The sequence below is a fragment of the Humulus lupulus genome, chromosome X, assembly GCF_963169125.1.
Source record: "Humulus lupulus chromosome X, drHumLupu1.1, whole genome shotgun sequence".
Classification (NCBI taxonomy): domain Eukaryota; kingdom Viridiplantae; phylum Streptophyta; class Magnoliopsida; order Rosales; family Cannabaceae; genus Humulus; species Humulus lupulus.
This window is the reverse complement of record NC_084802.1, coordinates 45,981,766-46,053,854: the sequence shown is the minus strand read 5'-3', so window position 1 is coordinate 46,053,854 and position 72,089 is coordinate 45,981,766. Positions and strand designations below refer to the sequence as shown.

The 72,089-nt window shown below is 38.2% G+C and overlaps 1 long non-coding RNA gene across 1 annotated transcript; it reads right to left on the bottom strand.

Moving 5' to 3' along the window:
• Window positions 1-31,759: 31,759 nt before the first annotated feature.
• LOC133804381 (uncharacterized) lies at window positions 31,760-46,743 on the bottom strand. Its single transcript, XR_009878449.1, has 3 exons — window positions 46,108-46,743; window positions 32,036-32,533; window positions 31,760-31,886 (listed from the first exon to the last, which is right to left on the bottom strand). It is a non-coding gene; the product is annotated as an uncharacterized LOC133804381 (long non-coding RNA).
• Window positions 46,744-72,089: the final 25,346 nt, after the last annotated feature.

The window sequence follows — 72,089 nt, the reverse complement described above, 5'->3', positions numbered from 1 at the left end:
GAGCAAAACATTAAATAAAAAGTCAACCTTTAACATTATAGTAAACTCGACAATAAAAAAGATTTCTGTAAAACCCTGATTAGCTAACTTTATTTTTAGGCAAAATATTTTAAAATTGCAAAAAATCAACAACATATTTTTAAATAATTATCTCATAACTCGGCTAGTTTTTTTAAGTAAAAATCTCTTTTAGTGTGAATAAAATTTTTATCTTATTTATCACAATCAATCTTTATTGGTAAAATATTGTGTTTTATCTTGTGAGAATATTTTCAGGGATTATGTTCATTCTGGAATAAAGAAGGTTTCGAAAATGAACATGGTCAAAAGAAATGACCATGTTCATTTTGCCAGATATATCTAATGACGTTGCTGACTCGTCAGTTTCCTTTTCTGTCGACACATATTTCATCTGGCTGGCTGATTTCCTAAATCAAAGGAATTTGCAAATGGATTACAAAGATCTCAGAGAATGCTAGCCTTGGACGATTTCATTTCCTATAAATACCTTGCCAAGGCCTTTGGAAATTTTATCTCTTCCATTTGGAAAATTGTAAACATTATGTTATTTTTAAGAGTGTTTTTATTTGTAGAGATTAAGTTTGTTCACCTTAATCTTTGTGAGAGTGTTGAGTATACTGGTGGATATCTATCTAGTCCTTGTAAACAAGTAGTGTCAATTGTGAACGTGTTCATAAGGATCTTCGAGAGATGATTCTATCTAAGTCTCACTTTGGGAGGAAGTGACTCACTATTCTTTGAAGGGATTTCAAGAGAATCAGCGTTTCATCAAAACTAGATTCGTAGAGAAGAGTACAACAAGATTGCGGCAATTGTTTAAGAGGGAGTCTTACAATGTTTAAGTCAATGCTTTCGTATATATTATTTCTTTAATAATTGGTTTATTCTCTGGGCGTGGCCCCGTGGATGTAGGTTATCTGAAAAGTTTTCTGAACCACGTAAAAGTTCTCGTGTGTTCAATTTTTACCTGTTTTTCTGTTTCTGTTTAAACAGTTGCATAAGTAGTGTTAACAAAAGTGAAATCTGTCTAAACAACTTACTCAGTATTCCACATTTAATTAAGTTTTTATTTTAAATCACTTGGTAATATTAAAATACTGAATTTCAATTGGTATCAGAGCGGGTCACTAAACTCTTAGTGCGATCTTGTAGTTTTTTCCGTTTGTTTTTGTGCCTTATGAAATGTCTTTCTTTGTAGAAGCTGGTTCAATAACACGTCCTCCCTTGTTGAATGACTCTAACTATCCTTATTGTAATGTTAGAATGAAAGCTTTCATCAAATCATTGGATGAAAAGGCATGGAGATCAATCTTAACTGGTTGGACACCACCTACTGAATCTGATGATTTCACAAAGGTAAAATTTGAAATCAACTGGACTGATACTAAAGATAAATTGTCTAGTTATAATAACAAAGCCTAGCATGATATCTTTAATGGTGTTGGTGAAGGATATATAAAATTAATTTCTTCATGTGAGTTCGCCAAAGAGGCTTGGCGAATTCTTCAAACTCAATTTGAAGGAACTGCTGATGTCAAGCGCTATAGGCTTGTAATGTTAACTACAAGATTTGAAAATCTTAGAATGACTGAAACTGAGTCTCTCACCGAATTCTATGAAAGATTATCTGATATTGCTAATGAATATTTTGCCTTGGGTGAAAAATTGGAAAATAGTGTGTTAGTTCGAAAAATTGTTAGAGTTCTTCCTGACAGGTTTCAAACTAAGCTTACGGCTATTGAGGAGGTAAAAAATCTTGAAAATGAAAGTGGAGGAGTTGATGGGTTCACTACAAACTTTTGAACTAAATCAACAAATCCGTCAAAAGGAAAAATCGAATGCTCTCAAAGAAAAATCAGTTGCTCTCAAATCATCAAAGGAGAAAGACTCAGATGAAAATGATGGTGAAGATGAGATGGCCATGTTGCCAAAAATGTTCAAAAGTACATTAAAAAATTTGGGAACAAGAAACCTACATTCAAATCTTCCAAAGGTAACCACTTCTCTACACATTTTGATCATAGCAATAAAAGAGGTGTGCAATGCAAGAAATGTGAAGGATTTGGTCATATTCAATCTGAATGTGCCAATACACTGAAGAAGAATAAAAAGGTAATGGTAGCAACTTGGAGTGATCGGGACTCTGAAAGTAGTGATGAAGAAGATAACACAAACCTTGCCTTAACTTCTGTTGTTTCTGGATTACCTTTAAATTCGCAGGTTAAAAAAAGGTTTGTTTGTTTGAAAAACACAGTTCAAGAAGAAAATTCTGAATGTGAATCTAGTGAATCCAATCTGGATGAGGATTCTTTGAAAGAATCGTACAAAGACATGTATGATCAGTGGTTAAAAGTATGTTCTGATAATCGCTTAAGGGTAAGCAATAACAAATCTTTACAAAAAAGGAATGATGAACTTGAAAATATTGTAAAGAATCTTGAGAATAAAGTTATTGCTAAAGATTGTCAAATTAAGCGATTGTCAAATGAAATTAATCACATGGCTCAAGGGGTAAAAATGCTTAATCCAAATTCTAGGATTTTGGATGATGTTGACGCGGTTTTTTGCCAACAGTGAATCAAGAAAATAACAAGGTTGAATTAGTGCTTGATGGTAAACCGAAGTAAGAAAATTTCTCTCAAGAACACTGGTCTTTTTACGTGGTTCAGTGGTTAAAATCCACCTAGTCCACGAGTCTATATTATTATTGTTTTTCTCTCTCTATTTAGACAGACTCTCGGTATTTTAGAATAATCTTCCCCTTTTCCTTTCCAATATTCTCAACATTTATAGAGAAATTCCTTGGACAAGTTTAGGTAACCGCGTGACTCAATCACAGATTTGCGTATACATTCCATTTATTATGAAATATTCCTATTTATACTAGGATATGATTTGATCATGAAATAAATAATCTCCTAATATCTGGGACATTAACTATCATGGGCTGGCCATAAATGATCGTATAAAGTATCCGATTCTTCGGGGATCCGTGGACACGCCATATCTCCAAGTTACCACGAGCTAAATGCACCGTCGAGCTCGTATCATGGAGGTCGTGCCTTATAAATATTACAAGCTCGCGCTTTTCAATTTATGCATCCCTAGCTCGGGCAATCATCATGAGAACCGTGCTATCAACATGGAGGATACCTGGACTTATAGGCTATTCCTTCCCTGCAGTTGCTTGCCAGCTGTACACAATCTGAGTAAAAGACTCGTGCTAAAATTAGGATACACATTTTCTCCCCAAGTCCCTACTCGTGGTTTACGACGTCATCTTCTGATCTACACAGTAGGGACTTGTAGACTTCTATTGCAATTTCCCATACTTGTCCACTACTCGAGTACTGGACACGTGGAACACTACCATTGGTGTTTGTTCGGGTTTCGAGGACTCTAATAATGGTCTTGTCAATTTTTTGCCGCAGTTTTGTCCCTTGAAACACGACCCTCAGATCTTGTACTGGCCAAATCGGATGGTTCACATTGATTTATGTCGTTTACGTATAAATAGGATAGACAATTATCACAATTCATCACCTTTTATTCGAAAACTTTCTCTATCTTCTCTCTTCTGTGCTTTTCAAACCTTCTTTTTTCTCAGAGAAAAGAAACCCTAAAAACTCTTCGTTGTAAGATCTCTCCGACATCCAGTTGTTCGATTACTCAGAAGTGAGTCTTCCAGGCCTTGGGAAATATACTTCTTCAACTGATGAACACACTGTAAGTCTTGTCGTTTCAAATAAACTCTTTCTTTACGGATCTCTATGTTTTATCTACCATGCTCATCCATGCTTTGCCGTAGTTGATATTAGGGTGTTTTCTTGATGTTTTTGGCACTTAGGTTTCAACTTTAGGTTAACTGAGAAGGTTTAGAATATCTCTTAAAAACTATGACATTCACGAAACTGGGTATTTTCTGGGTAAATTTTAGGAAATACCCATTCGGGGTATAGAAGATGAAAGGTTAGGGTTCAAAAACCAGATTGCTTAGGGAACACGTTTCTTGGGTGGCTTTTCTCTAAACCGCCCCCCAAGGACAGTAGTGGCCGGATTTTCTGACACACGGATTCCTAACCATCAGGGGTTTGTTGGGGAAACCGTGGCGCATAGGGTAGGGTAGCGTGTCACATCACACAACGGGTTGAGACTAATCTAGTTCGTATATCAGAGACACCATTTTCCTCCATACTTTTGTGTCTTTACCTTTACAAAATCTTAGGTTTCCTACTAAGTGACTCGTCATTCTTATTCATTAGGCGATCTAATGGCACCCAAGAAAAGTGTACCCAAGAAGAGTGTACTGAAGAAAAATGCACCTGGCCCATCGGCTCAACAAACCAACAAGGGAAAAGAGATCTAAGAATCTCCTCTTCCTCATTTCGGACCTGTGGTGGAGAAGGAGATCGTGATTGAACCTAACGCGTTCTTCGAGGAAGATAAAATCGTCTCCAAGATGACGACCCCAAGGAAGGGTCAATAAAATAATGCTAAGTCACAATATAGAGGTCGGGTCTGGCATCCTCATTGCTCGACCTCCGTTCGAAGGGGAACGGAGCTGCGCCCCCCTCTAGGATGACTTCGCGGCCTAGAGTGACGAGCACTTAAAGGCGGGGGTCTTCCTTCCCCTAGATCAATATTTTGTTGACTTCCTCAACTGCGTGAAGTTGGCACCGTTTCATCTCCCCCCAAACTCATACTGACTTCTGGCGGGGCTGAAATACCTCTTTTTAATACACCAGTGGGAGGCCCCCACTCCGGTAGATATCCTCTACTTCTTCTGCCTTAAGGCCAACCCAAAGCAAAGAGGGCGAGGTGACGGGTTCTACTACCTTACCAGATTTTTGACTCAGCCTCGGTTATCGAGCTCCCCAGCCACCCCAACGACTATAAGGATCAATTCTTTATGTCGAATGGATTCAGCAACTGCGAGAATCGATACTTCAACCCTCCTCATAAGTCGTCTTTCTTTTCTCAGCTCGCAAAATCATTCTATCTTTTTAATAGACATACTCCTTATATTTATACTAATTGAGTTTACTATTTTTCTATGCAGCCATATTTTCAAGGACGGAGAAGTCTGCGACCCTTAGGGGTCAGTATGACATATTATCTGGGCTTCCGGCCCGCGAGAAGGATTATCGTCAGCTCGTGACTGACGTCACGATGCTGGTGTGCAAATTGATCGGTGAAGGCCAGACTTTGGCCTTAAAAGGACATGGGCTACCCTTCCGGTAGTCCACAAGCTCCCACCTCCCTAAGAAGGAGACATTGAGGCCACTGAAGAGGAGGAACAAGAAGAAGATGAAGTGCCTCTTGTGCGAAAGAGGAGGGCTCCTGAGGCTGCTTGGGACAATGACGTAGAACGAGCTGCATCGGGGGCAGCAGCCGGATCCTCCGGCCAAGGTAACCCATACCCTTATAGGGAATGAGATAGGGCTGTTGCTGATTTTAGGCTAGTTAGATTTAACCCAAACCAGCTCGTCCACCGCCACCCAAGCAATCCAGACCGTAACATAATCCTGCTCTAGTGCGTGGACCATCTAGTGTTGTGTCATGATATGGGTTATCCTAAGGGAACTGTTGTTGTAGATAACACCTCAACCTTTAGGTCAGCCATTTTTTAGAAGTATGGGACCAATTGTAGGTCGTAGCCTTCTTTGCCCCAGGGCTCCTTTGCCCCTGAATTTAGGCAATATGTAGATGAGTCTAGCCTCGAGGTAGAACTTGAACCCGAACCTCCTATAATCCAAGAAATTGTAGACTTAGACTCCCCATCTCCTCCAGTACTCCCAAGGCCGGAGGTCGTGATAATAGACTCCTCCCCCATCCCGGATGGTAGGACTTTCATTTATTTCTTTCATGTAAATTTATGACTTTACTTGTGTATTAACTCCCTTCTTGTTCTTTTCAAGCGAAGAGATGGAACGATTAGGAGCTCCTGACCTTCGCACAACATTCCAGGGGGGAAGAACCAGCTCCGATCCTACCATAAAGAAGCCTCGGTTTACAAAGAAAACGCCTCATGCGGCAGGAAACACCTCAAAATCTCCTGCTAAGGGGAAATGTACGAGCTCAGCAACTCCGAATTCCATCATAACAAAGAAAAAGATTCCTCCTCCACCGCCTTCTCCTCGATTTCCACCTGCTCCTGCTCGAGATCAAGTTATACAAGCTGATTCCCCAACTCCTTTTGTCCCCACCACTACTGTGCGCATCCCAGTCAATCCTCAGGATCTGGAGAAGATCCCCGATACTTTTTAGGGAACACGCTACGAGACGGCGAACCACATGGTGGAGCACGTATATAAATCCAACTCGAGGGATTTGAGGACAATAGAAGAGAGGAGCCCAGAGAATGTCCTGGAGTCCGCCTTGGGGATGACTCTCACAGTAAGATATCATTCCTTAATGAATTTCTTCTTTTCATTTTTCCCAAGTATGTGTCTATCTTGTCTTTTTATTTTGTAGTCGGCACTGGCTCAGCACCGTAGTATAGCCCGGGCTAGGGCTAGGAATGATGAACTCCAGACTGAGCTCCAGGCTGCCAAGACTGCCCTGACCACTGCTCAAGAAGGCAAGCGAACTGCCAAAGCTGCCTTTGTAGATGCTCAAAAAGGCGAGCACGATGCCAAGGTTTCCCTTGCATCGTCTCAAGAAAACGAGCAGGCCACAAAGATTGCCTTGGCTGCTCTTCAGGTCGAGGTTACTGAGGACAAAGCTAAGCAGCTAGAGGCTGAGGGCATTGTTAAGGAGAAGAAAACAGCCTCACTGTCCTCCATGGAAGGCATGTTGTACCATTGCTGGGCCTTTAACCAGGATGGCAACTTCTCTTTCATGGCTCCCGAGCTGTGGGATCCATACCTCAAGAAATTCAAAGCCCGGATCTTGCAAGAGCAGTCGGAGACTGGGGATGCTTCTACTGCGGGCTCATAGGAGATTGAAGAGGTCACGTCCTCAGAATTCCCTAGAGTGGCTTGATGAAGCCTTTTTTATTTTTATGTGTTTGTAAACAATTTCCCTTGGGCCAGTTCAAGGTTTTTTTTTTCCTCGGGACAACTTGAATTTTAATTCATATATCTAATTTTTAATCTATTTATCTTTTCCTTGATTATCCCTCATGTTTATGTTTTCTTATACTTGAACATTTGAGATTTTAGGAATCGATCGTTAGATTGGGATAAATATTTTGAGTTTGGTTATTTCTAAATTAAATGTGTTGATTTATATTGTACCTGTTATGTGTCAGGCCTTGGACCCAGTTATATCCAGGGTTTTGAATATTTCAAACTTAGTTCGCGTTAGGTTTATTGACATCTCGAGCTTTTGGGAAGGCCATCGAATATTCAAATTTTGCTAACTTCTAAGTTTTGGACCTGGTTGTATCCAAGGTTTTAAGTAATTTGAGCTTAGTTTGTGCTAGGTTTATTGACACCTCGTGCTCTTAAGAAACCATCGGATAATCAACTTTCCAAGCTTCTATGTTTCCGACCTGGTTATATCCAGGATATTTCTGTACCTGGTTGTATCCAGGATTTTAAATCGGCAACCTTGCTCTGATTCATCTCGGGTTATATGCCCCCCAAGTTACCAGAATGTGAAGACTTTCTTGGTTGCTTTTACAAATATTAATACACGAACTAATTTATGATTAACCTTATACGGGAAAAATATTTAAAACCATACAAACAGGAAACATTATATAACAATCTCTCATTATTTAATTAAATGGCTTTTATAACTAAGCCTTACATAAATGGTTGGTAATACTATTGATAATACTTCTTTAAGTGCATCACGTTCCAGGTCCATGGGACTGTTTCTCCACTAAGCCGAGCTAACTTGAAAGTTCCCTCACACAAAATTTCCACAATCTGATAAGGTCCTTCCCAGTTCAGACCTAAAACGCTGTCTTTAGGGTCCTTGTTTGCCAAGAAGACCCTTCAGAGAACTAGATCGCCCAAACCAAAATTACATCTTTTGACCTTGAAATTAAAATAACGAGTGATTTTCTGTTGGTAATGTGCGAGCTGTAGTTATGAATCCTCTCGTTTCTCATCAATCAGGTCGAGAGACGCATTAAGCAACTCATCATTCCGCTCCTGGCTGAATGTACGTAACCTGTGCGTGGCTACCTTTGCTTCAACGAGAAAGATGACCTCACTTCCAAAATTCAAGAAGAAAGGAGTGTGCCTAGGTCCTGTGGGAAGTTTGGTATGCCCAGAGTACCTATGAGAGCTGCTCGGGACAGACTCATTTGGCCTCATCTAACCTTTTCTTGAGGCTCGCTTTTAGGGTCTTATTCACAGCTTCGACCTGTCCATTGGTCTATGGATATGCAACCGAAGAAAAACTTTTGATTACGCTGTGTCTTTCACAGAAATCGATGAAGAGATCACTATCAAACTGAGTTCCATTATCTGACATGATCTTTTTTGGAAGCCCAAACCAGCACACAATGTTTTTAACCACAAAGTTGAGGACTCTCTTTGAAGTGATGGTTGCCAAATGCTCGACCTTTACCCACTTCGTGAAATAGTCAATAGCCACCACCGCATAACGAACTCCTCCCTTTCCCATAGGTAAAGATCCTATTAAATCAATTCCCCATACTGCAAATGGCCATAGGGATGAGATCATTGTCAGCTCAATTGGAGCAGCTCGGGCGATTATGGCGAAGCACTGGCATTTGTCACATTTCTGAACATGGGAGATGGAATCTTTTGTTAAAGTGGGCAAAAAATAACCCTGCCTTAATATTTTCAAGGCTAGGTTTTCCCCCCTAGCATGATCTCCACAAAAGCCTTCATGCACCTCTTGCAGAATGGTTTTAGCCTCCTCGGGCAGAACACACCGTAGAAGAGGTAGTGAATGACCACGTCGATATAACATTCCATCTATTATCACATATCTCGGAGCTTGATAGAGTATCTTTCTCGTGTCCTTTCTTTCCTCTGGTAACCTTCCTATTGTAAGGTTTTCCACTATGGGGGTCATCCAGGTCGGCCTTGTGTCAATCATCTCGACCTCTATCACTTTTTCTTCCACGTTTGGATTCTCCAAGAATTCCACCGGTACTACGTTCAAAGTCTCAGCTTCCTTGGTGGTGGAAAGTCTTGCCAAAGCATCAGCGTTAGTGTTTTGCTCGCGAGGGATCTGTTCAACAGTACCATATTCAAATTCTGATAGCTCTTTCTTCACCTTGGTTAAGTAAGCTGTCATCTTGATACCACGCGCTTGATATTCTCCCAACACTTAATTAACCACGAGCTGGGAATCACTATAACACTGTACGTCCTCTGCTCTCAATTCCTTTGCCACTCTGAGCCCGGCTAACAAAGCCTCATACTCGGCTTCGTTGTTTGATGCTTCGAATCCAAATCTCAACGCTGTATGGAATCGATGCCCGTCTAGAGAGATCAATATGATCCCAGCCCTGGATCCATTCTCATTAGATGAGCCGTCCATAAATATCTTCCACAACTCGTCCACCAGCTCCTTCAAAAGCTCCTCTTGAAATCCGGTGCATTTAGCCACAAAATCAGCAAGGGCTTGGCTCTTTATCGAGGTCCATGGTGTGTACAGTATCTCGAACTGGCTGAGTTCTACTGCCCATTTTAAAAAGGCGTCCCGACGCTTCAGGTTTTTGTAATACATGCCTTAGAGGTTGGTCGATCATGACGTGGTTTGAATGGGACTGGAAATATGGTCTAAGCTTCCTGGAAGCCAATATCAGTAAGAATGCTATCTTTTCTATTAGTGGGTACCGTGATTCAACCCCAAGGAGTCTTTTGCTTATATAGTACACTGGTTTTTTAGCACGATCCTCTTCCCAAACTAACACGGCTCTGGCCGCATTTTCTATTACAGCTAAATATAGAAACATGGGCTCTCCAAATATAGGCTTAGAAAATACTGGGGGTTCGACCAAATGCGTCTTTAGGGCGAGGAATGCCAGCTCGCACTCCTCAGTCCATTCAAATTTCTTATTTCCTCTGAGCAAGTTGTAAAAGGGCAAACACTTGTCAGTGGACTTTGAAATAAATCGGTTTAGCGCCGCCACTTTTCCAGTCAAGCTTTGAACTTCTTTGCGCAAGCTGGGCTCCAACAGTGGCCTGATTTTCTCTGGGTTTGCCTCTATCCCCCTTATATTGACTATGAATCCCAGAAACTTTCCCGACGCTACTCCAAAAGTACATTTTTTGGGATTTAGCCTCATATTGTATTTCATCAAGAATTCAAAACATTCCTTTAGATTGGAAACATGGTTACCGACAGTCTTTGACTTTACTATCATATCGTCAACATACACTTCCATGTTTTCCCCGATCTGATCAACGAACATTTTGTTGACAAACTATTGGTAGGTAGCCCCAGCGTTCTTCAGCCCGAAGGGCATAACTTTATAACAATATACATTCGTTGGAGTCATAAAGCTAGTATGCTCTTGGTCCACAGGATTCATCGCGATCTAGTTATATCCAGAGTACGCATCCATAAAGGACATGAGCTCATGTCCCGCGGTGGTGTCTACCAAGTGATCAATCCTCGGCAATGGGAAACAATCCTTAGGACAAGCTTTATTCAGATTGGAGAAATCAATGCAGGTCCGCCACTTTCCACTCGGCTTCGGTACCAAGATAGGATTCGCTACCCAGATCGGGTATTTTGCTTCACGAATGAATCTGCACTTTAATAACCGAACTACTTCTTCTTCCAATGCCTCAGCTCGGACTATTCCCAAACGTCTCTATTTTTGGGATTTAGCAGGCACGTTCTTATCAAAGTTTAGGGTATGCATGATCACACTTGAGCTTATTCCCACCATGTCTTCATGAGACCAGGCGAAGACATCTAGATTCCCTTGTAGAAAATTAACCAACTCCTTCTTCCTATCATCGTCAAGATTTTTTCCAATCTTAACGACTCTTGAAGCGTCTATGGGATCTATATTTATTTCCTCAAGCTCCTCAATAGCTTGGAGCTCTGACCTATCTTCGCCTATTTATGGATCGATGTCATTACTTGGGCAACGTCTCTATTCTTTGTTCCTTAAGGTTCTTCCATCCAGGAGGCAGCTTCTACTTCCTGGGAGTCCTCACCTCCGTCACTTATGGCCAGTGCATGCTGCCCGGGCTGTGATTTTCTCTTCATGGAAATGCTATAGCATTCCCTGGCAGTGAGCTGATCGCCTCTGACAGTGCATATTCCCATGGATGAGGGGAATTTGATTGCCAAGTGGCAGATAGAGGTTATGGCTTTGAACGCCATCAACACAGGTCGGCCCAAAATTGCATTGTATACGGCTGGACAATCGATGACTACAAACTCGAGAAGTTTGGAGACAGTTCACGGAACTTCACCCACTATTACCACTAACTCAATTGTTCCTATAGCTGCCGACCCTTCACCAGAAAACCCATATATAATCATGGAGGTGGCCTTCAACTCAGTTACAGGCAATCCCATTTTTTTCTAAGGTGGACCTAAAGAGTAGATTCACAGAAATTCCATTATCTACTAGCATCCTCCTAGCTCTCCGGTTGGCGAGCTGAACGGTTATCACCAGAGGATCGTTATGTGGGAACTGAACGTGGCTGGCATCTTCCTCTGTAAAACTGATTGGTTGTTTTTCCAATCGTTGCTGCTTTGACAACCATCGCTCCGGGACATACTCGACTCTGTTATGGGATTTCAGCTCTTTGATATACCTCTTCTGGGAACCTCTGCTCGTGCCTGCCAAATAAGGTCCTCTCGAAATGGTGGCTATATCTCCTCCTGTTATCGGAGGAGGATTGTTCTAATTCACATGAGCTCCCGTTTGATTCATTGGGGCTTTCGGAACTGACGGAGTGTTTTGTCTAGCGGGCTGACAGGGAGTTGTTCGATTTTGGGCGTACTGAGCCAAAGGTCCTGCCCTGATGAGAGTCTCGATTTCATCTTTCAAGTGTCTGCAGTCATCAGGTCCTGACCGATATAATTGTGGAATCGACAAAATTTTGAAGGGTCTCTCTTCGCCCTTTGATTCTTTAATGGTTCTTGTTTCTTCCACGAAAGGCAAGCAGAATTTGCCAAGAAGATGCATTCTCTAGTATCCGTGAGATCGGTATATGTTGTATAGACCAGCTTAAATTTCTCCACGGACTTGTTTTTCTTTGTTCCGTTTTGGTCGCCCTCACCATTTCCTTTTTTCTTGTTATTCCCCCCTTGGTTATTTTGGGCAACGGTTTGTGCCGTAGCTGCTACATCCATTACCGCTCTAACAGGCTGGATAGGGACTTGGTTGGTTCATGCGACGGAAGCTCGCGCCTCTTCTAGATTAACCCACCTTTGATCTCGGTTCAAAAACTCATCAACAGTACTAACTCCTTTCCTCTGCAGCTCTTGCCACAAGTCACCTCCAACAAGGATTCCTTCTCTCATTTCCATGAGTTTAGAACTCTCGTCGGCGTCGTTAGCTCGCGCAACAACATTGGCAAACCTACTTAGGTATGCTTTCAACGGTTCACCAGGCTGTTGCTTTACGTTTTCCAGAGAGTCAGCTTTAATCCTAGCTACTTCAAAAGCCCTGAATGCTCTCTTGAAATCAATGGAAAAGCTCTTCCACGAGCTGATTGAATGCCTCTTGTATTGTTTGAACCATTGCCTAGCTGGCCCAATCATAGTCGAGGGGAATATTAAGCATCTTAGCTCGGGCCCGATGTTGTGGGCCATCATCATCGTGTTGAACATCCCCAGGTGGTCGGACGGATCTCAATCTTCGTCAAACTTCAACAAATGTGGCATCCTGAAACCTTGTGGGGGCGAAAAGCTCGAGCTCATCCTCTGAATCACACTCATCTTTCTCTTTATTCGATAGGAGCCTTTTCATCAACTCTCCATCTGGGCTAACCTTTCAAGGGTTTGGTCCCTGGTTCCTTTGTTATTCTAGGGCTATTCAACATCTCCCATCCTATCGTATGCGTTCGGCGGGTTGTTGTCCCTCCATGTTCGGGCTTGGTTTTATGGGACATTCCCATTATCACGTACCTCGGAAGGACCTCCCCCATGGCGAGTGTTACTAACTCCTTCATTTGGAGCTGAATTTATTCTCTACGAGTTTAAACGATCTCGCAGATCAGGTTGTGGATCGAATCGGGGACTCTGAGCCGAACGCAGGTGATTTCTTAGATCGCCTTCGAACCTGCCACTTCGATGGATATCAGTCCAATAACTTCCATTAGCGAAGCTCACTGCTAGCGGTTGGTGCTGAGGATCCAAACTATTGACACGTGTTCGAGGGACATAAGTAGGGGCAGATGGAGGAGGATTTCTCCTACTGTCCCCATAGGCAGGAATGTCCCGCGCAGACGGAGGAGGATTTCTCCTGCTGTTCCCATGAACAGGAATGTCTCGTGCAGAACGAGGCAGTGTCGGATGTCTTATGGGTGATGGGGGATGCCTGACTAGCGAGGCGATTCTTGTCCCATCAGGGCGAACTAAATTAGCCCGCAGTCGCTCTGCCTCACCATTTCTAGCTCTTTGCACCTGGCGATCCGATCGTGACGCAGGAGGATTGGTCGGAACATTTTGTCTCTGTGAGCCTGCTCTGGTTCCTCCTCGTGGGTTGCCATGGGTATTCCCATACGCATGCGACAGTGGTACTGAGCTTGGAGTCGCAGTTCTAACCGACCAACTAATTTGTCGATGACCCCTGAGAGGGCCACTAGGTTGATCAGTTCGGTGATCTTGTGTTGTGGGCACAGAGCTTGGGGTGGCAGTTCTGACTGACCCACTTTGCCTCTTTTATGACATTAACGTCGGTTGCAAGATGGGGTAACCGAGCCAAAACCTCCTCGATTCGCCTATTTTCCCTAGCAAGATGGCTTTTTAACTGCGTGTTTTCCATTTCCGCTGCAGTTAAGTAGTCTGGGTTTGGATTCGGTGGCAATAATGCCAAACTCCTAGTATTGTTGTGGCCAACTGGTTGCTTTCTCGGGCATTGCTGAACTTCAGGGCCATGCTCATTTGGAACAGTGGTATGGTGGGGCCCCCTACTCACGAGGCTGCTACATCTCATTGTCGTGCATCGAGCGAGTGACCACCATGATGAGGTTTGGCTGGGAATTTTTATGAAAGCACTAATCTCAACTCTCAATGAAAGCACCAAACTGTTGATGAGGTTTTTTTCCAACAGTGAATCAAGAAAACAACAAGGTTTAATTAGTGCTTGATGGTAAACCGAAGTAAGAAAATTACTCTCAAGAACACTGGTCTTTTTACGTGGTTCAGTGGTTAAACTCCACCTAGTCCATAAGTCAATATTATTATTGTTTTTCTCTCTCTATTTGGACAGAGTCTCGGTATTTCAAAATAATCCTCCCCTTTTCCTGTCCAATATTCTCAACATTTATAGAGAAATTCATTGGACAGGTTTAGGTAACCGCGTGAGTCAATCACGGATTTGCGTATATATTACATTTATTATGAAATATTCCTATTTATACTAGGATATGATCTGATCATGAAATAAATAATCTCCTAATATATGGGACATTAACTATCACAGGTTGGCCATAAATGATCGTATAAAGTATCCGAGTCTTCGGGGATCCGTGGACACGCCATATCTCTAAGTTACCATGAGCTGAATACACCATCGAGCTCGTATCATGGAGGTCGTGCCTTATAAATATTACAATCTTGGACTTTTCAATTTATGCATCCCTAGCTCGGGCAATCATCATGAAAATCGTGCTATCAATGTGGAGGATACCTGGACTTATAGGCTATTCCTTCCCTGCAGTTACCTGCCAGCTCTACACAATCTGAGTAAAAGACTCGTGCTGAAATTAGGATAAACGGATGATGTAATTGTTGCAGGTCAAAAAGAAAGTAATTTTTTTGGATTGGGATCTGATGGGTCCAAATCAAGAGGCAAAACCATTTTTGTAAAATCTGGAATTATTTCTGGCTCAACCACTAACATTTCTGCAGGAACATCTCTGTTAGCTGATGCTACAAAAGTACAGTCTGTTTCAACAGCTGTTACACATACCAGGTTTCTCAGAAGCAATAAAAGTGGGCATTTTATTCCCATTTGTCATTTTTGTGGAGTATAAGGGCACATCTGGCCTAGATGTTTTACTATGATGATTTTTTTCAAAAATAATTATCTCAATTGTTATAGTAAAACAAAACAAATTGTGAAAAAACCATCCAAAAAGGTTTGGATATAGAAAAAAATAAATTGTCATGCTGCATTTACTTGTCATAAAACCCGTGCATCTAATTGTTGGTATTTTGATAATGGATGCTCCAAACACATGACAAGTGATGTAAGTATACTCACTAATTTCAAATCTTTGAAATGTGTAGCTGTAACTTTTGGTGATGGCATGGCAGGAAGTATTGTTGGAAAAGGTACTGTAAATCTTGATGGGTTACCGAAATTAAGAAATGTTTTTCTTGTAGAAAGACTTAAGGCTAATCTGAATAGCATAAGTCAAATATGTGACCAAGTCTTCACAGTAAATTTTTCTCGTGATGATTGTAATGTTGTTGATGAAAATGGTATGAGTGTTTTGAAAGGATATAGATCCATTGATAATTGTTATACACTCTCACCAACACTCACATGTCATTCGGCCATAGGTAATACAACAGATTTATGGCACGAAAAATTGGGACATATAAATTTCAAAATTTTCAAAAAAGATTGAAAATGCAGGGTTAGTTCATGGGTTACCCAAATTGGGTCAAGAATTTGCAGGTAAATGTGAACCATGCCAATTGGGGAAACAATTGAAAAATTCTCACAAAAGTGTCACAGGAATTAATACTTCAAAAGTTCTTGAACTTTTGCATATGGACCTTATGGGTCCTATTCATGTTGAAAGTATTAATGGAAAAAGGTACATTTTTGTTTGTGTTGATGATTTTTCTCACTTTACTCAGGTTGATTTCTTGAGAGAAAATTAGATACTTTTGATGCCTTTAAAACTTTTTGCATGAAATTAAGAGTTGAAAAGGATTGCAATATAGGAAAGATTGTAAGAATCAGAAGTGATCATGGTAAAGAATTTGAGAATACTATTTATGATGAATTTTGTAAATCACTATGTATTTCTCATGAGTTCTCAGCGCCTAAAACTTCTTAACAAAATGGAGTTGTTGAAAGGAAAAATCGAACCCTTCAAGAAATGGCTAGGGTAATGTTGAATAGCAAAAATATTTCAAAAAGACTGTGGGCTGAGGCAATTAACATTTCTTGTTACATAATCAACCGTGTTTTCTTATAATCAGGTACTAGCAAAACTCCATATGAAATTTGGAAAGGTAAAAAGCTTAACGTAAGTTATTTTCATGTGGTTAGTTGTGTGTGTTACATCCTTAGTGTTATACCCAAAAAATAGGAAGGTGCATTCTAGGAGAGTTAAGGGGAATGGTCCTACGAGACCCCAAGGAGGGTGTGGTCCTAGGAGACCCCAAGGGTGTGTAGGAGGTAAGCCTCCCAAGGTTTTCTAAGTGTTGGCTCGAACGTGTCCAAGGTAAATAGCTAAGGAGGAGGAGTCTCATGCAAGAGAATGGAGACTTAGACTTTCATAAGGAAAGTCTATACAATGTTCGATCGGACATGTTTGGGAGATGCTAAAGAAGGTTGCCTCAATGTTGTCCAAGGTGAGGTTCCCTCAATGTTGTCCAAGGTGAGGTTCCCTCAATGTTGTCCAAGGTGAGGTTGCCTCAATGTTGTTCAAGGTGAGGTTGCCTCAATGTTGTTCAAGGTGAGGTTGCCTCAATGTTGTTCAAGGCGAGGTGCCAAGGAGGTTGCCTCGGACCACCTTGGTCTGAGGAGAAGCCAAGGAGATTGGTTCAAGGAGGAACATGGCATGCTAGAGGAGAGTGCATGTTAGAGGAGAGAAGTGCATCTCCTACCACCATGCACGTTCAACACACCAAAAACATGTCCTACCACCATGCATATCCTACCACCATGCATGTTCAACCAGCACTTGCATGGGTAGTGAGTAGGAGGTGGACCAACTAGCTAGAGGAGACTAAGTCAGACACAACTTCAACAACATACGCGGGAATCTCTCATTCTTCCCACAAATGGGGAGTTTGTTACATTTCGAATTTTGAATGTTTATTTGTAATATAAATGTAATAAATATAATAAAATATCCCTATTATAAGGGGATATCAGTTGAGGATCCCAGGCCTATAAATAGAGGGCTTATGGGATGAGAGAAGGCTTCTTCTTCTACTTCTTCTTTCTAGAGAGAGAAAGTTGGGACTGTCTATTCTAGAGAGAGAAAGTGCTGAAATTAGAGAGAATTCTTGTATTTTCACAATCTGTACTGAAGAAACTCAGTTGACTCTGGTTCATCTGATCTTGAGTGTGAATACAGTAATAAAATCTCTAAGTGGATTAGGCTATTACCGATCATCGGGGCTGAACCACTATAAAAACCTCGTGTTATTTACTTTCATTCATAAAAACTGTCTGTTGTCGTTTATAATTCTCTTGAAGGTTGTCGTAGTTGACGTTCTTACGTCGTTGGCTAAATTCACAGTCAACACTTAGGGGTTGAGAAAATATTGGAAAATTTAATGCCAAAAGTGATGTGGGTGTTTTTCTTGACTACTCCATTAATAGTAGAGCTTATCATGTTTATAACATGAGAACTCAAACTGTGATGGAATCTTCAAATGTTGTTATTGATGATTTGAAAAATTCTTCTTAATATCCTAGTGAAGAAGAAATTGACAGGTTAATCAATGAAAACACTCAACGAAAATCATCTGATGTACCTGGAAGTGATTCTGTGACCACAGTTTCAGAAACAGTAGTAATAGAACCTGAACCTGTTGCAACAACCTCTAAACAAACAATGAAGGAGGGTCCAGAAATTATCACTGATTCAATTCAGAGAGAGCCTTCTACTAGAGTTAAAAAGAATCACCCTACTGACCTCATTCTTGGTAACATTGAGGATAGTATGGTCACAAGAAGAAGGTATGTGAATCTTGTTCAATTTGTGTGTTTTACTTCATCTTTCGAGCCTAAAAATGTGAAAGAGGCTTTGTGTGATGAATCCTGGATTAAAACAATGCATGAAAAGTTGGACACAATTTTCTAGAAAAGATGTCTGGACTCTTGTCCCTAGGCCTAATCACACCAGCGTTATTGGCACTAAATGGATTTTTAAAAACAAATTTGATGAATTTGGTACAATAATTACAAATAAGGCTAGGTTGGTGGCACAAGGTTACACGAAAGTAGAAGGGGTAGACTTTGATGAAACTTTTTTCCATGTTGCTAGACTTGAGTCTATTAGGCTATTGCTAGCTGTGGCTTGCATTGTTGGTTTTAAACTATATCAAATGGATGTCAAATCTGCATTTTTTAATGGTATATTAAATGAAGAGGCATTTTTTGAACAACCAAAGGGTTTCGAAGATCCACATTTTCCAGATCATGTTTTTCAACTCAAAAAGGCGCTTTATGCTTTAAAACAAGCTCCCAGAGCCTGGTATGAAAGGTTAACTCAATTTCTTGTTTTAAATTGTTATAGGAGAGGTGGAGTTGATAAAACTTTGTTCATAAAAAATGTTGATTCTGACATTATGCCAACAGAAGATGGAACCTTCATCTTTCAAAGTAAGTATGCCAAAAATTTGATCAAGAAATTTGGGATGAAGTCCGCTAAACATGCCAAAACACCAATGGGAACCACGGTTAAATTGACCAAGGATGAAAATGGTGTAAAGGTAGATCCAACACTGTACAGAAGCATGATTGGAAGTCTTCTGTACCTCACGGCTAGTCGTCCTAACATTAGCTACAATGTTGGGGTATGTGCTCGGTATCAACGGAATCCTATGGAATCTCATGTGACAGCTATAAAGCAAATCATTCGCTATGTGAATGGTACGCAAGAGTATGGAATTTGGTACTAAAAGGAAACAGACTCTAACCTTGTTTGTTTTAGTGATGTTGATTGGGCAGGCAATGCAGATGACAGAAAAAGTACAAGTGGTGGACGTTCTTTCTAGGAAACAATCTGGTTTCCTGGCACAACAAGAAACAAAATTCAATCTCCGTGTCAACTACTGAGGCTAAGTACATAGCTGCAGGAAGCTATTGTACTCAATTATTATGGATGAAACAAATGATGACAAATTATGGGTTTGATCTTGACACCTTGACTATTTTTGTGATAATACTAGTGCAATTAATACCTCAAAAATTTTTGTTCAACACTCTCGCACTAAACACATTGACATTTGTCATTATTTTATCAAGGAACCTGTTGAAAATAAAACTTTTGTCTTAGAATATATTGAGACTGACAAACAAATTGCAGGTATTTTTACAAAAGCCCTTGATACAATCAGGTTTGATTCCCTCAGGAAATCCTTGGGGGTGTGTACTAATTAATTTTTGTTTGTGTTGTGCCATATCCCTGTGCTAGAAAATGTTGCGTGATTTCTTCTTGTTCTTGTCCAAAGAAAAAGTCTCAATCATTATGACAAAATGTATTTTCACTTCAGGTTATAGTTAATATATATCATGCACATTTTAAAAGAAAAATCAAAATAAATAGTCCCTCCAATTAATATTCTTCCAAAATAATATGTGTTTATAGTGTATGAGCATTTGATCCTTGAAAAGTATTTTCAGGCTCCATTTTAGAATAGAGCTACCTGCACTGTTGTGTAATTTCTATCTTTGAGTAAGTTGGAACTATGTACCAAAAATTATGTAGAAGATACTCTACCACTTATAAAGGCTACCTTCAGTGTAGTGTGAAAGCATCTAATTTGGGTACTCTTTGAGAAAAAGGCTAAAAATTGCCACATAGGGAAATGTCCCTGAAAAAGGCTAAAATTGTCATACAGGGCAATGATCTCTGCTTTCATAATCACACACAAATGTTTATAATATACTGTTGGAAAAATTTGTAAGACTCATACACACTTATTAATTTGGATAGAATATTTTTTGTGACAGGAGTATATATTTTGTGACATTTTAAAAATAAAAAAAAAATTAAAATCATGATATATATTAAATATGTTCTCTAACCTTATAGTAAAAATATGTTATGAATTGATGGTTGTTACTTTATCCACAGACAAGGCACGAATACATTATACACAAATCAGAATGAGATATTTTTGGTACGTTTGGATATATATAAATAATAAAAAAATAAATATAAAAAATGTAAAGGAGAATCAAATCCATGTGTATCAAAAGGGCATGTTGTATCAATTTTATTTTGTCTTTATCACAAATTTTTTTAAGATCAAAGGTTTCATTTTATGGCTTGTTTCCCAATTTTGTTTTGTGTGTTAATGTTGGCAATTAATTTTTTTTTTGGATATTATCGTGCACTTTACAAAAGTGTATATTCTTTTTAATTCTCAAAAAGGGAATAAAGATCAAATCCCTTTCTCTCTTGTTCTTTATATTCTGACAACTAAGACCCCATTCTCACAACTGTCACCATCCGTCTTCTTCTTTTTCTTTTTGGTTTATCTTTTCCTTGTGGCAGTTTTCTCTCTTTGTCTTGCAGCCATGGTGAAAACTAGAGGAAGTGGGTCTCGATCTCTCAAGGACTTGAAGGCTGGATCGTTGACTGGATCACCCTCACTAACCAAGAAAAAGGCTCGAAAGAGTACTTTGTCTCAACCCAGCCTCATTGACGCAACCACCACCACGAGCAAAGCCGTGGTCATTCCGGATCTCGAAGCCCCAAAAGCTCCACTTGGACCTCCTTCAATGGCGGCTCTGCTCGCCTCTGTCCCTGGGTCTTCCAAAAGGCCTGAGCATCTCTCTCTGATGATGCCTCTGATCATGAAGGTGCTTCGGCCAAAACCCATTCCGACTCCCCTGATGTTCGCACCCAAGAAGAAAGACAAAGGTTGGTTCCAAGTTTCCTCTTCTAGAAAATCCCTTAGGTCCAAAGGTTCTCACCCTTTGGATTCCACTCCAAAGGCATCTTCTCCCATGGGTTCCACTCCTTTCTCCATGTTTTGGACAAAGGTGAAGAAAATTCCTCCACCATGCTCCTCCTCTGAATCTGACCCATCTGAAGCTTTTGTACCCTCTTATGTTGATCCATTTGAAGATGATGCCTCAATTGAAGATGATGTTGCATCCAAAGCCGAATCTGACCCATCAGAGGACCTTTCTGTTTCTCCATAGGGCAAGAAAGCTGTAAAAATTCCTGAGATTCGCTCCAAGTCACCAATGGTTCCTAAAGCCACCGTAGGTTCATCTTTTAAAGTTCACTCTTTGAATTTCTGTTTCAATGACAATGAGAAAAATATGAAGCAATATGTGCATAGAGATGTTATTTGTGAGAAAAAAATTTCTTTCTCTGCCCATAATGTTTTTGGGGTCATCAAGAATATTGAGGATAGAGGGTGATTGGGATCTTGAACTGGGTTTGATGGTTTTGTCCCTCGGGTTGTTCAGGAATTCTATGCTAACCTTAATGATGAATTGTTTGATAGCAAGTCTTTTATGTTTGGTTAAGTTTATGTTCGGGGCCATATGTATTTGTTTAGTGCTGTTGAAATTTCCAAGGTTCTCAATGTGCCTTCTGTTGTTACCAATGATGTAGTGGATTTCAACAAAGATAAGGTTTTATCTGAATTGGTAGGATAGAAAATGGTTTAGGAACAACACTCGGTTCTCAAAGTGATCGATCTTAGTCATTACTATGACGTGCTTCACAAATTTGCCATCAACAACTGAATTCCCACCACTCATACCTCCACCATTACCTTTGATACAACCTTCTTTCTGTTCAAAGTCGGGACTAGTCTCCAAGTTGATCTTACTACTCTAATTTTTTATCAGATCACTGCCTTAGGAAATGCCAAAAAGAAAGGCCAATATTTTGTGTTTCCTCATTTGATCTACAAGTTGCTTGATTCTCAAAAGCCTCTTCGGTTGGAATATGAAATCGTGACACCTTCCATTGCTGGTGTAGATTAAAAACTCAAGAAGGAATCCTCATCTGCCAAGACGACTAAATGGATTGCTCTTAAGGCTAATGATGTTGATTCTGTCATCACTGAACTCGCTGGTGTCAAGACCACTCTGGAAACTGTTCAGACAAAAATTCCCAGTCTCCAAAATTGTCTCTCGACCATAGAGAAACTTCAGTGCACCATGATGTCTCAATTTGCTACGGGTCCTTCCAAATGATGCCATCTGTCCCTGTCTATGTTTTGGTTGTACCATTTTCGGTTTAAATAAACTATAAAAGAACGTTTTTTGTGTCTTTTTGTTTGGCCTCTTTTGTTTGTGTCTTTTGTGTTGTTTTTCTCCTTTGGCTTATTGATAGACGACAAGGGGCAGAAATGTTTATCTTGATCTATGTTTATTTTGTCATTGTGATAATTGATTATCTTGTTTGTGTTGTTATTGAGATAACTATCGCACGGGGAGTAATGTCACAGGGGGAGTAATTACATTACTATTTTGCTCTAACCTAGTTGTCTTTGCAGGGTCTTTCAAAATAAAGTCTGAAAATATTTTTGTCTATCAAGTTTCCAAAGGGGGAGATTGTAAAACCCTAATTGGCTAACTTTATTTTTAGACAAAATATTTTAAAATTGTAAAAAATCAGCAACATATCTTTAAATAATTATTTGATAATTCAGCTGGTTTTTTAAGTGAAAAACTCTTTTAGTGTGAATACAATTTTTACCTTATTTATCACAATCAATCTTTATTGGTAAAATATTGTGTTTTATCTTGTCAGAATATTTTTAGAGATTATGTTCATTCTGGAATAAAGAATGTTTCATAAATGAACATAGTAAAAAAAAATGACCATGTTCGTTTTGCTAGATATATCTGATGATGTTGCTAACTCATCAGTTTCTTTTTCTGTCGACACAAATTTCATCTGGCTGGCCGATTTCCTAAATCAATGGAATTTGCAAATTGATTACAGAGATCTCAGAGAATGCTAGTCTTGGACGATTTCTTTTCTTATAAATACCTTGCCAAGGCCTTTGAAATTTTATCTCTTCCATTTGGAAATTTGTAAACATTATGTTATTTTGAAGAGTGTTTTTATTTGAAGAGATTAAGGTTGTTCACCTTAATCTTTGTGAGAGTGATGAGTGTACTTGTGGATATCTATCTAGTCCTTGTAAACAGGTAGTGTCTATTGTGAACGTGTTCATAAGGATCTTCAGGAGAGGATTCTATCTAAGTCTCACTTCGAGAGGAAGTGAGCACTTGCTATTCTGTGAAGGGATTTCAAGATAATCAGCGTTTCATCAAAACCAGACTCATATAGAAGAGTACAACAAGATTGCGACAATAGTTTAAGATGGAATCTTACATTGTTTAAGTAAATGCTTTTGTATACATTATTTCTTTACTAATTGGTTTATTCAATGGGCGTGACCCCATGGATGTAGGTTATTTGAAAATATTTCTGAACCACGTAAAAATTCTCGTGTGTTTAATTTTTACCTGTTTTTCTGTTTCTGTTTAAACAGTTGCATAAGTAGTGTTAACAAAACTGAAATCTGTCTACACAACTTACTCAGTATTTCGTATTTAATCAAGTTGTTTATTTTAAATCACTTGGTAATATTAAAATATATAATTTTAATTTCAATAGAAACAACAAAACAATTAAAAGATGTCAGAATTACAAATACTCTTCCTTTAGTTTTCTTCATCAACTTTAAACAAAAAAGAAGAGTTTTTTTTAATTTTCTTTTGAGAGAGAAAATAATGAACTCTGCAAGCGAAGCTCCCCCAACCACCTTATAGGAGTCACCGTCACTACTCCCTTTACTGCCAAGTCCGTCAATCCAGACCAGGAGAAGAAAAGATGAGAATATAATCATTCCTTATAAATTTTTGAGTTCCTGTCACTGATTCATTTGAAAACAAAGGCAGAAGAATATTTATATATATATATATAAAGGAGAGCTTGAAGGAGGTGATGTGGCACTCTGAAATCTCTCCAAACTACTCTATTTATTTTTTAATTTTTTCACATTTTTTTGTTATATTTTTTTAATTTATAGTTATTAATTAATTAAAAAAATAAAATATCTAAAATATCTAATCTATATCCATTATGAAATTGAAGTTTCTTTTATAATGATTGAATTTTTATATATCTTAATAAAATTTTATTAAGTAACCATAACTTAACTAGTATTAATAAAAAAAAATTAAGTTACCGTATAACTATATTTTAAAACTTCAAAAAATATCTAATAACCATGTACTCACATTATTTTATTTGTTTTAATGTATATCGAATGGATTTGGGAAGCAAGCTATTTTTGCTTGTGGTACTCTGAAATCTCTCCAAACTACTCTATCTATTTTCTACTTTTTTCACATTTTTATTATATATATTTTTTAATTTATAGTTATTAATTAATAAAAAAACTAAAATATCTAAAATATCTAATCTATATCTATTATGAAATTGAAATTTCTTTTATAATAATTGAAATTTTCAAATATATCTTAATAAAATTTTATTAAGTAACCATAAAACTATATATGAATATATATTTAAATTTACTTAAAATTTAATTACAACAAAATTATATAAAATAAAATATATTTTGATCCATTCTATTTTAGTCAAATATTATTTAAAATTCAATGCTAACTCTTTGTTTGACAATATATTTATATAAAGGAAAGCAAAAAAGAGATGATGTAGCACTCTAAAATTTCTCTAAATCAATCTATCTATTTTCTCATTTTTTTATTCAACATTTCTGAAAAAATATATTTTTATTCTACTTTTCTATTTTATTTTATTTTAGTTTCTAAATATCTATCTATACATAATAATAGGCATGTATAAATATATATTTAAATTTACATAAAAATAAAAGTATAACACAATTATATAAAATAAAATATATTTTGATCCATTATATTTTAGTCAAATATTATTTTTGAAAATTCAATACTAACTCTTTGTTTGACAAATTTTTAATAATTTATTATACCATTTTAAAAATAAAGGGTCCAAATAAGTAACACACAAGGTTCAAAAATTAATTTTTTAATATAAATGGTCTAAACAGGTAATCGAATACATAAAACATGAGGTCCAAAATTTAAAATTTAAAAATAAATGGTATCAATAGGTAATCGAATACATGTGGTTCAAATAATCTATTTATATATACTAATTTTTAATATTTTGACAAAACATAAGGTCCAAAAGTTAATTTTTTAAAGTAAAGAGTCAAAACGGGAGATCGGCTAAAATAAAAGGTTCAAAATGGTGTGAGCCCTTACAAAAAATATATATTATATATAATTTATTTTTGGGATTTTTTCATAAATATGGCTTTTTAGCCATTATTGTGCAAAAATATGGGAATTAAACTTTCCCTAATCTGTATGGAAAAATTTAATCAACAAAAAGTTAATTTATGGGAAAACTAACTATATAGGGTAATTAAAATTTAAGCAAAGACAAATCAGCCCAAGGAGGGGTAGAATCGTAATAAATTAAATAACACTCCTCAAAATCAATCAAACCCATTACCGTGACATTGCCTTTCCTCTGCAGTGACTCTATCCAATTTCTTCTTCCATCTCCGACTTCCTTCTCCAGCGATACATTCCTTCTCCGGCGAAAACTTCTATCTCCGACGACCACCTCAACATTTGATCAACAATAGTTATTTTCGAATCTCAAGCAAAAACACTTCAAGAAAATTTGGTCACTTTTGCAAGAAAATTGGTGATCATCTTCTGCAGAAATCAACTCAAATTCAAGAAATCTTCCAATCAATTTTGCTGCAATATTTGGCATTTCCAACAACTTGCATCTCTGGTATACAATCAAGAAACAAGGTATGCAAAAATCATCTCCTCTCTCAATTCTATTATATTGTCATTTGCTTCTATTTCAGAATATTAATTTCCTAAACCTATTGATAAATGTACATTGGTTGATTAAAAATAGACAAAAAATAAGCACTATAAAAAATTTAGATTCTAATTTGTCTTTTCAATAAAAAAATTATTTGATATTTGTGTGAATTTTAACTGTCAAAACATTCAGTAACAACAAGGTAACCAGTTACCTTGAAAATCAGTCAATATGTTCAATTAAGTGTTTCAGTAGGGTACTTGATTACAAATTAAGGTAACCAGCTACCTTAATATATTCAATTCTATTCTATTGTCATCTTCTTCTATTTCATAACTATTAATTTCATAATTGTTCTACATAAATCTATTTTGTTTGCATAAAATTTCGAAATTATTTTTTAACTATTATCTTGAATATAATGATAATAGTGATGATCATGGTGTGCTTTCTAAAAACACAAACAATTTATAAACTAAAAAAAATTAAAAAAAAAATATTTAAACCTACTGATATATGTAGATTGGTTGATCAAAAATAGACAAAAAAATAATAACTATGAAAATTTTAGATTCTAACTTGTCTTTTCAATAAAAAAAAAAATCATTTGATATTGGTGTGAATTTTAATTGCCAAAATATTCAGTAACAACAAGGAAACTAGTTACCTTGAAAAATAGTCAATACTTTCAATTAAGTGTTTCAATAGTTTATGTGATTACAGACTAAGGTAACCAGCTACCTTAATATATTCAATTATATTCTATTGTCATCTTCTTCTATTTCAAAACTATTAATTTCCTAAATGTTCTACATAAATCTATTTTGTTTGCATAAAAATTCGAAATTATTTTTTTAACTATTATCTTGAATATAATGATAATAATGATCATCATGATGTGCTTTCTAAAAACACAAACAATTTATAAACTAAAAAATTAAAAAAAAAATTATTTAATCCTACTGATATATGTACATTGATTGATAAAAAATAAACAAAAAACAATAACTATAAAAATTTTAGATTCTAACTTGTCTTTTCAATAAAAAAATTCATTTGATATTGGTGTGAATTTTAACTGCAAAAACATTTAGTAACAACAAGGTAACCAGTTACCTTGAAAAACAGTCAATATTTTCAATTAAGTGTTTCAGTAGGGTATGTGATTACAAACTAAGGTAACCAGTTACCTTACCCAATTACAACCAACTAACTCTTGAAAATTTTGCCAAATTTTGCAGGTATGGACAATACTACTTTTTTTGTTCGATTTGGAGGCAAGTGGAATGAAAAAAATGAGTACGAAAGGAACACAATGACTGGGATATTGATTTTACCAAATTGTTCTCTTGACAACTTGGTGAATTTGATAAAAGAGAAGATAAAGAAAACAAGAGCAACTATTGAAGTTTATTATCAAGTAGCCAAAGGAACACCACCAATGAAGGTTAAAACACACAATTAAGTGTTGTTCTACATGGAAATAAAGAAAAAAGTTGCTACAAAAGTAACAGACTTACCATTGTGTGTCACTATAGTTCAAGAATTAAGCAATGAAAATAACCTTATTCTACTAACAAATCAGAAAGTTGCAGCAGAAGAAATGGAGACGGGTGGCATTATTAATGCAAGCAAACAATGCTTCCATCAATGAAAATATGTTAACTTGATATTTTAACAATCAGAAAAAGCAAAAGACATAGCTTGATATTTTACAGCAAAACAACCATATCATAACTTTATTCATTAAAGGAGTGACTTTCATATTCATAAATTGTTATTGAGTATTATATTAAGTCTGTTACAAATTCAAATACATTGAATGATTACACAAACATATAAAATTCCTTTTAGAATAAATTGTTGGTTTTTTTGTTGCCTGTTATATATTTATGCCACCAACACCTGAAAAACATGTTTTTTAAAAATTAAGCACAATAGTCTGGGTAATTGGTTACATTTAATATATCCCAATTGCTTTAAAAAGTGGAATATATATTATATATAATTATTAAACATGAAATACATACAAAAAATAAACAAGAAACTAGGCACTTTGCTCTAACAATTGCCATCAAAAAAAAAAAAAAGAATAGCAAAAACATCAAGCACCAAAGACAACCAATTACCTCTTGTATATAAGATAAAGACCAAACTAAGTACCTGGTTACCATTAAAATATCTCAGTTGCTTTAAAAAGTGGAATATTATAATATATAGTTATTAAACGTGAAATACAAAAAAAAAACAAGAAATTGGGTACTTTGCTCTAACAATTGCCACACAAAAAAATAGCAAAAACATCAAGTATCAAAGGTAACTAGCTACCCTTTTGTATATAAGATGAATACCAAACAAAGTACCTGGTTACCATTAAAATATCCCTGAAAACTAATTAAATATATACAGATAAAGAACACAAAAAAGATAAAAAGATATATAAAATAGTCTTAAGTAACCAAGGTCTTACAATAGTAACAATTTAACATATACAAGTATCCAACTAACTATTGGTCATCATTTCCGAAAGTCAAATATCATTTCCAAAAGCTGATATAGTCTAGAGTATAGACAGAATAAAAAAAGTCTAATATCATTTCCTAAAGCTTCCTAAATAACCTATGCAGCAGTCTTCCTCCTCTTCTGCCTCTTATCCAAAAGTTTTTCACTAAAATCATTGTTAGTCAAATATCCATCTTCTTTTTTCTTCTTCCCATGAAAATACAAGCTAATAGCAATGTCTTGGCGAAGCAACTAAGTATCAAGTTCTTTTGGCATCTCGCCATTTGCCACTCTAAACCTCCGTTCTTTGAAGCTGCAGCACTCTGTACGCCGAAGTAAGTCGGCTCCGATAACTATGAAGACCACAGCTCGCCTACGTTCACTGACCTCCGTTCGCCTGCACTCAACTCCGATGGTCGCCCGCCTTCAAGCTCGTGGCCGGATTGCCCCAATGTTGCAAAAAACCCCAAATCGCCACATATGGGTATGAAGCTTTTGTAAAAAGTAAATGAAAACAAGAACTGAAAGAGTCGGTTTTGTAAAAAGTAAATAAAAACAAAATGTTTTAATTTATAAAATAATATAAAATCAATTAAAAAGTTAAAATACTGAACATTGATTTTTTTTTAACTAAATAGCCAATTTAAAATACTTGAAATAACATGGAAATTACATGATTACCTTTCTACTTTTATAAAATATCATTAGTAATCAAAATATGGCATAATGATAACTTAATACAAAATTATGGGAAAAAAAACCCATAATAGTGAATAAAATGTATCAAAAGCCATAAAATAATACTTGTAAAAAAAAACCACATTTTTGAAAACTTTCTTCAAAAAGCCATATAAAATGCAATGTCCTCTTTATTTTTTATAAAGAATTTTTAACATTTTGAATACATACATTACTCAAAGGTTAATTTTTATAAATAAAATGTCAAAATGGGTAGTTGGTTGAAATAGAGTGTTCAAATAAATAAATTTTTTTTAAAAAATAAATAGTCTGAACAGGTAATCAAATACATAAAACACGATGTCTAAAATTTAAAATTTTAAAATAAAAGGTCTAAATAGGTAATCAAATACATGTGGTTCAAATAATCTATTTATATATAACAATTTCTAACATTTTGACAAAACATGATGTCCAAAAGTTAATTTTTTAAAATAAATGATCGAAACGGATAATCGGCTAAAATAGAAGGTTCAAATTATGTAAACCCTTACCCAAAACATATCTTATATATAATTTATTTTTTATAAAGAATTTTTAACCTTTTGAATACATACATAGCCCAAAGGTTAAGAGTGAGCGAAGTGCGATTATATTTTCTAATAAAACAATAAAGCTAAAAAAATCTACTATATCCACACGAATTATAACACTTATCAAAGTGGGACCATAGCTTACTACAAAACGCCCACAACGAAAATTTATCCTATATATTTATAGTTTAGTGACATAAGCAGTATAATTATATATAAGAAAAAATAGAATGGTAGGTGGTGACCATTGACGAGATTGCAAGAGGGACAAATTCCACAAACTTTATCCTTTTTAAAAAAAAAAAATCATATATATGATACATTTCCAATATGCCAAAAAATTTACCCACTGAGTGTGTGTATTGCAAAGTACAACTTAAAAATCATTAATTAGTACAAATTATGTTATTCCTTTACTTCCTATCAGCAGTCATGATATATACATATATATTATATTTTAAGTAATAAATGTTTTATTATTTTAAATAATATAATGTTAGATTAAAAAATATAATAAAATATGATTTGTCACACTTTGTAATATATTATTGAGAGTCACAAAATTGGACACATGTATGCGCCCAAATATGACATATTTTTTAGTTACAAAATTAGTGATAAGTTTGTAACCCCCAAATTTACTCAATAATGTGTAGATTTGATAATACATATTTTGATTTGAATTTGTCAAAGCCATAAGTGATATGGTTGTTGGAGACATGATTTTAACCCTCATAATGTGTTTGGAGGTTACAAAGTCATGTGGGAAGAGTATAGAGTCATTTGGAAAATTGTACAAAAATAATGTGCTGAAATTGGGTTGTGGCAGCCGCCACAAGTGTTGCTGGTCGCGGCATGGGGAACAGAGACTCACGGCTGCGGCCAGGAATAGCTCTGGGCGCGGCTAGTGAAGCTGACAGCAAAACCCAATTTTCCTTTTCCAAATTGAATGGTTCTAACAACTCATGTAACTCCCAAAAGTCTTTTTTAATTTCAGAAACATCCAATTAAACATTGGTAAAAACCATGGGGGTTGATGGAATTTGAAATTCAAATGCTGTTTCAAAACCCTATAAATAGGAGCATATTGCTCACTTGTAAGACACACCATTTCTATTCACTAGAGCACTTGGCTAGAAATTCACCTAGATGTTTGTTTATTCCAAAAAGTTATTTTCATTTGTGAGAGTTCCATTAGTGCTTAAGATAGGGGGAAATAAGCTTTTGGACAAAGGTTGTAAACCTTGTTCAAGTTGGTGATCCGCAATGTTCTTCACTTTGGTGGTGTGAGTGATGGAGTGATTTCTTTTCTTGTTCTTGCTTTTATCATACATCTTTTGTTTCATCTTCTTATTTCTTCTTTATATATTTATTTGCATCTTTTGGCATAGAGTTGTAGTTTTTCATCATTCTCTTCATCTACATCTTTCCACTATAAGAAAAAATACTTTCAGTAAGACTGAAAAAGTATTATCAAATATATACCATAACACATTTTGATGTGTTAAGGAAAGCGGTGTTATAGTAGGTCGGAGCACTTTGCATAACACTTTTCCATAGTTATAGACATGTGTTATGGTATAGCCTACAATAACATTTTTGTTGTGTTATTTTAATAGTTAGATAAGTATTTCATTATGCTATTTATAAGTAGATTATATAACACTTTTTTGTACTTATAAAGTAGTGTTATGATACCCTTTATAATAACACACTTTCTGCATTATAGAAAATAGTTTGCATAACATAATTTTATGCTTATAAACCAGTGTTATTGTAAAAGATACAATAACACGTTTTTTTGTATTATTATAATATTTGGATAAGCTTGAATTATTATTATATAAACTTGTACATTATAATTATTTTTTATTTCTTTAATTCAAACCCACTTCATTTAATATACTCAAGACACCATTAACATTGTACAAATATATTTTTTGAGTACCAATTATATGGTTCATAACACATATAACCAAATAATTGTGTCAAAATACATTCAAGATTATCTAAAAAATAATGTGAAAGTCTTAAGATATTCAACACTGCCTAATTAACATAAACAAAAAATTCTCACAATAGTCAACAAAATAGTCTTAAACAGTTTCATATTCAAAAGTAAAGGTAGGAATTCATGATCATCCAATGTCAACACACCAAAGACTTCCAAATTAGATTTTCTTTTGCACTTCACTGGTTGAATCTAGTAAATAAAACATAAAAGAAAAACTAATGAGGTCATGAAATATCATATCATTCATCTAAAATAGTCAATAACACTATCATAATTTTGGATTGCATATCGGTTAATGTTGAACAAGCATTTATATAATCAAATAACCAAATAAATACCTCTTGGAATAACCTTTTGAGAAGGCCATGCAACTGTTGAACCAAAAACTTCTCGTATAGTAAGCATTGACCCATATCTATCAATATAATCAAACCAATTCAAGCAAACACAATTTACTTGTAAGAAGATAATGAATAATTCTAGATAAAATCTTACATCATTTCCCATATAAAGGTTACCTAACCATCTATCAATACCAAGTAAAAAAATTCAAACACACAATAAGTTTTCTTCCTTATATCACCGCAACACACAAACAAATTTTCCAGAATCTACTTCTCTAAGACACACAAGTTTTCAACCTTCAGTTATCACTGCAGCACACAATTTTAATGTCAGAACCTACTTCTCTACGAATGAATATGTAAGATATTCAAACTCCTCTAACATTTGTATGATATTAATAAAAGAGTTAAGAGGACATATTTTCGTACCTCTTGCAATTAATAATCAAGTTAATTAACTTTGCAATGCTCCTTGCCAATTCGATCCACAACCTGAAGAATATAATCAATACCTAAAAGATTAATACAAAATTAAAATTAAATGATACAATAAGTAAAAAAATTCTTTATATATTAAATTTTGGGTATATATGGTCAAGATTGAAGGTGGAAAAATAGGTCAAACATGATAATACGACTTGAAACTTGCATTAAGTTAGCTGGTTTGGATTTTAATTAAAAGGGGGTTGAATTAGTTTTGTGATATTCTCTTCTAGTATAGCTTATTGAGATAAGTAGTAGATGTATCACTCTGTTCCCAAATACCTAATCTGGCCTAGGTGCGTAAAGCACGCTAAAGTTAAAAACCAATCATATTTTATAATGATTTAAATTATACTAGTAAAAAAAATAACCAATCAAGACAGAATCTACTACTTCTAACCAAAAAATTATCCACTGGTTTAAAAAGGCATGTCATGTGTAAAAATTTTGTGTGCACATATCATCAATTTTAAGATATTTAATCAAGTAATTAGTTTTAATTAATTCAGATATTTATGAATTTTCATTTTTTTTTTCTTTATGGTGTGATAGGTGAGAATGGTCTGACAAATGACTTTCTAAACACAATAACAGAATGGGTTCTAGGAATAAAGCATTTAGGATACTCAACTTCTTGATAAGTTATTCACACATTTGAAGCATTGGAACAACATGTTTTGGATTCCCTATGCCTTTCTTCTTCACTTCCAAATATATATCCAATAGTACCTCTCCAACTTCTACTCAATCACTTTCCGAAGGACCCTTTACACTCTGTTTCATATAGTCTTTGGAAGGAAGAAACCGAGTGCATAAAATGGCTTAGTACCCAGAAGCCCAACTCAGTGGTCAATGTCAACTTTGGATGTGTTAAACCACCCATCATTGGGTGGCTTTTTAAACTTTTGAACTTTAAAAATTTCAAGACTATCTAATGTTGCTAAGATTATGCAGAATCTGCTAAGGATTTCTACTGCCTTAATTTGATCAAACCTTAAATGGTTTTAATTGATTGATATAGCATAAAGCATTGTTCTAGAATAAGAAAATTATATACTCTGTAAAACCAAGAAAAAAATATGTTACTTATCCAATGCCTCCCTCAATGTAATGACCCAACTACTCTAGACTTTGGACCATTAACAACAACTATACATAGACACTAATCTTTAATAAAACTTACAAGTGAAATAATCATTACTTCATTAAAAACTTGAAAAAAACAAATGTTAAACTACATAAAATTTAAAGTAGGATATGGGATCCCATTGTTTTAAAAGAAAAGCATAACATAATTCTAAATAAATGAATTACACAATAAAGTGCGGAAAATACATATAAAACCATAATTAAAGAGACTACATCCTCGAATCGAACACTCAGTCCTTTGACTCCATTCCGCCTCAATACACATCCCCAAGCTTCCAAGAACCTTTCCCGCCATCATTACTATTTTCCTGCACTTAAAAACATAAAGGAGTGAGCCTAATGCCCAGCAAGGAAAATCTAATACATAAATCATATACATAAAATTCATAATGCAACATAAAACATACCATAAACATATGTTACACGTACTATAATGGCCATTACTACTTGGGGTCCTATAAACTAAACAAGTCATATGCCCATTAGATTTGTGGGGCTTGCTAGCTAAGCAAGTCATATGCCCATAAATTTATTGGGGCTTGTTAGTGGTATAGGTCATATGCCCAAGTCTACAAACATACACAAATCATAAGTTAACATAACACTTAAATCATAAGATAACACATAACATAACATATAAAATCCTATCCTATTTTCCTTACCAAAAATACCAGGATATGAGAACAGATTTGAGACTTTAGAACACTCCTAAAAACCATAAATGGAATGGTGAGTATACTAAAGAAAATGAGATGAAAAGAATGGACGAACTATACCATTAAGAATATACTTACCAAAAACCTTATGTTCAAGATCTTAAATTTCCTATCCAAGAATAAAGTTAGGGTGCTGAGTAGAAAACTATAAGAACTTAAAGAAACAATACCAAAATGAACTAGAGTTTGGAATACCTTGAATGCTTTTATGACCAATCTAAACCTTGCATCAAAATGAGCTATAAACCTTACTTCCCAAGTGTTTGGTAAGCTTATAATCCCCAACCCAAGTGTTTACACTCTCAAAAATAACTTAGCAGCTTGCAGCCTCTGAACTTAGCTTGATGAATGAATAAATGGCTGGGTACTAGGCCCTATTTATAGAGTTCAAGAATGAAAAGATCTTCATTTAACTTGAATAAAATAATGGCTTTTTAAGTGAAAAATATTTGAATTATCGTTCAGCAGAGGCTGAAGACTCGGTCAGAAAGATGCTGGACTTATCAAGAGGTTAAAGATTAAAATGGGAATGTTTTCAAAAATATTCAAAAGTATATCAAAGGAGCCGATATATCGCCCCTTGTAGGCGATATATCGCCTGGGCCAGCATGCCCGAGGCTCGTCGAGGTGCTCGTGCGAAGTTTCGTGTTTTTCGTATCCCCGTACTGCGATATATCACCCCCTATAGCTGCGATATATCGGCATACGCTGAATATTTAAACACGAAATTGCACATTTTAAACTTAATTTGAGTTGAGTAAACAGCCTTGACTAAGTCCTCTAACGTTTTCAAAGCTGATGACAGACCTTAGGATATTCAAATGTTACTCTTAATAAACTTATTCCTCAAAAATACTTAATTATCATTAAACATACACATGACAAGTGTTACTTTCTTATTGGGTCTATCTAAACCTTATAATATAATAAATATCATCATCCATATGAGTCATATTAATCAAACCTTAGGTTAAAATTAATATTCTTAAACTATAGGTTAAACTTAGAAAATCTACAAGTGTTACTGTGAGTGTCCAATTAAATCCCAGACTGAACCAAAATCCACAGTTATAAAAATACTACTACTATTACTATTATCTAACTAGCTAAGTAAAGTTCTTGGACTCTACAATTCTCCCCTGCTAAAAAGAATTTCGTCCTCAAAATTTACTTACCAAGCAACTCCGGATACCGGCCTTGCATGTCCTCCTCCAATTCCCACGTTGCCTCTCGTTCAGAACTATTACTCCATAGGACTTTGACTATAGGAATGCTCTTGGACCATTGGACTCCAGGATGCTAACCGGTCGTTACTCGTAACTTAAGTCTTTCTGGAGTGCTATCGTATCGTACTTGAGGACGTGAGATGGGTCTGACACATATTTGCGTAGCATCGAGATGTGGAACATGTTGTGACTATCTGCTAGTGCTGGCGGTAGGGCTAGTCTATACGCAACTGCTCCCATTTTGTCCAATATCTCAAAAGGACCTATAAATCGGGGACTAAGCTTGCCTTTCTTCCCAAACCGCTTTACACCTTTCATAGGATATATCTTCAAGAAGACTTGATCTCCGACTTTGAATTCCACATCGCGTCGCTTGGCATTCGCATAGCTTTTCTGACGGCTTTGAGCAGCAACCATACGCTGTCTAATAAGCTCTATTGCTTCTTGAGCTTGTCTAACAGCTTCGGGACCTAGAAGCTGCCTTTCTCCTACCTCGTCCCAGTGCAACGGTGATCGGCACCTTCTTCCATAAAGAAATTCATAAGGTGCCATCCCAATCGTTGACTGGTAGCTATTGTTGTAGGAGAACTCTATCAACGGCAAGTACTTATTCCATGATCCTCCGAAATCAAGTACACATGCACGTAGCATATCTTCTAAAATCTGAATTGTACGCTCAGAATGCCCGTCTGTCTGAGGATGAAAAGCTATACTAAGACTTAACTTAGTACCCATAGCTTGCTGTAAACTTCCCCAAAACCTTGATGTAAAAACCGATCCTCTATCCGACACTATTGTCTTGGGGATTCCATGCAACCATACTATCTCTTGGACGTAGATGTCTGCATATTGGTCTGCCATATATGAAGTGTTAACAGGCAGGAAATGAGCCGACTTGGTTAGTCTATCTATTACTATCCAAGCAGAATCATGCTGCTTATTCATCCTTGGCAAACCTGTCACGAAGTCCATAGCTATATCGTCCCACTTCCATTCTGGTACGCTAAGCGGTTGCAATAAGCCTGCAGGCCGCTGATGCTCTGCGTTCACTTGCTGGCATACAAAACACTTAGACACAAACTCTGCTATGTCCTTCTTCATCCTTGGCCACCAATAGATTGCCTTGATGTCATGAGTCATCTTGATAGACCCTGGATGAACTGAGTACGGGGTACTGTGCGCTTCTTCTAGAATCGTCCTCTTAATCTTCTGATCATTTGGCACGCATACCTGATCCTTATATCTCAATAAACCTTGACTAGATATTGAGAAATCTGTAGCCTTGCCTTCTCTGACTGCATCCATATGTCCTGCTAGTGTGTTGTCATGTCCCTGACCAATCTATATGTCTTCCAGCAGATTCGACTGGATAGACAAGTTAGCCAGCTTTCCGACAACTACTTCTATTCCGGCACTGATCAGCTCCTGCTGTAGTGGCTTTTCTATCGGCTAAAGCTGCTAAATTTCCATAACTTTTCCTACTTAGTGCATCGACAACTACATTTGCTTTCCCCAGGTGGTATAAGATCTCGTAGTCGTAATCCTTTACTAACTCTAACCACCTGTGTTGCCTCATGTTGAGCTTCTTCTGAGTAAAGAAGTACTTTAAACTCTTGTGGTCTGTATAAATCTCGCACCATTCTCCGTAAAGATAATGGCGCCAGAATTTTAATGCAAAGACCACTGCTGCCAACTCCATATCGTGAGTTGGATAGCGCTGCTCGTACTCCTTCAACTGTCGTGAGGCGTAGGCTATCACCTTATCATTTCCATCAGCACGCAACCCAATCCTTGCTTCGATGCATCGCAGTAGACTACAAACTTATCGTTGGGTGTCGGTACACCGAGTACTGGTGCTGAGCAAAGCTTATCCTTAAGCAACTTGAAGCTTTCTTCACATCTATCATTCCAGTTGAATCTTTGTTGTTTCCAGGTCAGGTTGGTGAGTATCTTTGAAAAGCCCTCTACGAACCTCCTATAATAACCTGTTAACCCTAGAAAGCTTCTTACTTCTAATGCGTTATTTGGTCTGGGCCAATCCTTCACGGCCTCTACCTTTGATGGGTCTACTGCAACTCCGTCTTTTGATATAATGTGCCCGAGGAACGCCACTTGCGAAAGCCAAAACTCACATTTCTCGAATTTGGCATAGAGTTGATGCTCCTTTAGTCGTGACAAAATCAACCTCAAATGTTCCTCGTGCTCTACTTCATCCTTAGAGTATACTAAGATATCGTCGATGAACACAACGACGAATTTATCTAAGTAGTCTTTGAAGACCCTATTCATCAAGTCCATACACGCGGCTGGTGCGTTGGTAAGACCAAAGGACATAACCAAGAACTCGTAATGTCCATAACAAGTTCTAAAGGCTGTCTTAGGAATATCTTCTCCCTTTACCTTGAGCTGATGATACCTGGACCGTAAATCGATCTTTGAAAATACAGTCACACCTCGGAGTTGATCAAACAAGTCATCGATCCGGGGTAGCGGGTACTTGTTCTTAATCGTTACCTTGTTCAGCTCGCGATAGTCTATACACATCCGCATACTTCCGTCCTTCTTCTTCACGAATAGCACCGAAGCTCCCCATGGCGAATGGCTCGGCCTAATAAAACCCAAGTCTAGGAATTCTTGTAGCTGTGTCTTTAACTCATTGAGTTCCGTAGGTGCCATCCGATATGATGCCTTAGAGATAGGCTCGGTGCCCGGTACTAATTCTATCGTGAAGTCAATCTCCCGAGTTGGCGGCAATCCTGGCAAGTCATCGGGAAATATCTCTGGGAATTCTCGTACAATACGGACGTCTCCAACCTTAAGTGGTGTATCCTTTTCCACATTTGTGATGTTGGCTAAGAACGCTTGACATCCTCTCTCCATCATTCTCTGAGCTTTGAGAGATGATACTAACGGGGTGCGCAATCCTGAAGCTTGTCCCATGAAGCATAGTTTCTGGCCGTCAGGAGTCTCGAACATCACCTTCTTGCGTTTACAGCCGTCCTAGCCAATCCATGCCTAGTATCACGTCAAAGTCCTTGATCACCAGTTCTATCAGGTCTCCTTCTAGTTCTATGTCCTCAATCTTGATTGGTACGCCTCGTACTATTCGTGATGATAGAATTACTTTGCCCGAAGGCAACTCGGTTACAAACCTAGTTCTAAATCTTTCACAAGGTTTGTCTAGTTTTTCTATCATTCCTAACGAGATATACGACTGAGTGGCTCCCGAATCAAATAATACAGAGCTTAAGTTATTAAGGATAGAAACCTGACCTGTGACCACCTTATTGCTAGCATCAGCCTCTCCTTGGGTTAAGGCAAAAACCCTAGCAGGAACCATCTTGTCGTCTTTCTTTCCTTCTGGCTTGCGCTGAGGACAATCTCTTTTTCGGTGTCCTTCCTGACCACAGTTAAAACATTCCTTGGTGTTTGCGCGGCATTCTCCAGGATGTTTCTTCTGACACTTAGCACATGGCGTGTATTCCACATAACCCGGCCTATTTCCCCCATTATTTTTCCGTGCCCTCTTATCGCTGTCAGATTGCTTGTTATCAGGGTGCCTTCTTTTCTGGCCGTTACTATTGTTGCCAGACTGATTGTTGTTATTATAGTTGTTGCTCCGACTAGTCTGAGGTTGACTCTGCTGTCTAGGTTCAGGCTTACTGGCTTCCTCTTTACTTACATTAGCCTACAACCTCTCTACTTCTATTGTCGTCTCAAGAACGTCGGCATACGTAGTATTCCCTGGGTTTGCTAGCTTAACCCCCATCTCGATCTTTGGTCGAAGTCCTCTAACGAACTTGTTCACCCCCAGAAAATCAGTTGGAACCATCTCAGATGCGAACTTTGCTAGGCGGTCGAACTAACGAGCATACTCTACCACTGATAAACTTCCTTGCTTCAAGTTGGCGAACTCCTCAACTCTTGAAGCGAGTACAGCTGAATTGTAATACTTCTTGTGGAACAGCTCCACAAATGGAGTCCATGTCATGGTGGCAACATCATGCGATTGCTGGACCAAGTCCCACCATATTCTGGCATCCTTCTTGAGTAATGACGAGACGCAGGATATACGGTCCGCATTATTGAGATTCATGTGTGTCAGTATTGGCTCCACATTCCTTAGCCACTCTTCTGCCTCAAAGGGGTCTGTAGTCCCTTCGAAGTTTGGGGCGTGTTGTTTGCGGAACCTCTCATACACTAGCTCCATATTATGTACTAGATACGGCGCGTAGTTCGTCACTGGCCATCCCCCATATGGACCAACTTGTTGGGGGTGCTGAGGCCATTTGCTGTGGCTGCGGCTGAGGCGGAGGCTGAGTCTGAGTCTGAGGCGGAGCCTGTTGTCGTTGTTGCTGCAAAAGTTCCTCGACTTGTTGTCGCAATTTGGCGATCTCCACAGTGTTGTCAGCTGGCGGTGCCGGCGCGTTACGGCTAGCAGTAGCACGCACTCCCCTTCTGCGAACTGGAGGGGCTTCATTGTTTGCTGGAACAGCGTTGGAGGCGTTTCCGTTGGTGTGTGCAGATCTTCGGAGGGACATCGTAGCAGAGTTCTAACAGTTGAAAGAAACATGTTAGAACTTTACCTAATAGGCTCTAAGGCAAAACTTACTCTAAAACAAACATATCTCAGACCTATTGATTATGACTTCTTATGAAAAATTGTATAAGTCTTCTTTATTTTTTAGAATGGGTTTCTATACTTATAAAAACAAGCCATCTTTATTATTTTTAAGTCTGTTTCTAATCATCCTATATGACTTAATTCTCAGGCTCGAAACTCATCTTTGTTCCAAAGTTAACCATATTGAGGGAGGGCTGGGATCAGTAAAATCGTTCCCACTACTATGGCCTCCTAACTCTCAATATAGAAACTTGGTTCATTGATTTGTATCCACCCTCACTGAACTTAGTCATTATTTATTTTATTTATTATTTATTATGATTGCGAAAATAAAAATCAAACTCATACATGATAACAAAATAACATGATATTAATTTGGAAAATAGTTTTTCACTTATTACAACGATAAAACGAACAATAAATAAAACAAACAATGAAAACTAACTATTCTAAAAATCAGGATCTTCTACATCCAATCCTTCATCTAGCATATCACCATCTAGTTCTTCATAATCTTCATTATCATGTGCCTCAAAATGTCCTCTAGGAAGGTTCGTAAAAATCCTATGTTTTTGCTCATTTGTAAACTGAAATTCTGATTTGGCAGTGAACCTAACTAAGAGAAAGTAATATCGCATTGCTACTGGCAGTTCGTCTTCATCATCCATTGTTTCCCATATTTCCTCTAAGGCTGCTATTACAGGATGAAAATCTTTAAACAGTCTAATTACTAATACATAATGTTCCGTTGCTCTCATCATTATTTGCTTAGACTCTTGAAGGTGACCTATTTCTTTATGGAACAAAAGCAGTCTTCGAGTGATTCTTTCTAGTGCTCCTACGGTGTTTCTTGGTTCCCTTATTCTTTTTAAAGCCTTAATGGCTCGGATATCCTCATTGGTTAATGCTCCGTTCATACTTAACTGAAAACATAAATGCTAAAATCGTTAGCTATACACATAAGCAAAATAACTATAACTTAAATACTTACTTGGCGGTTAGATTCAGAGCTTTGAGTGTGTGTATCGAGGAGAACTTCATGCGAAGGAACCATTTCTCTGATACCAACTGTAATGACCCAACTACTCTAGACTTTGGACCATTAACAACAACTATACATAGACACTAATATTTAATCAAACTTACAAGTGAAATAATCATTACTTCATTAAAAACTTGAAAAAAACAAATGTTAAACTACATAAAATTTAAAGTAGGATATGGGATCCCATTGTTTTAAAAGAAAAACATAACATAATTGTAAATAAATGAATTACATAATAAAGTGCAGAAAATACATATAAAACCATAATTAAAGAGACTACATCCTCGAATCGAACACTCAGTCCTTTGACTCCATTCCGCCTCAATGCACATCCCCAAGCTTCCAAGAACCTTTCCCGCCATCAAAACTATTTTCTTGCACTTAAAAACATAAAGGAGTGAGCCTAATGCCCAGCAGGGAAAATCTAACACATAAATCATTTACATAAAATTCATAATGCAACATAAAACATACCATAAACATATGTTACACGTACTATAATGACCATTATTACTTGGGGTCCTATAAACTAAACAAGTCATATGCCCATTAGATTTGTGGGGCTTGCTAGCTAAGCAAGTCATATGCCCATAAATTTATTGGGGCTTGTTAGTGGTATAGGTCATATGCCCAAGTCTACAAACATACACAAATCATAAGTTAACATAACACTTAAATCATAAGATAACACATAACATAACATATAAAATCCTATCCTATTTTCCTTACCAAAAATACCAGGATATGAGAACAGATTTGAGACTTTGGAACACTCCTAAAAACCATAAATGGAATGGTGAGTATACTAAAGAAAATGAGATGAAAAGAATGGACGAACTATACCATTAAGAATATACTTACCAAAAACCTTATGTTCAAGATCTTAGATTTCCTATCCAAGAATAAAGTTAGGGTGCTGAGTAGAAAACTATAAGAACTTAAAGAAAACAATACCAAAATGAACTAGAGTTTGGAATACCTTGAATGCTTTTATGACCAATCTAAACCTTGAATCAAAATGAGCTATAAACCTTACTTCCCAAGTGTTTGGTAAGCTTATAATCCCCAACCCAAGTGTTTACACTCTCAAAAATAACCTAGCAGCTTGCAGCCTCTGAACTTAGCTTGATGAGTGAATAAATGGCTGGGTACTAGGTCCTATTTATAGAGTTCAAGAATGAAAAGATCTTCATTTAACTTGAATAAAATAATGGCTTTTTAAGTGAAAAATATTTGAATTATCGTTCATCATAGATTGAAGACTTGGTCAGAAAGATGCTGGACTTATCAAGAGGTTAAAGATTAAAATGAGAATGTTTTCAAAAATATTCAAAAGTATATCAAAGGAGCTGATATATCGCCCCTTGTAGGCGATATATCGCCTGGGCCAGCATGCCCGAGGCTCGTCGAGGTGCTCGTGCGAAGTTTCATGTTTTTCGTATCCCCGTACTGCGATATATCGCCCCCTATAGCTGCGATATATCGGCATACGCTGAATATTTAAACACGAAATTGCACATTTTAAGCTTAATTTGAGTTGAGTAAACAGCCTTGACTAAGTCCTCTAACGTTTTCAAAGCTGCTGACAGACCCTAGGATATTCAAATGTTACTCTTAATAAACTTATTCCTCAAAAATACTTAATTATCATTAAACATACACATGACAAGTGTTACTTTCTTATTGGGTCTATCTAAACCTTATAATATAATAAATATCATCATCCATATGAGTCATATTAATCAAACCTTAGGTTAAAATTAATATTCTTAAACTATAGGTTAAACTTAGAAAATCTACAAGTGTTACTGTGAGTGTCCAATTAAATCCCGGTCTGAATCAAAATCCACAGTTATAAAAATACTCTACTATTATTATTATCTAACTAGCTAAGTAAAGTTCTTGGACTCTACACTCAAGGTACTTTTTCTTTCAAATTTCCACAAGACAAACAAATAAATTCAGAAATAAAAGTGAGAGAAAATCAGAGAGAATAGAGAATGAATGAACTAAACTTTATCGAAATATATGCAAGTGTTGAATATTTGTGATTCAACACTTGTAATGAACTAAAAATTATAGTAAGACTAACAGACTCATAGCACACCATAACAGATCTATCAGCTACCACTTAACAGATAAATTTTGTAGTAATAAAATCATTTATAGCTAATTTCTGCACTAAATGATTCAATTTAATTGATGAAGAACAGAGAAACAATAGTCTTTACAACACACAAGCTACAAAATATCATGATCATAAAAATATTTAATTAAATTGCAATGCAATAAATCCAATATGTTAGTAATACTCCACAACTTAGACTCTTTTATCTAGGAATAGAGCTAAGTAAAACCTCCATATACACAGGACCTAGAATCTTAATCAACAAGAAGGTGCAAAATATTTTATAAAATAAATAGGGCTTATAAATAGTACTCTCTCTAACCACTGTCTCAAGCAACCTTAGTTATTGTAATTTATGACTTGCAAGTTTACATATTATATATGCGGCTACTACTGCTATACCTGCATGCATCTATCTAAAAAGCAAAACAAAAGATCATAAACAAAAGCTTTGTAATAGTTGTCTTGTCTTCTTCTACTGATTATATAGTACATTAAAATAATAATAAATAAAGAGTCACAAGTTAATGATAGATACTGTTGCCGATATATCTGCATCATGCCATAATCATCCTCCACTAGTTACCCAAAGTAGAACATAAGTGCTAACATAAAAAAACAAAGGGACTTTTTATTTCCATTTTATATAGATGGACAATAATAGCATGAATGCATTATATTAATCAACTATCTATCTATCTATCTTTGTTTGTTTAGGTTTATCAGAGATTAATATCAGGGCTTTCCCTTCCCAGTGACTATTTTTTATTTTGTTTCTAATTAGTTCATTTATTTTGAATAAGAAATGAAACTAGTACTTCCTTCTAGGATGTGTGAGGTTTTTTGGAGGTGTAATAGGTACCAAATTATCCAAAAAAAAAACGTAGGATTTTGTTAAGAAGTTAACTAGAACAACTACTTACTTACTAGCTGCTGTATTTGAAATTTAATGACTTGATGCTCAAACAATTGAGTACATAATTAGAGCAAAAGACAATTGTAATAATTAAGTACATAATTAATCAACTTTTTAATCAATGTGGTGAGACTTTATAAAAATTAATTTCAGAGAATAATTGAATCAACAAAAAATATATATAGGCATCATTAATATAGGCAGACTAAAATATTATATAAAATAATATAAGTATGAAATAAGATTGGAGAGTGAGAAATGAAGTAGGTTTTATTGCAATGCAATATATCCCGATAACTGTTGCCTAGAGAACAGGAAAAAAATAGAAAGAAAGGAAAACATGGAAATATATATATATATATATATATATATATTAGCAGGAGCAAGGTATACCAACATAATCATGTTAATATATTATTACAATGGAAAAAAACACACAAAGTATAAACCATGGAAAATTAATTTTTTGCATCACTAAGTTTGTTATGCTTGATATTGGGGAAAATAAAAGAACTAATGAGGCTTACTTACATAGAGTGAAGAGCAATCTTTGTTTCGAAGAATGAAAATAATTTTTTCCAAAGGTCTAGTATAGATTTCACTAGTGTTTATATAGTGTAAGCTTCATATCGTAATCAGTATCAAATTGGTATCAAGATCCTGAAAAAGAAAATGATAAAAAAAATTACTATACATATTTAAGACAAAACATAACAAAAAAGATTATTGCACTTTTCAAACAGCCAGAATGACCATTTGAATGGAGCCTTCTCGTTTCCAATTCCTTCGAAACCCATTTCTATGATTTAGTGTTCCGTCAAATTTCAAGAATTCTATACTACAATTAGTATAGATATTTACTCATTGAAAAATAAGCAAAGTTTGTTTTGATAGTACAAATTGCCACAAAGCCCACAAGAATTTGTAAGAATATCAATTATCTGAAATCATGTGTTCATGTATATGTGTGAGAGAGAGAAAGAGATGAAGGAAACAATAGAGAAGTTAAACAAAATTTATATATGTACCATACTAATCTAACCATAACAGTAATAAAATTATTGAGATTAGCTTTTGGGACCTAGCAACAATAAAAAAGAGATAATAGTGATAAATACTGAAAACAAAAATCATCAACATGCTACTGTACAAATTGAAGGCACCAAAATCATCCTTCATGAGTCAAAGTTTGCCATCAATCTATACAAGAGATTGTGAAATAAATAATTTGATTGTAGAGTGCATAACAATAAATCAACAGACCTCGTGAACTACTATAAACTACTATTGAATCACAGAAGAGTACAATATTTTGATCCTAAAAATCAACTTTCAATCTCACCTTTAAAATCAAAATCTAGTGTGACCCTTCTTGATCTGAATAATGTATTGAAAGCATCGCTTGAAGTACTAATCTGAGAGAAAATAAAAGTTTAAATTACAAAAAGCACTTAGGGATTTCAAAAATAGACGTTTTCTATTAGTCTGAAAATAACTTCTAAATCAATAACTAGCCTGCACTAACTTTTAAAATTAAGATGCAGATCTACAATACCAACTAGCAACCATAAACTAACTGAACAATATTTTTAGTCTCTTTAAAAATGAATACTTAGAAGTTTATATCCCAACCGAGAGGATGCCATGAGAGATAAAGGGAGATACATCAAGATGAGGGAAAGGGAGAGAAATGTTGAAGATTATGTTTATATATATGAATATATATACTTGATCAGAACGAATAACTCAATAATGAAATGATTCCAGATGTGCTCTTACTTTGATCTTGTAGAGGCTTCACTGGCAAGAGAAAGCAAGGTAGAGGGCTTCGTCAGGTGACAGAGCATCTAAGAGGGCTTTGATTGTGGAGAGAAGATGAAGGAGAGGGTTTCACTGGGGAGAAAAAATAGATGAAAGGGTTTCACTGGGGAAGGACAACAGTCGAGAGTCCTTTACAGCGGAGAGAGCGATGGAGAGGATTCACCATGAAGTGAGAGTGACAGAGAGGGCTTTGTCGAGAAGAAAGAGGAACCAAGGAGAGAATGTTAGTGTTGCAGAGCCATTGGAAAAAAGAGTTTTTTAATCTTCATGCGAAAATTGTAACATTGCCGCTAAAAATTAAAATTAAATGATACAATAAAACCATAAAATTCATGAAATTACTTGTTACGAGTCTTAAAATCATAAACTATATTCATTAACGGTTCAAACTTAACGTAAAGAAACATATTCCAACTCAAATGTCCAAAAAAATCATCATTTTCATAATCATCATCATTTCCGCTCATTCTATCTTAAATTCAGCTACTAAAAAACTAAAATAAACAATATTTCAGCAACTTAAAAACAATATGTAACAAAAAAATAAAATAAACAAAAGACAATCACAAATGGAAAGCCAAGGACAATCACAAATGCGAATACAAAAGCAATGGAAATTCTCTCTAATTTTTTTTTTCCAAAAGAAAAAAAAAAATTCTATCAAACTTTATAATGTATTTCCAAACTCAAAAAAGTCAAGGACCCAATTTAATTGAACACAGAAATCAAATCCCTTTTATAAAGAATAAACTGAGCAACATTGATGATATAATTGTTCACAAGTACTATTTTTCTCTATTGTATGCACACAAAGCTTGATTAATTAATAGTAAGAAATCAATTATTTAGAAAGCTCATTCAATAGAAAAATCAGAACAACAATTTAAATGCAGATAATTCTCTCACCCAAAACTCTTTAAGAATGAAAGAACATTCTCTTTAAAAACAAAGGAGCCAGAAAATTTCAATAGAAGAGAAAGTGTCCAGCACATGTAGTCTCTTAGCATTTTTCATAATTCAATCATGCGCCATTAAATTTAAAAGAGTCAATCCTAAAACAGAATCAGGTCTTGCTTTAAAATCTTTCCACAAGTTTTATAGAAAAGTATTAAAATAAGAACTTTAAGTGACAATTACTTCACTTTGTTGTGGTGATTATCTACACTTCATTGTTAAATTATGTAGTTTTAAAAAAAAAAATGCATATCTAGTATCACACATAGAAACCAACATTTGATTCAAAACTCAACCATTTGTTTTTCCTCACTAACCAAAAGCTCATCATGAGGAAATCCGTAACAGAAAAAAAGCTAGAAATCCTAAGTAGTAACCATGGTCAATAGGCCCAATAACAACACTAAATATCAACATACCAAAGATTCTCATAAAAAATCACTAAATTTTCTTAAGTTATCAAGTCTATCACTAACCTAAACTATTCCTAGATCCCGTACTCCAAAAAAACAATTTTGAGTTTACTAAACATTGTTTATAATTAGTCATCCAACATAAAAGTTGAAATTGCAGCAGTGAAAGAAGCTGTAAAAACAGAAGAAACCAAAGCACATGCATATCTAGAATTATCAAAGGAAGTACAAATGGAATGAACATAGATGAAGCAAACCGAAATGTACCATCAGAAGCTAGAGAAATGGTAGACATTACAACATCAATAAAACTAGAAGTAGAACATAACAAGTATGGCTTTCCTTTTCTAGATAATTACTGCAACAAGCTACAACACCAACACAAACCAGCCAAAAAATACATGTTGCTAGCAGGACTTTGAGAGAGTTAAATATTGAGAAAGAACACGTAGCAGGACTTGGAATTATGAGCAATCCTAAATTCCAAAAGCTTTAAGAATGCAAATTATTTTTCTTTAAATCATCTTTTAGTGAGAAAATTGAATTATTATTTTTAAATCATGAAAGTAATATGCTCATGTCAAATAAAATACATGTAAGCTAACCAATCTCTAAATAACTCAAATTTATACCCCAACCAAATCAAAGGAGCCTTATAAAATCTATTAATTGAAAGTTAAAAAACTGAAAGAATAAAAGATGAGAAAAGAGAAAATAACATATTTCAGAACTCCACTGCCATGTCACCAAGCTTCCTCTCTATAACATCTTTCTAATTGTCCACTACAAATTATTTTGACAGTTAAAATAGTGGATCATGTACATAGAAATCCCTCTAGAGCATATTTCTCTAAAGGTCTGAAATTATATTATAACTAGACAGACCACACGAAATGAATAAATGCTAGTTGATAAACAGAAAACATATCCCTTAGTATCAAGACACAAACCTCTATCAAAATAGCCAGGTCAATCACCAAGCTTGTGACATATCCTAAGACAAGGCCAATGACACCTCTTGCAAATGATGAAGATCCAATGCCTACATCAATCTGCAAAATAGACAGTTAAGCTGTCATTTTCTGCAATTTAGTATCCCATAGAGAAAAAAAAAAAAGAGGTTTGCTAGGGCAAACTGGTGAGACATTAATCTCACAGCAGAGAGGCATCATTATCATATTACTTCAGTAGCCAAAGGGCAAAAGTAAATGTTTCTGTAAAACTCAAAACTTAACTTCTCTTTATTTAGTGTAACAATAAAAATAATTAAAGAAATAAATAATACTTAACGTGACATACCTCCATAAAATTGTCTTATTTAAAATATTTGCAAGTGACAGCTTTCCCCAGCAGCACGCTTGACCATCTAACATCCCTTACCATTGATTAAGACATTAACTGAGTCAACTGCGTGTGGTAGAAGAAAAATAGATCTTAAGGCACAAATACCTTACAGATAGTTAACTTTGATCTAACTCATACCTCTACAATACTCGGAATTAGTTTGAATCTTGCATCCCAAAACATGTCACTGCCATCCACGAATTTAGCCAACAAGGAATTCTTATTCAAAGGCCATACAGTAGTTCGGTTTTGCTGGGACCTGCAATATAAACCAGATAAATATTTAGACCATGCTTTGCTCATAAAAAATCTTGTTAGCACAAAAAATCCTTAAAATTCAACTCTATGTCGATGTCCTTCCAGATTGATCCTTCCACAACACAATTTTACAAAATATTTACACTAAATTTCATAAGAAAATATTATTCTTCAAACTTTGAACGAAAAATATTGAATCAGTAACATGAAGAAAATGAAACAACTCCACTTGTAGAAAAGGGAAGGTTGATAAAATAAAAAGTAACATAATTAAGCTCATACACAGGTTACCCTTCTTCTCCACAATACTCAAAACATAACACAGAAAAGACCCAAAATTAGCCCACGAAGGGTGGCTCTGTGACGGAAACTATCAACATAATAAGATCTAAAACCAGAAAAAGCAAATATACTTACCTGAAACGGAGAAGTCGAACGACTGGAAACAGAGTGAATGAGAGATAGAGAAAGACGACAGAGAGAGAGGAGATTTGAGGGATGGAGGAGATTTGAAGCCGAACGACTGGGATTGACTTCGAAGACACTGTAGCTGAAGAAGAAAACGGGGGAGTTATAGGCGGACTAGGAAAAAAGGAATTAGCTAGGAAAAAATGAATTGGCTATTACAAGTTATAGGCGGGCTCCCAAAATAAATTACCGCCATTTTTTTCTTTTACCACATATATATAAGTATATCATAATACTTTTTCAGTAGTATTATATTCTTATGTTATGAAAAGGGGTATTTGGTGTAGCGTTCTATATTTACTAGTATTTTTGCAATGGAGTTGTAAACTTATTTAATTATTATATTGTCATTTGTACTTCTTCGTTTAGAGTTGTAATATTTTTTCTTATTTCCATTAAGGCAATATATTTATCTCTCACAACAAATAAACATATAGAGATAGATATAGATATAGATATAGCTCGCTATAGATAGTGTGGAAATCAACATCGATCGATGATGTATAATAATAGAGTTTTTTTCAGCTGCGTTCCTCATTTTTTGCACTTTGTAACACTTAGGTCCCAAAAGTAAATTTTGTATCAGTTAGGTCCTCAACATTTTCAAATCGTATCATTTAGGTCCATAAATGTCATTTTTGTTTCTTTTTTCTTTGAAAATACATAAAAAAATACAAAATTAATGGTGAATCATTCTTAAAATATTTGGACATTTAATTTATGACAATAACAAACATGACAAGAGAGAAAAATATTTTCATGGCATTTTTAAAAATATTTTATATTTTATATTTTTATAAATTAAATTAATGTTTTATTAAAAAAAATATTCTTACCTCCATTGTTGTTTTATATTTAATATTAATAACTATATTATCTCAATTATCTTGATATTATCAATTTTATTTCATACATTCTTTTCAAAATTTAATAATAATGTATATAAATGTATTTATGTGCATATATATATGATTAGTTATAAGTTGTATAATAGAAAAAAATTACAAAATAAAAAATAAATATGTACATTATAAATATTGATAATTTTGTGATAGACTTTATAGGTAAGAATTTTTTTAATGAAAAATTAATTTAATTTATTAAACTATTAAATATTATTTTAAAATGTCATGAAAATATTTATTTTCAATGTCATGTTTTGTATTGTTATAAATTAAGTGGTCTAATTTTTTTAAAGATTGATTCATAATTTTTTTTATATTTTATTTATGTATTTTGAAAGAAAAAAAAATAGCATTTAAGAACTTAAATGATATGATTTGAAAAGATTAAGGAGCTAAGTGATACAAAATAAACTTTTAGGACATAAGTGCTATAAAATGTAAAATATGAAGACTGCAGCTAAAAAAAACCTAAGGTTATTGTCTAGCTAATTAAATTAAATTATGCAGAAAATACTTAATTAAGAAGGCCAGTCAGCAAACATCCCACCACATAATGGAATTTTACTATTTGTAGAATTGTGAAACAGATAATGACAAAAGGAAGAAAATTAACAATTAATTGCAAATAAAAAAGATACGATATCCCTTTAAATCAGGTGGTTCATCCCAGGCCCCCGTCTCGATCGAGTGCATGAAACTCAACTGGGACACCACGCTACACTCTAAATAACTCTAAATCCTATAAATTTAATAATGACAAACATATTTATATAAATATATATATATATCTCGAAGTATATATTATTACATAAAGAGAAGAAAAGAAAAAAACATTATATTTAAATAACTCTAGTTGTTTGTTTGTTGTTGCTTAAGTTGTTCAACACCTCTAAAAACATAAGAGATTCTGAAGTTTTATATTTGCGGCTGCTTTATTCAATTATTTTCACTTACTAGTTACTTTGGTATATGAATTATGCATGGCTACACCTATTATAGGGTTAGATTTCGGTGCAGCCACTACATTAGTGCAGTTAGTCAATTATTTTTTGCGCATCGATAATTTTTTTTATATGATAATATACATTGTAGTTATTTAAGATATTTTGTAAATTTTTAAAAAATTTCGAATAATTTACAGTGCTGAAAACAATGTTCAAATAATTTGTTGTACGCATATTTATTTTTTTGTATACGTGTGTAAAATTTAACTGATTGAATATTGTTTTCGACACTATAATTTATTTAGAATTTTTTTAAAATTTATAAAATGTCTTGAATAACTATAATGTAAACCATTATATAAAATTAAAATTATTAAAGTATAAAAATCACAAAAAAAAAAAAAATGCCTACATCGTAGTCTTTTTCACCACCAATTAGAACACCAGCTCATAGAGTATAAATTTATTTATAAATGTATATACAAAAGGAGAGAGAGAGAGAATGATCAAGGAGATTTCGGGGAAAGAAGTAGAAAGCTCAGAGAGAGAGAGATGAATTTACACGTAACCTACACAGTAAAAATGATAGGCATGCATCAAATAATTAGTTAAAGGAGAGAGAGAGAGAGAGAGAGAAGCACATGGTCTATTGATCATTTGTCAAGTTGAAAGCTCGTTGGATTTATCTGGCAGCAACTCGATGGGAACATTTGGGACCCATATGTAACTAAGTTTGGTAAGATTGAGATTGACATACATATGGGGCACTAATGCGTACGTATGCATTAATTATACTAGTATATATACTCACCCAACTAATCTACTAGGTAGTATATTTACTCGATATCTATGTATTCTAAGTTCTAAAGTTGTAAATGTGAGCTGCCGTGGCCTGGTACGGCCTATATTTTTGTGCCCACAGAAAATTCACGTTGGGTTCGTATATAATGTGGGTCGTCCTGGCCCAGGGCGACCCATAGGCACGGTTCATTTGTGTCATTTCTCGTGTCAAGCCATCCCATTTTACATATTCAGGCTTAAATTCGAGCCTACTTTCAAGCATATATTTGAGCCCATTTTTTTATTATTGCTAAAAAAACTATGGGTAAGAATTTAAACACTCAATCTTCTTTTTAACAATCAATAAGCTAACCACTAAGCTAAATGTATTTTTTTTAGTTTATATTATAGTTTTAGTTATTTTTATATATTTTTCAATTATATTAAAGATATTCGTTAATTATTAGAATTTGAATACTGTTGACTAGTTTTTTTGCTAACAACTAATATACTTAAAGCTAAAAGAATTAGAGATTTAGACACAGATTTTTTGACGTGGTTCAGGTTGTGAATCAACCCTAGTCCATGAGTCACTTGTATTTAGGCTGCTAAGAGTTTGCAAATGTCAAGCTCTTATGGAAGTTTTCAAGCAGCGTATAGGCGTGCTCTGAATGTAAGAAAATGAATTTGGATTCTTTACAAAGTGTGCACTATCCCTATTTATATATGGTTGAGGCAATTAATTCCCTAATGAGGGCTAATCACAATTTTTCTCCCCTAATGAGGGTTTAAATACACAATAAATGGTAATTCTTCCAATAAATTAGCTGGTGGGCCCCTGCATATCTCAATGGGCCCAATACGAGGTACTCCAGCCCACTACTTTATTGAGCAACATGCACCTGATAGTGTCAGGAGGGTAGCAATATGTTTTTTCATATCAGGTGGCGTCGTGAGACATCTTGCTTATCGCTTGTACAGAATCGACACCACAATCTGTGCAACAGTAATTGTCAGATGGGTGCTTGTGGTCCAGGGTCATTGTGCTTGACATCTGGCAACCCTTCTCCATGTCCAGAAGAAGCTTCTCCCCGACCTAGAGAAAATGAATGGAGGCGATGGTTTTGTAACGAGACTTGGAGCATTATCCTGGAACAAGGTTCTTGGGAAGTAGCATCTCTCCAAGGACATTCTCCTCCAGTGGTGGTGGTGAACTATGACTGAAGGCAAGGCTTACCTCCCATGGAGCTTGCCTTCAGCTTCAATGGAGTCTTAATTACTCTTAATGTGTACCACGTGTCACTTGGTGAAAATACGGACAACATTTTCCCCCCAAGTCTTCACTCGTCATCGGGCAATGGAGACTTTAATTGAGAGGAGTATCTTTACGGGACGTACTCGGGTTGAGACGGTTGGGCATCCTCGAGATCTGACACTTTAAAAAAGGTAATGCCACATGTTGGTTCCCTATGGTTGGGTCAACCAATCGATGCCATTTAATAAGGGGACTTTCCATGCCGAAGACATATATTCCATACCTGAGACGCCCTTTTACCTTTTCAAGTATGATTCGTACCTTGAAAAGTGTGATAGTTGGATCGTGCTTGAGTACCTACTCTCTAGGTGATCAACGACTGGGGTTGAGTTTCTTTTTGCCATGCCTGGTGGTATATATTAAAAATATATATATTTTTCGCATTTCACTTTTGCATTCAAAATCTTTCACTCCTAGTGCTAAAAAAGCTCCCATTTTGCCAAGAACTTGCTCATCAATCCCAGAACTCTCTCGTCGTGGACTCTGGAAGGTTGGAGGAGACCGCGATATTTTTGGGTGAACTAGACGTGATACTTCAACATTTTTATGCGACTTAGCACCTACAAGCGCTACATCTCGAGTAAGTCCTCTTTAACACTTCTCCCTTTTTGCTTGTTATTGCGAGCCACTGGGAATTTCTGGGTCTTTGTTTAGGCTAGCGGAATGGTTAGGATTTAGAGGTTGTTTGACCTCTTTCAGCCTTATTTTGAGCCTTTGTTGGTGTCTAAACCAACCATGCATGACCGTTTTTGCATATTTTGCACTTTTCGTGTTGTTTGATATCCAACCGGTTTATAGGAAATTTCCAGATTCTGTTGGTGTTCTTGAGCTTCTGGTGGTGTCTTCAGAGGCCATTTATGGGGCTCTGGGGACATTTCTTGTCCTCGAGCAGTTTTCTTAGGGTACTCTCGTGTTTTGGCCATCTTCCTTGGGTCAAAGACTAACTGCTTGTTTTTTGTTTAAGATGTTTGAGGAGCTTCGCGAACTCCACCAACACGGCTCGAGAGTGGCCAGAATAGAGGGACTGGTGGCGGAGCGAACGACACGGAGGGACCGCTTCATGACGAAGGCGGAGGTAAATGAGGCTCCTTTCCCTCACACCGCGGTGGTATACAAGGCCTCGAGAATTGAGGTAGAGCAAATCCCAAGCAAGTTGACGCATCATGGTGCCATGATCAGCATCATCATCATTCACTACGGGATCACGGGTGAAGCCCTTCTCGTTCATCTTTGTCGTGAGAACAAGAGGTCTCACCGAAGTGTAAACGACCTCGAAGCTTGGAGCCAATCACACCTCCAGGTGGGAGCAACACTACGTCTCCACCAGTACTTCGTCAACTTTTGAAGTTCGTGGGGATTGCTCCTTTCCAAGTATCCGTAAATGGCTACAGGGTCTTTGCAGGCCTGTATGTCCAGCACCAGAGGAGGAATTGGCCTGAACCTTCTTCGACAGAGTTCTTGTATCTCTCTATAGCTTCCAGACTTGCCCAAAGAAGAAGGGGTCTGACCTTGATGGGTTCTATACCCTGATGAAGTATACCAACATGACGTACAAGGCTCCTCACGTCAACGAGAGCCATGCACGTGACTATAAAGACCATTTCTTCTACACTAACGTCTTCCTGCTCCGGGCAAATCCTATTCTTATCCTAGAATTCGCCAAGGTTGGTAAGTTCTTTGTTACCTTTCGAGCTTCTCTTCTCCAGTGTCAGTAAAATTTTGTTACGTAGTAGTTTTCATTTTGTTAGGTCCATTTCGTTGTTCGCTCCAGGTCCAGGCTTTCGAAGATCGCCTAGAGGTGATGAACACACTCTCAGATGTGGAATTGGAGCAAAGTCGGTTGGTTATGGATGAAAACCTCATCGAAGTTGGACTCCTCAAGACGGGGCAGCACATAAGCAACCTAGAACTGACTCGTTTCAAGAATTCTGCTAGTTCTCAGGCGATGGCTGTAGCCCACATAAATTACATTGATGGACTGGCCCGCACGCAGTATAATTAGCGGTTATTGCAGGAGTGGTTGGAGAACGCTCAGGCTCCCCGAACAGGTCAAGAAGCTTGGTTGGACCAAGAGCTCCAGGCGGGCATATAATCCTCTTCCCAAGATCATGGTAAATCCCCCATTATAGTTTATAATGCTAAGTGTAATGACCAAACTATTACTAAGACCTTGGACCATTAAAACTACTAGACAAAGCTACTATTATTTTGATACAAACATAGGAAATAACATAACTTTATTGAAAACCCAAAATAATGTATCAAATATAAGATAATATAAAATAAAATGTGATATGGTATGTGATCCCATTGTTTATAAAACATAAAACATAAACTTTAATGCAATTGTTTAAATACTATTTGTGGAGTTACAAAAGAAACATAATTCAAAAGACTAAATGACGTCATCCTCGATCGACACGCAGTCCATTTATTCCATTCATCCTCAACACACAAGCCAAGCTGCCAAGAATCCTTCCGCCTTCCATAATCATTTTCCTGCATCACACTAAAAAAAATAAAGGAGTGAGCCTAATGCCCAGCAAGGAAAATCTACTAACACATAAATCATAAGCATAAAACTATATCATAAACATATACTAGAAAACATATGACTATATAAAAAAAAAACATATATCATATAGGACTACAATGGCCATCATACGTCTTGGGGCTTGTTAGCTAAGCAAGTCATATGCCCATAAATTTGTGGGGCTTGCTAGCTAAGCAAGTCATATGCCCATAAATTCTTAGGGCTTGCTAGCTGAACAAGTCATATGCCCAAGGACTATAAAACATATTCTTGGGGCTTGTTATCTAAACAAGTCATATGCCCAAGGACTATAAAACATATAACATAACATATATCATATCATAGCATAAAACATATCATAACATAAACATAAAAACACATATATCTAGCCTATTTTCCTTACCAAAAGCCGGGATATTTGGGAACAAGAACGGGATTAGAACACTCATATAAACCAACAGTAAAATGGTGAGAATCTAAAGAAAAAGAGATGAAAATAACACTAAACCATCCAAGAAGAACCTTAAGTTTCAAGAACTTAAATACCTAATCAAGAATCATAAACAAGAGTTAGGTTTTGAATAAAAGAAAACTATGGAATCATAAAGAACTGAACTTAGGAATAAGAATACCTTGAATGATCTTATGGATTGGTCTAAACCTCAATACCGAAATCACACTAAATCTCACTTCCCAAGTGTTTAGAAAAGCTTAGAATAATAAAGCTTTTATCCCAAACCCAAGTGTATCTCTCTACAGTAACACTAGCACCTTGGAGGCTCTGATCAAATGCTTGAAGAATGAAGAAAATGGCTGAGTACTAGGCCCTATCTATAGTGTTCAAGGAGTGAAACTAAGACCTTTTAATTTGAATAAATAAATGATTATAAAATAAAAATGATTTGAATTTTCATTCAACTGACGCCCAGAACTTGGTCAAAATCATTCAATGGCAGGTCTAAATGGTTAAGGTTATTTTTAAAATCAAAATCACAAACTTATCAAAAATCAAACTTGGAGCCGATATATCGCCTCCCCCTATATTCCCAAGCCCCATTCGATCGTTCGTGCAAAGTCGACGTGTTTTCCGTATCTTTCGTAGGCGATATATCGGCCCCTATGCTGCGATATATCGGCATATGTTGATATATTAAACACGTATTTACACTTTTTCAGCATATTTTGAATTGGATAAATAGCTTTGACTGAGTCATAATATGACCCTAACAGCTTCTGGAAGGTTCTAGAGCTTCTAGATCTTTCTTTTATTAAAACTATCCATAAAAAATACTTAATTCCTTAATAATCATAGTTATGACAAGTGTCACACTCTTATTAGCTCTATCTAAACCATTGGTTATAATAAATATATTTCTAGATCCAACAATATTAATCACACCTTATTTTATAATTAATATTCTAAAACTATAGGTTAAACTTATAAAATCCATAACTGTTGCTATGAGTTTCCAACTAAGTCCCGACTTGAACCAAAATCCACGGTAACTACCATACTATTAACTAACACTACTAATATACTAGCCAGCTAATAAATATTATGGGACTCTACACTAAGCCTATATGAGATGGGGTAAGTCTTGAGCACGTGTAGGCTTCTTTGTCACTTCTCCATTGCGGCCTCACCTCGGGTCGTCACTAGACTTAAGAGGAGTACTAGGATTACCAACATATGATTTACCCTTATCTCCTCCACCCGAAGAGACGACTGCTTCTTTGAGGGTTTGTGCCTTTGGATGATGTGACACCCTTCCACGTGCAGTAGTTTTGCTAGTACAAGACTAACACCACTCATGAGATGGGGAGGCTCATGAAGGAATTTGTGCACTCGATGATTCAACCAAAGGATCCGTCTAGTGGTGGGGCTTCCCGAGAAGTCAACACTCTTGACATTACTGTTTTTTCTTATTGTGTTTTCCCTTGCATCTATTGGTACTAATACTTTGTTTATCCTTGCAGGTCAGATGGGTTTGGTGAACATTGCCTACACAGTAGGCCAAGCTCGAGGCTTCTCAGGCGACAAGGGAGGTAGAGTATCTCCGAAAGAAGGTAGAGGTCCTTGAGAAGGAAGTCAACACAATAGCCAAGGACACTTTTTATGTGGCTTGTGTTGGGAATTTATGGATTTACACTTTCTTAATCAACAATGCATAATAAGAATAGTTCAATATTACAAACCCTAGATGCTAGTCAAGAACCTTATTCAAAGTATGAATACAAATCTTGATAATCAAATAACCATGTTCATGGTATGAATGCAAATTATGTGATTAAGTGATTATAAGATGAACTTAAAAACATTTAATTATCAGTAATAACAACAAAAACACAATAGAATGACACAAATACAAAGTTACAATTTAGAGAGATACAACCTTTTGTTTTGAGCAACTTGAATCTTCAAACTTGGGGAACATCTAAGGCTTATACACAATAAGTATATTGTTGTCCAAAATCTCTATTCGAAGCCTCCCCTTATTGCTTGAAGCTTCAACAAAGTGGAATGAGAAGTGGGATTAAACAAGCCTTGAAACTCATACAAGTCAAGCAATGCTTGATGAGTTTCTTGGAGAAAATGAATGTTCTTTGAGAGCTAGAGAGAGAGTTGAAAAGTGAGATCAAGGTATTTCAACTCTAATAGCCCTTGTTTATAGTGTAGGCACAATCAGTAAGTCTAAACAATAGGATTAGAGCTTTTAAACACATCATTTGGAGCTAAGTCACACATTTATAATGTCTCAAATAGACTGCCCAAGCGATGTATAGCCACCCAGCAGGCAATGCACTTTTAGGCGATGCGTCGCCTCCCATGGATGATGCAACGCAGATGCCTCTATTTTAACGCCCCGAGCATGACCCCAAATGTCTCCAAATGCCTCCAAACTTTTTGGGAATGTTTAGATACCTCACTATATCACTTTAGACTAATAAAAGTTACTTTTAGATTCCTATTACACAATCTCATGTTTTCACTTCAACTTAAGTGAAAATCATTAAGTGTTTTGCACCTCATCATGTAAACATCCTAACCATTATATTTAACCAATCTCAACATCTTGGTTTAATAACAAGGACATGGACCTCGAATTTACTGATGAGGTTGAGGCTACTCGACTTCTTTTCGAGGAGCATCTATGGGCAACGAGAGTTTCTAAAGCAACTACGGCTGCTCCCAAAGAAGTTGGTTGGGTTCCCAAGACTGACTCTACCATTGACCTCATCCAAGAGGTTCCTCCAGGGGCCAAATAGACTTCTTTTTTGTATTTTTAAATAGGTATGCAAGCCATCTTCTTAAATAGGCCTGCTAGACACTCTATTGGGGTATAAACAAATTTAATGCTCAAACCCCGAGTAACATTGTAAATACTCTATTTTACTGGCTTTTTTGCTCAATTTACCTGCCTTCTTTGCCTTTTACTTACACATTTTAGATACAACATTTAGTAATAATGCAAATTGGACATAAAAAATGTACAAGGTCTTCTCAAATTCTTTATGTAATGTAGCATCGCGAAAAAATCGATTTAACTTAACCTGTTTTTATCCACCATTTGTGGGCCCAAGTTTAGGCAACTCGGGACTAATGTGCCAAAGTCTAGGCGACTCAGGACTTGTGTGCCAAAGTTTAGGAAACTTGGGACTTGTGTTCCCAAGTCTAGGCGACTCAGGGCTTGAGTGCCTTTCACAATTTAAGTCCTCGGGAACTTAGTGCTGCTTCATGGGTGCTTAGTCCTTAGGAAGTGAAATGAGTCCTCAAGCTTACTTTTGTGATTTGGATCTCGTGCTTGAGTTTAGGAGAGTTGGGTCTTGCTTGCCCAAGTTTAGGTAACTTGGGACTCATGCCTAAGTCTAAGTGACTTAGGGCTTGCTTGTCCAAGTTTAGGCAACTTGGGACTTGTGCCCAAGGCTAGGTGCCTCAGGGCTTTCTTGTCCATGCTTAGGAAAAGTCTAGGTGACTTGGGGCTTGAAAGTCTTACAATTTTTGTTTTCGGGAAGTGAATTGAGTTCTCAATCTTAGGAAATTTAGGTTCACTTGTTCTCGTAAGCCTTGTGACACTAGATTTACTCTAAGGTGCCCTATATAGGCTCCTCAAACTGAGTTCCCTAGGTCATGCTTCTCGGAAAGTCTCGCAAGTTCTACGACATTGGGTTTACTCTAAAGCGCTCCATATGGGCTCCTCAAACTAAGTTCCCTAGGTCATGCTCGGTGAGCAGGCTATCCTCGTAGGGTGAAAATCTTATTTATTGCCCCAAGTGATCAGAGACTGGTCTACGTTCACTTGTTCAGACTATCGAGTGAGTGCATCCTCGAGTAGGAAAACTTAAATAAAGTTTAGTACATTGGTTAGTGTGCTGAGAGGGCATAATTGGAATTAAGTGATTTTAATTGACTATGTATAGGTGAATATTTGAATTATATGAGTTATATTATGATATGACTGCTTATGCATGTTTACGTGTATTAAACGTGCTTAAAGACCTGCTTTTGTTAAAAAGGGGCATTTTCATTATTTTGACCTGTTGAGGGTATAATTGTAATTTTATATGCTATGTACTTGAGAACACATTATTATGTGGATATATTTGAGATACTCGGCACGAGACGATCCTTTTGAGCAATTTAGCACAGAAGTAACAACGGGGATAAATACCCGACTTGGGATAAGCCTAGGGGTATTTTGGTAATTTGGAAACTACCGAGATTATGGGTAAATGGAATTAATTGGGGGGAAATTGGGATGAATGATTTAATTGGGAATTAGTGGTGTAATTTAAGGTTCAGTGGGGATTTAGTTCAAATGACCAAAATGCCCTTGGCTTAGCTTTGAGAGTAAGTCAAAGTTAGGGGCAAAATGGTCATTTGACCATTAGTATAGGCAGCTGGGGACCAAGTGCTGAGCACTTGGCTCATTCACGTTCACCTCTTCCTTTCTATGTCATGGTTTCCCTCCTAGAGAGGTTTTGAAGGCTTAGAAAAAATACCAAACCAAGTGAATTTTGGAAGATTTCTTGAGGAGTGGATGCATTCAAGAGGATTGGGAGTAGCTAAGGTCATTCGCAAGCTAGGGAAATTCAAAAATTTATAGAGGTAAGCTCATTCCCTTCTCCAATCTTCAAGTTATTGAGTGTTCTTGAGACAATTGGAGTTGTATCTAAATTCTGAATTTTGTGATTTTTGGGTTGTATTTATGGGTAGGTTTAGCTTGGGGATAAGTTCATAACTGATTTATAGACTCTTTTGCCTTTGATTGCCATGAGTTTGAGGTTAGTTTTCAAATTAGAGGAAAGCTTGAGTTTGAAAAACTCAAAGTGATTGTTTTTGGCATTTTTGTGTTTTTGAATGTTTTTGATGTTGTTCCTAAACCTTTGGCACTTGGGTAACTTATGATTGGGGAAAAATTACCTTGAAATTGGGTTAGGAAACTTGGTTTGATGACTCTTGAGGGTCTTGGGTCAGATTTTTCCAGATTTAGTAAGAGGAATCGCAGAAAATGGAACCCAGAATTATTGGTTTGCGTTGTTGCGCCCCTGCCCTTGTTTTGGGTGCCCATGTGCTATGCAGTGAGGGATTTTGGGGTCTCTGCCTATTTGGGCGCCCCTGCCCTTGTTTTGGGTTCCCCTAAGCTATGCAAGGGAGGTTTTGGGGAGCCTCTGTCTATTTGGGCGACCCTACGCTAGTTTTGGGCACCCCTTCCCTATGTCCTATTCAGGATATTTCTTTTTGGGGCTTGGGAAGAGCATGGGGGCTCGAGGGATGATTCCACCACCCTGTTTGGTGGAATTGGAAGTCCCGAGAGCATGGGATTGGTCTCGAACTTAGTGTTTGGATTTGGTTCTTAAGAGGAGAACAATTTATGGTTGTGACTAGGTTTACCGCAAGGCTCGGGAGAAAAGAATCGTGCTCAGGGTTGCCTCGCTTCATTGCTCAAGACACGAGGTAAGAAAATGGGTATATGCACATAAAGCTAATCGCTTGGTATGCTCATTAGCATTGAATTATCTGTGAATATGTGGTATAACTGATATTCGACCATCATGTTGAACGTGGGGCAGGTCGGCCATCGCATTGAGTGTGGAGTTGGTCGGCAAAGTGTGTGGAACGCAGGTCGTGAAGGCGAGTCCAGTATAAGGGTAAATTTCCCACTCGCCCGACATGAACCGTGAGTTGAGTGCCTAAGTAGGCATCTCGCATGGTTGGGACATTCGGCAGGAATATTTTCCTGGGCTGTGTAATTGAGGGCAAGTTTAATTTGAGGGTCCGGTCCCTAATTGCCCAGCACAAACTGTGAGCTGAATGCCTGTGTACGCATCTCGCTCGGTTGGGCCATTCAACAAGGCTGTTTTCTTGGGTTGTGTAATTGATTATATGATTGAAATGAATATCCTTGTAAATTGTAGAATGTGTTTACAAGTTATATGACTGGAATTAATGTATTTGATATCTATGAAGCATTTGTTTATTCCTTTTGAATATATGAGACGATTATTATGCCTTGTGAGATTTTCTTATTGGGCCATGACTCATGGGTGCTCTATGGTGTAAGTAAGGGCAAAAAGAAATTGGATTAGCCATGAGTTGGAAAGTGTTTGCCGAGTTTTTCGGAAACGAATACGAACAGAATAATAAAAAGACAAGAGCTATAGAAATGCAGAAATGTAAATGAACACACAGTATTTTTACGTGGTTCAGGCGTTAACGAGCCCTAGTCCACGAGTCGATGTTATTATACTTGTAGAGAATAACAGTCAAATAGCTGATGTAGAAGGAACTGACAACCTCACAGTGTTTCTCTCGGGTTCTCTTGGAGAAGATGAAGCTAGAGAGATTTTGGTAGAGTTCTTGCTATGTGATCTGTTGGCCGTCCCTCCTATTGTAAAATGAGGGGATCTTTATAGCTAGGGTTTTGGATTAGGGTTTTTCTCTACGTACATGAGTCTTAATTACACCAGCCATAAATAGGGGATACAATTACTGTAGTAGCATGGCTACAAGACTCTATGTGGGTATATTTACGTGAAAGTATGGGGAATACACAAAGTCAGCCGTCTTTTCCAAGTTGTCAGCGGAACAGTAGGCGAAAAGGTACCCTTAGGCGTGCTGGGATGTGTGCGGCTTTGACCTGTCGGGCGTGTCAGGCGGGATCCTGTGTCAGGTGGATATCATTCCAAATATGCCTCCTCCATGACTCGACCGCTGGGTCTTGTTCCGTGCGTGGCACGGAACTGTTTCCGCGAAGGCAACCTGAAGAGCTCCTCCTGGAAGGAGCTTCCCCGAAGGATATCCCTTCGGGGGTCTGGGAGAGTTGACGAGCTTCCGTGTCGCGTTTGCATGAAAGAGTAAACCGGACACTAAACGGGAGAGGCGAAGCCTTTCTGTCCATCCGCGAGCTCTGGTCACTTTCCATGAAAGACTTTGATAATTCTGCTTCCCTGAGGATATCCCTCTAAACGCTATCCGGAAATCTGGACAACATTTACCCCCCAAGGTCACGGAGCTTTGAGAGATCCGGGAGCTTGTACAGTCCTCTGGGTATTCTGGTTTTTAGATTAGGCGAGGGGTCACCTCCTGCATTCCCGGAAGGGTTCCTTTTTCCCGCCTGAGTGTTAGTATGAAAAAGAAAAGAAATTTCTCCTGTTTGACCTTAAGCACTCAAGTGTGGCGAGGGCCACGCGTCATGTCGGGAATGGCTCTGCGACCAAGACGTGTGCGTGAGGCGACTGGCTGAGTATGCGTGCGTCAGGCCTCTGAGTAATGATTTGACGGTTTTTAATGGTACACCGGGCCCGAGGTGGTATAATGATGGGAAATAAATACTTTATTCCCCATCCGAGGAGTCATAAATTGGATCGTCGCTTCGTCTCCAGCCGTTGGATCTGATGCACACGGAAGGGGAAGATCGGGACCGTCCATTTGAGGAATTCGAAACGACTTCTTTCCTGCTATAAAAACGAGGGAACGGACCTTTCTTCCTCTTTACGCTTCCAAATTCTCTATCTTTCGGATTTTCAGATTCCCAAACCTTCGAACTCTCAGGCTTCCAAGCTTCCATTCCTTCGAACTTGCCACTTCTTTTGGTGAGGAATCTAGAAACTTTTCTTTTGATTTGGGCTTATTCGCCGAAGTTCAGGGTTTGAATCGCCGTTTGTCTTTGCAGCTTTTACTTCTCGCGATCGTGCTGTGCAGTGATCCGGTTACTTCTTCGACCTTCAACTACCCGAATACCAGTAAGTATTTTTACTTTGCTCTTTCCTCCTAAACTTAAGGTTGTTGGTAGTTGTTAGAGTTGAGTTTTCTGCCAGTATCGCCTATGTGCATGTGTGAATAGGGCTTTGATAGGCATGCGATTGACGTGAGTCGATAGGTAATCTCTTTGCATGCTTTGACGATTTGCGTTTGGAAAGTCGTTCCTTGTCTTGCTTGCGTTGTTCTGGTTTGCTGTTTTAGGGCATAAGCATGAACGCCTTTAGGGTGTCTTTCTCTGGAAAAACACTTCTTTTGGTGGGCTTAGGCTCGGAGTCTGAGTCTGGTTCCTTGCTGCCCTTCGGGTGGCATGGTGCCAACCCCTTGGCAAGCTCGGTGGGAGCCTCTCCAAGCAGTTTTCGGGGAGGGTCTCCCCGACGCCTTTGATACCACTAGGGTATGACAAGGGTGCTGACTGCTTAGAGTGTTTTCTTCTTTGTTTCTTTTGTTCAGTGACGAACATCTCAAAGGAACAACTCCTCGCTGTGGTGGAGCCTGATTCTGCCCAGGAGAAGGGTTCCCCTGTCGCTGGTGCAAAGGGGAAAGGAAAGGCAAAAATGGTCGCGGCTAGCCCACCGACTACCAATAGTTCAATCTGGGAGATGGACCAGAAGCCAAACCTGTTCAGGAATTACGGCATGCTGGAGCTGTACTCCTCCGAGGCAGGCCTGAAGAACATCCCAGGTCTGATGTGGCACCGTCTATCAGTGCTGGGCGAGTCGGCTAGCCAGAGTCACGAGGGCTTTGGTGCCTGGAGCTGGGCACACATAGTGTGTGGGGCGCACCTGCCCCTAAGAAGTTACTTTGCCAATTTCTATGTGAAGGCGGGGATTTCCCCCTTCCAGTTGATTCCCCCCAGCTACAAGCTCCTAGCAGGGTGGTTCATCTTTTGCAAGTCCCGGAAACTGGAAGCTCCTACCCTGGAGGAGGTGCTGTACTTCTACGGGTTGAAGTCTCAGCCCATGAGAGGTCATTCAGACAAAGTGGGATTTTACAGGCTGGAGAGGCACCCGGACGTGATGTGTCCCACCTGTCATACCGCGAGGGTTCCAGACCTCCGGGAGTACTGGTTCCTGACGACTGGCTTCCCACTGAAGAGGGTGCCAGCCCTATCTTTGGACTTCAAAATCCCTGGTAAGTGCCCCTTCTTCTCCCTTTCAACTTTGTTTCTTTACGTTTGATTTGCCTTTCGGGAGGATCTCTAATGCTTGTATTTGGATTTTACAGAAGTCGTTCCGCGGACACCTCGCTGTGCGGAGATGATAAGGAGGTCCAAGTTCTACGAAGGGCTCTCGGAGGAAGAGTTGAGAGTGGAGGGGCTTGTGACCTCCGAATCTTTGAGGGAGTATGGGCTACTCGCCTCTTTCCAAAACATTGAGCCAGTGAGTGGCAGGGGGCAAAGCCAAGTGTCAGTTGCCATCCGGGAGCAGATTGCCCTGGAGTTGTCCAAGGTGGTCAACCAAGCAGCCCGGGACGAGAATACTTTATCCCCCAGTTGGGCGGAGAGGTTCCCCGACCCCCAGTCGGAGGAAGAGGAGACCGAGGCTCGCCACGCCGCAGCTTACCCTAACGAAGGAACTCCGGGGGCTGGTACCTCCGGGAGAGGTAAGACTAGTTTTCGATTGATCGACACCCCCAGCCTGTCTGAGGTTTCCCGGACCTCTCAGATGGGGTTCGATCCCCGCTTCCTTAGGCTAGATCCGCGTAGGATACCCTTTGACAGGTATTGCGATAGGGTAGATGAGCTCCTCGGGTGTCTGAGTGACGGTAGTCTGCCAGAAGGTGTCATCATGGTTGACCCTTCTTCCCTCAGCATGTCATTCCCGGACTTCAAGGAGTACGGGAGCTTCCTGGAGCAGGAAGCGGTGTTTTGTTTTGCTCGGGGAAGGCCATCCACGTTTCTCGTGCATGGTCGTCCCTTTCAAACTTTTCTTTTTCTTGTTTCTTGTTCCCTGCTGGCGGACTTGCTTGTGCTTTTATGTTGTTGATTGTCTTGTCTTCTGCTTATCTTCTTTCTCATTGCTTTTTGGTTCGTTAACCTTACTTCGTATGTTTCTTGTAGAGTACCCAGAAGCCAAGATGTTGGGGAGAGTTACCTTGCTCATTAAGAAGGCTGCCACCAGCCAAGACCCGTCCAAGGGGAAAGGACGGAAGGCCAAGGCTGGTAGGGGAGGTAAAGCTGCCACCCCCAAGAGGACAAGTGGCGAGGCGCAAGCGTCTCCGGGGGTAGAGAAGTCTCCTGCCGACGGGCCTTCCGAGACTATGATCGTCTCGAGTAGCAGTAGCGATGGGGAAGGCCTTGTGTTCCCCGTGAAAACAACTGGGGTGAGCAAGCGTCCCGGAGAAGATGCTGAGGGCGCTAAGAAGAAACGCCTTAGACACTCTTCTCCTGGTCGAAGGCAACAACAACAGCAACGACAGCAACCACAACTACAACAACAGCAGCAACAAGAACAACAGAGGCAGTCACCAACGCCACAGCGGCAGCAACAACAACATCCAAACCAGCAGCAACAACAAAGGCAATTACTTCCGCTGCCGCAACATCAAAAGCAACAACAACAACAAGGGCAGTCACCTCCGCCACCACAGCAGCAAAAGCAACAGCAACACCAGCAACAACAACAGACCGGGGCCTTAATACCCCGTCTGCCTCCTCCTCCAGCCCAAAGGGAGTCCACCCTTTCGGGGTCTCCTTCTTCCTCTTCTCTTCCACCCTCTCAACAAACAAGCCTTCCTCCGCCTGGCCTGAAGTTCCAATTCCCTCAGAAACCAACTCGTTTTCCCGCTGCCCTCCTGGAGAGCGTAAGACGGGCCGATAATTTTTTGAAGAGGCGGTTGGAGGCTGAGAAGGCTATCACTCAGGGAAGGGCAGACAAATTGTCTGCCGTGAAGAGGGCCGAGCTGGCAGAGGGGGTGAGATCCCTTCACACAGCTGGAGCGGTTTTGGACGACCTAGCCTTGGAGAAGAGGCTGGTGCCTAGGCTCGGACGTGCATTGGCGCCGTTCGGGGCGGAGATGATGGAGGACATGGCCTTGAGCTTGTGCGAGCTCAATTCCGAGAAATGGGCCATCAGCAGCAGCAAGGATCCGCTGCTGCTGACACATGCCGTGAAGCAGCAATTGTCTGGGGTAAGCCGTCAGTTGTTGTGTTTTGGGATCATCTGTCTTTTGGTTCGGCTTAACTCATTCTGTTGTCTTTCCTTGCAGGCCTCTCTGATCGCGGAACGCTCGTTCCGGGAGGTGGGTGCAGTTCTGGTTCAGCTGGAGGAGAGCCAGCTGGCTCGGCAGGCCTTGGAGGCGGAGAAGCAGAAACTGACTCAACAGGCCTTGGAGGCTTCGGAAAAGATTGATCAGGCCCGGCGCATGGCTGAGGAAGAGGCGGACAAGAAATATCTTTCCAAATATCGAGAGTACCGGGCCAACGCAGAGAATGAGTTCAGACAGCGGTCGGATGAGATGAAGGCCGAAAACTCCAAGCTCCGGGAAGTGCTGTCCCAAGTCAGGGTGGAGAAGGATACCTTGGAAGCCCGCTTGCAATCAAAAAATGATCTCCTCCTTAAGCAGCAAGAGGAATATTCCACTCTTCAGAGTAAGCTGCACGAGGAGGAGCAACTTCATAAGAGGAGCAGGGATCTCGCGTCTATGCTGGAGTTGGGGCTCGCCGAGAAGGATAAAGAGATCGGAGCCTTGCAATTCACTGCCAGGGGGCATGTGACCGAGAAGCAATCCGTGCTGAGCCAAAATAGGGAGTAGCGCAAGGAGATTGATTCTCTTAAGGGAGAGCGGGATGCCTCCAAGGCCGAGATGGAAAAACTAAGGGCTCAATTAGCTGTCGCGGAGGCACAGCTGGCAACCTCCGAGGCGGAGCGCTTGAAGGAGAAGGAGGATGCCGAGGTGGTTCTGAACAGGACGATTAATATATCGCACGTGGCCCTCATGCATCAACTCTGGAAAATGAACCCGGAGGTACTAGGCTATCTGGGAGAGGATGCTGACGCCATGAGGGAGAAGTTACAGGTGTGGGATCAAGGCCCAGAGGTGTACGTCCAAACTTACAACGTTGACGAACGTGCTGGAGCCCCTGAAGCAGGAGATCCCGGAGAGGCGGGGACCTCTGAACCTGCATGTGATGAAGTTCCACCTCCCAATGAGCCGACTCCGCCTGCCCCAGTTGGAACTGCCGACCTCGAGGCCTTGGACGCGGACACTACTGCCACCCCCAAGGCTTAAAGGGGCCTTATCCTTAATTATTTTTCATTTGAGTTTTTCTATGGGGCGAAGTTCCTTGTACCTCTTTTTTTTTTTTTTTTTTCTTTTATTGCAGACGCGTTTGCCATAATTATAGCATTCTCCTTTCTTTTATGCCGAGTTCTTTGTTTAACTTTGCGTTTAGGGTAGACTTTTATACGGTAGAAACTGCTGTAGGGGCGCATGAGGTTTTGGTTCCAACGACCAGAACCTATGCACTTCCAACTTGAAGCTCTAACGGCTGATGTCTTTTCCCACGTAGTTTCTAGGTTACGAAGGCTTCCTGGTTCCAACGGCCAGACTCCTTTCACCGTATTTTAGCTTTCCTAAGGCAAATAGCCAATCCCGGGACTTGTAGTTATACTGTTCGTTGGGATTGCTAAGGTGAGCCGTTCCATGGCTCGGAACGGGAGTTCTTTTGGTGAGCGTCGCTAGTCTTAAGGTTAGATCTTTGCGAAGCAAAACTAACTGTCGTTGCGAACCTCATGGTGGCTGGCTTCAGGGACCCGGCACGGAGCCCTGCGAGGCAAGGCTCGTTGCTGTCGGGGAAATCGCCACGCCCACCAGGTGCGATCCCGGAGCAGTGGCTTTGCGAAGCAAGGCCTGCTGTGAGTGGGGGATCGACCATGTCTGCTCCTGGAGCTGAAACTTGCAGTGGTCGAGGAGCTCGCCATGCATTATTTTGTGAGATCCGGAGCTGAAGCCTGCGAAGCACGGCTTACAACGGTCGCGGATCTTGCCATCTTTCGCCTTACGGGACCCGGAGCTGGAGCTTGCGAAGCAAAGCTCTACAGCGATCGCGGAATATGTCTGCAAAGGACTTGTCAGGGAGTTGGGGGTGTTTCGGCGTAGCTCTCTGAATGTGCCCCACCCCCCAGTCATGTTCATCGCTGGGCTACACAGGAGATAATTTTCATGATGCATAATGGCAGGCATTTCAATGGCAATTTTCACATAAACACATAATTCACACATGACACGTAATGCAAGCATGTTCATGGCAACAAATTAACCTAAACTTAACAATTTAAACATTTCAAACACAATGCTAGCACATAAGTGGTGTTCTGTGTATGTTTTGTTCAAGGGGCGTATGGCTATGCCTTAGCCATGTATACCCCCCCAAGTGAGCGTGGGGTCCGAACGTCTCCGGACCGCGTGGTCACTTGTTAAAACGCAGCTTTGAACACAGGGATAAAAAGTGCAGTAAAAGTGGAGTGAATCTCTCCGTGTTTCATTAAATTAGCCTGCTAGGCACGTGTTTTTCAGCAGGGAGGATTATTTCCACATTTTTCACTTTTGCTAATTTCACCAAGGACTTCCGACTAGATAGTCCGGGGCCTACTGGTAGTAACGGCGGAGGTGCTCCGCGTTCCAGGCGCGTGGGACTTTAGATCCGTCGAGTCTCTTTAAGTGATACGTCCCATGGCCCACTTTTTCTTGGACTTCGTAGGGGCCTTCCCAGTTGGGTCCGAGGACTCCCACTCCCGGATCCTGCGTAGCAGGAAATACTCTCCGTAGGACAAGGTCCCCAACTTCGAATGTACGGCTCTTGACTCTTGCGTTGAAGTGTCGGGCTATCTTGCCTTGGTACATTTTTAGTTGGACCTGCGACTGCTCCCGGAGCTCTTCGATCAAGTCCAGGGATTCCTGGAGAAGGGCGTGGTTCCGGGTAGGGTCGTAGGTGTCCTGCCTGTGAGAGGGGATCATAGTTTCTACTGGGATGACGGCCTCGCACCCGAAGGTCATGGAATAAGGTGTGTGCCCCGTCGAAGTCCTCTCTGTCGTGCGATAGGCCCAAAGTACTCGCGGAAGCTCTTCCGGCCAGTGAGCCTTGCATGCTTGGAGTTTTTTCTTCAACGTGGTCTTTAAGATTTTGTTTACTGCTTCCACTTGTCCATTAGCTTGAGGTCTGGCGACTGCGGAAAAGCTTTTGATGATTCCATGCGAAGCACAGAAGTTCGTGAAATGTTCACTATCAAATTGCTTCCCGTTGTCGGACACAATTTTTCGTGGAAGCCCAAAACGACACACTATATTCCTGATGACAAAGTCCAGTGCTTTTTTAGATGTGACCGTGTTCATAGGTTCAGCTTCAGCCCTTTTGGTGAAGTAGTCTACCGCGACTATGGCATACTTCACTCCACCTTTCCAGTTGGAAGGGAACCTACTAGGTCAATGCCCCAAACGGCGAATGGCCAGGGGCTGGTCATTAAGGTAATTTCTGTAGGCGGCGCTCGCGGAACCTGGGCGTACCTCTGGCACTGCTCACATTTTCTGACATAATCCACGCAATCTTTTTTCATGGTGGGCCAGAAGTATCCTTGACGAAGGATCTTTTTGGAGAGGCTCGGCCCGGAGGTATGGTCGCCACAGAAGCCTCCGTGAATCTCATGGATGATGGTGCTGATTTCGGTTCCGGCAACACACCTAAGGAAAGGTATGGACAACCCCCTTCGGTAAAGCTTTCCATCCATAACCACGTATCGGGGAGCTTGATATTGGAGCTTTTTTGCGTCAGCCTTATCAGTGGGGAGCTCTCCGGTGGTGAGAAATCTGAGGATGGGTCCTATCCAGGAGTGGGAATGGTCGATGATGGCGTTTATCCTTCGTGTCTCAGTACTGGGGGCTTCTAAGTGCCCGATGGGGACTAGGCCATACTGTTCAATCTCCGGGTCTGTTGCAAGCTTGGCCAGCGTGTCCGCGAGTGAATTCTGATCCCGGGGGACCTGGCGGATTTGGTAGCCTTTGAAATGCTGCAGGAGTCCGCGGGAGAGAGACACGTAGGCAGCCATTTTTTCGCCCTTCGTTTGGTATTCTCCGGATATTTGGTTTACCACAAGTAGGGAGTCACTGTATACTTCTATTTTTTGGGCTCCGACTTCTCTGGCCAGTTGTAATCCAGCTAGCATGGCTTCGTGTTCTGCCTCGTTGTTGGATGCTGGGAACGCGAAACGGATGGCGCTCTGGAGCTGATGCCCTTGGGGAGAGATTTGGATAACCCCTGCTCCAGCTCCTTTTTCATTTGAGGCTCCGTCTACATAGACCTTCCATGTGGGAAGTTCCGGGACAGGATCTTCCGGGAGGTCATTCATTCCTGAGCATTCCACAATAAAGTCCGCGAGAGCTTGTCCTTTTATGGAAACACGTGGCTGGTAGTGGATGTCGAACTGGCTCAGTTCCATCGCCCACTTAAGCAATCTTCCAGAAGACTCGGGCTTCTGCAAGACTTGTCGGAGAGGGTGGTTGGTAAGTACTCTGATGGTGTGTGCCTGGAAATAGGGCCTTAGCTTCCGCGAAGCGATTAGCAAGCAGAGGGAGAGTTTCTCGATCATTGAATATCTGGACTCGGCGTCCAGTAACCTCTTGCTTACGTAATACACAGGGAGCTGGATACGGCCGTCTTCCCGGACGAGAGCGGCACTTATGGCGTACTTTGTCACAGCTAAATACAAGAACAACACCTCTCCTTCGACAGGTTTGGACAGAATGGGAGCTCGGGTTAGATGCTCCTT